The 61,646-nt window shown below is 43.9% G+C and overlaps 1 protein-coding gene and 1 pseudogene across 2 annotated transcripts; one reads left to right on the top strand and one right to left on the bottom strand.

Annotated features, from left to right (window-relative positions):
* Nucleotides 1-27,033: 27,033 nt before the first annotated feature.
* On the bottom strand, nucleotides 27,034-31,153 carry Ipo11-ps1 (importin 11, pseudogene 1; annotated as a pseudogene).
* Nucleotides 31,154-46,919: 15,766 nt separating this feature from the next.
* On the top strand, nucleotides 46,920-54,195 carry Serpina3m (serpin family A member 3M). Of its 2 annotated transcripts, none has more exons than XM_006240466.5 (5): nucleotides 46,920-47,009; nucleotides 48,908-49,554; nucleotides 51,312-51,585; nucleotides 52,516-52,666; nucleotides 53,668-54,191. In XM_006240466.5, the coding sequence occupies exons 2-5, from the start codon at nucleotides 48,918-48,920 to the stop codon at nucleotides 53,863-53,865; spliced, it is 1,260 nt and encodes a 419-aa protein (XP_006240528.1). In that variant the 5' UTR covers nucleotides 46,920-47,009; nucleotides 48,908-48,917; the 3' UTR covers nucleotides 53,866-54,191. The 2 variants fall into 2 exon arrangements, with proteins under 2 accessions (XP_006240528.1, NP_001257911.1); NM_001270982.1 differs by having other exon boundaries at nucleotides 46,925-47,009; nucleotides 48,901-49,554; nucleotides 53,668-54,195.
* The last annotated feature ends 7,451 nt before the right edge of the window (nucleotides 54,196-61,646 follow it).

Genomic DNA, 61,646 nt, shown 5'->3' with positions numbered 1-61,646 from the left:
TCAGCAAACATCAGGGAAGATCTGGAGAGAAGAGTAGATGGTTCAGCTCAGGGGCTGAGACAGTTTAGTGCCTACATAGAAGAGAAGAGGAAGCCAAGGTGAATTCATGTGGAGTGCTAGGTGTCCATGGAGAATCCTGTGAGCTTGGAAACACAGCAGAGGCCTGCAGGCAGAGGGAAAACTATCCATCCAAGTTGAGACACACCTGAGCCTCAAAGCTCCTGAAAATACACAGTGACGGGTGGACCTGTGGTCAGCAGAGAACCACAAACACAGGATGTCTTCCTAGTGTGCACTGAGACACCACACATATGACCTTAGGGTTAGAGAAGAAGGGAGGCATCTGTTGAAAGCACCCATGTGTGCCCACAATGGCAATGTGTCTAACTGTCAACCAAGACCATGAGCTGGACACCACGCTCACCCCATCAGTATTGATATGATTGAGCTGTATCCTCCATTCTCTCTGACATCATCCCAGCTTTCTAAGGAGCCTAGTGTTTAATGATGCTTCCGAGATGTTTCTGGAACTTGTGTCCAAAGTCTTACTTCACTGATTATAGGAGCCTAGGAACTAGGTATTACAGTTTATTTCTCCTCGTACCCTGAGGACTAGGCTTCTCAACTTCCTAACAATCAAATATTCTATGTGAATAACCCTCTAAAGGGAGAGACCGAGTGTGCATTAGGGGTGGCAGACAGTGGAGGGGAAGATAAGTCCATAAAACTGCAGTTCCCTAATCTCCACACTTGAGCAGTTCATGAATGGTTTAGGGGTTTCAACATGCTGAACATCCATTTTGAACAAAGTTAACAAGAGGAAATAGCTCTGAAATGGGGTGATATGAGGTTCTCAAAAATATTAGTGTCTAGTCCTTCCTTGCTTGCTTCTATCAGAGGGCTCAACAGGTATAATCATAGTCTGACAACTGATCATCTTGTGATGTTGAGCAAACTATATGAAAGAGGTGCTTTCACGTGCCCACTCACACATCAATAGTCAGAGAGTATCTACCATGGAGCACAATGGGAGCCATAGGAATAGTAAAGATGGTGATAATAAGAGTCACTGAGCTCCTGGCTTCTTTTTCACCCCCATCCTTACACATCCTCTTCAGCTACATCAGAAAAGTCATTAAACACACAAGCTGATGCAAAGCATCATCTTTCCAGATCATGTGTGGTTGGCCCAGCCTGGGAGGGCTAGTTGTCCAAGGTCTTCCTGTACAGAAGTAGAAATGTGAAATGGCGCAACATCTTTGGAGAGGTTGATGCAGCAATCACACTGTAGGCAGGTACTCAGAGGAACAGGATGCAAGGACATGCAGGCACTGCAACCAGCATCCATCTTGCTTTCTCATAGTTGCAAAGATCTGTGACTCAAGTGTCCACCAACAGAGGAATGGATGAGCAGAGCTTGCTCATACCGCACACTATTACTGCATTAGACAAATGAAAGATGTACCATTTCCTGTTGCCATAGCATTCCTTCCCAGTGAGCACTGAATTATCACACGCAGGACTAAGGGATTGAGAGAAAAAGGGACCCACGTATTAACTGCACCCAAGGGGCTGGAGAGATTGCTCAGCAGTTAAGAGCACTGACTGCTCTTCCAGAGGACCTGAGTTCAATTCCCAGCAACCGCACGGTGACTCACAACCGTCAATAATGGTATCTGATGCCCTCTTCTGGTGTGTTTGAAGAGAGTGACAGTGTATTCACATATATTAAATAAATAAATAAATAAATAAATAAATCTTTAAAAAAAACTGCACCCAAGTGACGTCACAATGATAGCGTGCCTAACTTAGTCAAGACCCTGAGCTGCACTCTTTGAGTATTGACCTGATTCAGCAGTATCCCTCCATCTACCATGACTTCTAACCAGCTCTTTAAGGAGCATGTTGTTGAATAAATCTCATCCTTTCCATTCTGGGGGTCTGAAACTTGTAGCCAAAATAAATTCCTTCTAATGAGGGAGTCTTGAACCTAGAAATCAGGGTTTACATCTCCTCATTCCTTGAGGGATGATAGTGTGCATGCCTCTTGGCAACCAAATATTGTCTTGGTAAAGAAGCCTCTAAGTGGAGCGACCCAGTGTGCAATAGAGGTAACAGACTGTGGAGGGGAAAGATAGGTGCCTTCAAACACTGCTGTTCTGTGAGGTTCAATGCCTGGGAACTGCCTGTATCGCTCAGTGTTTCTCCATGCTGAGCATCCATTTCTTAAAATTTAACAAGGGGAAGCAGCTGAGGGGTGGTGTCTCAAGCTCACCATTTTCCTTACTGTCCTTGCTTCTGCCACGGACACACCGGGTCTAATGAAACTCTGACGTATAGCTGCCTTGAGGTCTTCACCCAACTACCTGACAGAGGCCACATTGAGGGGGTTGCAGGTCTACACAGCAATGATCAGAGAATACCTGTCATGCAGCACTATAGTATAGGGAGCAATAGTGCTGAGAATACTGATAATAACCATCAACATCCTGACTACCATTTACTCCCCCACGATACCCCAATGCCTGCAGCTACGTTATAGGAAATGATTCCAAATGCAGGCATATAACAAGAACTTGTTCCTCTAGGTGATGTGTGGTTGGAGGACTAGAATTCAAAGACTTCCTGGACAGCAGAAGAAATAGAGAATGGCACAGCATCTTTGGAAATGTTGATGTGGCAATCGCACTGTAGGCAGGTACTCAGAGGAACAGGAAGCAAGAATATGGCAGGCACTGCAGCCAGCATCGCCCATGCTTCTTCATAGTCAGCAAAGGGCTGTGACTCAAGTGTTCACCAACACCTGAGTGAACGAGAAGAGCTTGCTCAGGCATCAAACTATTCCTGCATTAGATAAACCAGAGAGGTGCCATTTCCTGCTGCCCTGTGTGTGAGCCTGATAACATGTTCATAGGGAAATAGCCACCCACAGTAGGGCCTATGAGATGTGACCCAAAGACATGTGATATCGAACAGGGGAATTTGTGAACATAACGGGTGTTTTAATGGTTGTGTTGAGGTTTGGGAAAGGGAGGGTGGGGTGACTCATCAATGGATATGCAATTTGTTGAGCAGTGACTAACAGTTTGATTCTAGACACTGGAAAACTGGCCCAGGGAGAAATGCCATGTGTGATTTGAAGGACGTTCTCTGAGCTTTAAGGCTGTGAGGAGGCAACAGAGGAAAGGCCCAGCTGCTCCATGTGCAGTTTGAGTATGTTGTTAGGACAGGGGAGATAATGCAACCTAATATGGGGACTGAATTACACCAGCGCCATGGGAGTAGGAAGCAGTGGTCCTCTCTCTAACACCTAGAGCTGCTGGGGAGGACTTGGCCTGCTGCAGTCCCTCCTTGCTCCTTCCCTGGCTTTGACCTTTCACAATGAGGAGAAATAGAAGTTGCTTTAGTATCATTTCAGCCACTTCTCCTTTTGGGCCAAGGAAGGAATATCTGAGAGTATTTTTAAGGTCAGTTTGGCAACCTAGTGAGCTGCTGTGTCAAAACAAAAAAGTAAGAAGGGAGCTGTGCATATGGATGCACACATTCACAAACACAGAGGCACATTAAACAGTTGCTCAAGGATGACTCAGTGATAGGGCATTTTCTGAGTATATATCTGTCTCTGAGTTAAAAAATATAGAGATATAATATATACATAAAATATACACATATATGTATATATGTGCGTATGGGTGTATGTATACATTAGAAATACTTGTATGACTCTATGTATATGAGTTAGTATGTATATATATATGAACATATATATGATACACACACAAACACACACACACACACACACGCACACACATATGATATGTTGAAATGGACAAATATTCTAATGGGTGCAATAATATTCAGGTTCTTATACTCTTGCACAGTTTTGATTTGAACAAGGGACACTCGGCCTTGAACTTGAGCAATTTGAGTTGCTACAAGCAGAACATAAAAGAAGAAATATATATAGGCCTACCATAGCAAACCCACATGTTTCCCAGAGAAATAACTGAAGCTGCTGGGACTCAGGTCAACTGCCTAGGGCTGCTGGCAGGAGGAGCAGGAAGAACTGGACACCTGATTCACAGACTCCTCTCTGCCCTTAGTCATCCAGGTCACTTTCACTCCTTCCCTGATCCCCTGGACAGCTGAGGAAGGAGCAGGGATGCAGTTGCTAAGGTTCATCCTCTTCCTTAAAGTGCAGACTGAGTGTTCAGCATCTGAGTACCAGGTCCTGCCAACTGTCATCCTCCATCATTAGACTGATATGCACCCTGCCATCACAGTGTTAAAAGCACCCGAGCCCACAGGGATGGGCAGGCAGGACATGTTTAAGAGCTGTGAACTCTCTAGGGACAAGGCTTGTCAGTCCCAGGAATGAACAGCATTTGTCCACAATGTGCTGGGCAGAAAGGGAAACCAGAAGAGGTTGGCTTCCTGCGTTTTCTAGTGACTCAGGATGTGTGTGTGTGTGTGTGTGTGTGTGTGTGTGTGTGTGTGTGACTAAATGTGACCTTCATGTCATTCTGCACCAGAGAGGAGTCAAAAGGAGAAACTGAGGCTCAAGAGTTTGTTGTGATGCTCACCCTGAACGCTAACCCTGTTCCAAAAGTACCCTCATACATCCGCCTGAGACAGTCCGGGAGGAGTTCATAGTGTGGCCCAGATCTTAAGGTTAATGTAAATGATGGGACAAGCATTTTCAATGCAGTCACTTTTTGTGACAGGGCTCAAGGAGTCACTCAAGACTCGAGGAATTAGGGTTAAAAGAAGGATTTAAAGATATTTTTGGACTTTGTGGGAGATATATGCCTGCAGTTTCCCCAGGAAGGAACAATTGATCAGAAAAGGTGTCTCAGAGTTGGAGATTGTTTTAAAGACTATTATGAGGTTCTCAGTCCTAAGAAAATTTCAGTCACTGCCTTCAATTATTGGTCTCTTATTAATGACATCCTTAGAACACCCCCTGAGTGGCCGGACCTTCAGCACTTGGTCACGGAGGGAGAGCGTTCACTGAGAGAAAGTTCGTTGAGGGAGCTTGCCTCCCTCCCCTCACCTGCTGACCCTATCTTGGGAGAGGAATCGGTCTCTGGCATTAAGTCACCTTCCCTGTAGGTCATTGTTAACATGGAGAGTGCCTTTGATCCTATCCCCACTAGACCTATCTCCACTGAAAAGACTATACCCAATGCTCCACCCAATACATCAGAATACCAACCCAATAGGCGCCTTTTTCCTTCCCTTCAGAATTTAGGCAATGGTGATGATTTTTCCTCCTGAGGAGGAGGCAAAATTAGAGGAGGGAGCTGCCCCTTTTGACTCAAAAGCTGCCATTATCGCACTAGCCACAGCCAGAGCTGGTACCACTTTCTGTCATTTTTCCCCCTCTGCCTTATGGCACTCTAGATGCAGTCTTTGATTCACCCCTGTCTCAGATGCTTGTCACCAGCTGACCAAAGACATAGCATCACTGAGACACATGATCGAGACTAGAAAAGAACAGGTCCAATTACTTACCTTCAAGATTTAGAGACAGAGCTGACACCCTCACATCATCCCTGGCTTAAAGACACAGGCCATGGTAGAAATCAAGACAAGAAGCATAAAGTTTTAGCCTTTCATCTCTATCTACAGAGCAGGGCTAAAGTCCCTAGAGACCCCTCTACCCCAGGTACCCTAGAGGAGGAAGAAGATTTGATTGTGCACGGTGATTCTGAGGAAGAAGCAGAGTTTCACCCCAACTCACAGGAACCAGGAGATAACTCTGGCCCCACAGCAGCTAGCTCTGTGTCCCACATGGCTTATGATGCACCAAAATCTCTGCTAGCCCCTAGATTTCAAAATACTAGAAAAATTCAAAACAGTGGTATCAAATTATGGCCCTGTAGCCCCCCTCACATTGGCACTCTTAGAATCCTCTACTGGGGGAATGGCTCAGGCCAAAAGAGTTTTCAAAACTCACCCAAGCCACGTTCTCAGGAGGAGACTTTGTGCTTTGGAAATCAGAAATGGCTGAAGCCGCAAAAGAAATTGAAACGAAAAATCATGCACCTCCCGATACCAGGTCATGGACAGTATAAAGGATCTTTTGAGAACCACCCTTTAATACTCTAGAGGCTCAGATGCTGTTTTCTCCTGGTCTTTTGGCTCAAGTCCATCAGTACCAGCCTGGAAAAGACTGCCTCCTAAGTCTGACTTCTCTTCCGCACTCACTAAGGTACTCCAGGGAGCTGGCGAACTATACAATTCTTTTGTCAGTCATTTGTCCGAGACAGCAGAGTGTTTATTTGGTGTCCAAGAGCCTGAAAATCCCTTTACTAAACAGCTAGCATTTGAAAATGTCAATCCCAGTTGCCAGGATATTCTCAAACACCACGGGTCAAAGCCTCTGGCAGAGTACGTGCGCCTCTGCACAGGGCGGGAACAAGCCCCGTGATTGGTTTAGCTATGGGAGCTGCTCTTCAAAGCACGAGTTTAAATAATTCTCAAAAGAACTGCTTTAACTTCAAACAAGTTGGTCATTTCATGTGAGAATGCCCCCACCCTTGCCAAAATAAAAGACTTCCAATTGAGGGAGTGAGGACTGCTCCCCCGATACGGGTTCCACTTTAGATGGTTGCCAGAAAGACACACAAAGACTATTTACCCACCTATGTCCAGAATGGAGCTGCCATCTCCTCCTAAGACTCATCTCTTTTCTCTTCCAGATGCTGCCCCAGAAAAAGATCCTTCTCATCTTGCTGCTCACGAAGGTGACCTCCATCCCTCATCACTCCAAGCCCAAGTACTCTAATAATAGACCTATGCCTTGGAACTACACCTGGATAGTTATTACAGAAAGGCAGGATGTGACTTGGTCAATGTCACAGACCTCTGCTGCTATCTGGTGGCCTACTTCACTCCACCCATACCTCTGTAAACTAGCCCTTGGGGCCTTGATCATAGGCTTAAGTTTCAAGTTGCCCCAGAGGATAATATGCCCCACACTCAGAGCGATCAAGCCCACAATTTGTTCATTTCAGTCCACAGGTCTGCCCAGCTCGGCTGCAATAATGTAATTTAGATGCACCTTGCTCTAGGCCACTGACTTTTATGTATGCCCTGGATATCACAGAGGTCGCACTTTCCACAATAAATGTGGTGGTGAGTCAGATTACTACCGTACTTCTTGGGGTTGCGAAACCACGGGAACAACTTATTGGGAACCATCTTCTTCTTGGAATTACATCACAGTGTCTAGAAATTTCTCTCCCCCATCTAACTATATCAACCACACCCCCCTGTGTAGGGGCAGTGAGCCTTCAACCTTGGGCTGGTGTCTTCCCCTTGATATTAAACTCACAGACCATGCAAAGGGCAAAGCCTAGACACACAGCTTCTCATGGGGTCTCTGCCTATATCATTCTGGAACAGACACAGGTTTCACTTTTACCATAAAACTTCTCAAGGAACCCGTTCATGCTTCCAAGCCAATACCAATTGGACCTAATTCCATTTGAGCACCCCCCACTCCAACCTCCTTCAAAACTGCAGTCCCTTACCCCTGCTAACCATGTTCCCATACTGTCAGTTTCTTCTCCCCAGAACCTCATCTTTACCCTAATAAATTAAACCTTTCTTACGCTTAATGCTACCTCCCCAGACCTTGTGGACAATTGCTGGCTATGTTATCACTCTCAGCCACCCTTCTACGAGGGAATTGCTACTCCTGGCACATTTTTTCCCACCAATGACTCTAGACATTGCCACTGGCAACCTGGAGAATGGAATGGTTTGTCCCTCTCCCAGGTCTCTGGATTGGGCTTTTGTGTCCCCCTTATATCTTCCCCCTCACAATTCACCCACCTTTGTAATCTCACCCTTCCCCTGATAAAAATAGCCAATACCTGCCGCCCCCTAATGATGCCTGGTGGGTTTGCCTCGATGGCCTTACTCCCTGCCTTTCAAATGAGGCTTTTCCTCCAAAAATTCTGACTTTTGCATTTTTGTACAATTAGTCCCTCGACTAATCTACTACCATTCAGAGGAAATTTTTCATCTCTGGGATCAGTCTTCTGACCTACCCCTGACTTTGGTCTGTCAATGATGAGAATCCATTTCTGCCATTGCTGAATCAGTGCTCCTCTGTCTTGGTGCCATGGGAGCAGGGGCAGATACCTCTTCACTACTTCTCTCTAAATCCAGGCACCAAGAACCCAGTGCTACCATCGATGCTGATATCCAAAGACTCCAGCAAGGGCTTGGAAGGCTTTCAACTTCCTCTCTTCCCTCGCAGAAGTGGTCCTTCAGAATCACAGAGGACTTGATCTGCTCTTTTTACAACAAGGAGGACTCTATGCAGCACTCAAAGAAGAGTGCTGCTTCTATGTAGACAAGACATGCATGGTGAAAGAGTATATGAAAAAGGTTAGAGAAGGCTTAGAAAAGAGAAAGAAAGAGAGAGAAAGATGAGAGTTGGCATCAGAATTGGTTTTCAACCTCTCCATGGCTTACCACTTTATTACCCTCCATTTTAGGACCACTAGTAGGACTGTTTTTGCTTATCTCTTTTGGCCATTGGGCCCTTAAAAGACTTACCGTCTTCATGATGTGACAAATAATGATTTAACAGTTAAACCCATACAGATTCATTATCATAGATTGACCATGGAGGATTAGGAAACACAGGATGAAAGCACTAACCCACCTTGGGCACTCACCCATCCCATCTCCACTCAACCTAAGAAAGGGCATTTTCACCCCAGGACCAAATAAGGAGAGGCTTCTCAGGCCCTCCACCTTCTTGTTGGCAGAGCCCCTTCTACCTTTGCTAAGGGATGTGAGACGAGACACTATAAGGAGATGCTTTTGTCATAAGTACAAAGCTCCTGAGCCCCCTGAGGGACAAGCCTGACTGCATGGATGACTAATGGAGATCATCTATGTTTTCTCTTCTGATGCCGTTTGTGAGACCCCTAATTAGTATTTTGCTTTTGGTTACATTGGGAACCATGATTTTCAACAAGCTCATGGCTTTTATTAAACAACTCAAGACCATTCAGGCTAGGCCTATGCAGGTCCATTGACGTCACCTTGAGATAAATGATCTCAGTGGGTTCTTTGCTACCAACCACATCCCCTGTGAGTTCAACTGGGCAGTCAATGATGGGTAAGAGAGCAACGTTCTCTGACCAATTGAGGCCTAAGACAGGAGGGCATCCATAAACTGCTGCCTTATCCAATGACGGGCCTAGAGAAATAAGAATGTCTTGCTCCAACCTAAGACAGACACAGTTCCTGAGGGGCTCTCTCATAGCTTGAAGTCCTGCCCAGGGTCACCTGGCCTGCCTAAGTTTTTCCTTGCCTAAGCTAGGTGTTTTCTGCTTCATGGGCCCTTGTATCTAGGCAACATACGTGGGGGTTAACACCAGCCAAGAATACTGGAGGTCAGGACTCTATCCCCACCCTAGCAAAGAGTTTTTACCACCACGGTCCTTCTAAGAAAAACGGGAGATGTTGGGAGCAGCCTCAAGACAGTGGAAGTAGCCTTCATGTTAAAAGCAATTGTATTCTAGTCTTATGTTAGATCAAAGCAACCATACCTAAGCCTGCACCTGAAGCTCTGCTTGAACTCAATAGACAGAATAAATCAGATTGTCAGGTTGCTTAGCACTGGTAGTCAGGTCACTTGGCACTGGTCGTCAGGTCACTAAGCAACCCACCCTACTGTTCCCCCTGCTGGCCAATTTACCCAGACAATATCCTGGTCATCGAGGCAGGCCCATTTTTTTGTGGTTACCTAACCCCTCCCCACATCTTGCTTATACCAGTATATCTTCTGCATGAGAAAAATTAAAAATTGTCAGCTTGATCAGACATCTTGACTTGCTGTCCGTACTTTGTGTCTCTTGTCCCCTATTCTCTCCTAGGTGGACTCCAGGATCCTGATAGACTGCCCTGTGGGACAGGGCAGGGTCCCCATTGGAGGAGTTAGAGAAAGGATTAAAGGAGTTGAAGGGGCTTGCAACCCCGTAAGAACAACAATACCAACCAATCAGAGCTCCCAGGAACTAAACCATGACTCAAAGAGTACACATGGACAGATCCATGGCTCCAGCTGCATATAGCAGTGGATGGCCTTGTTGGGCATCAATGGGAGGAAAAACCCTTGATCCTGCCAAACCTGGTACCCCCAGTGTAGGAGAATGTCAGGGAGGAGAGGCAGGAAGGGGGCATGGTTGGGTAGGGGGAAGACCCTTATAGAGGAAGGGGAGGGGGATGTAAAGGGGGCTTATGGATTGGAAACTGGGAAAGGGAATAACACTTGAAATGTAAATTAAAAATCCAATAAAAATTGTCAGGAAAAGTAGCAACATAACAAATGCAAATAAAGTTTAAATTTTACGAGTGTCACTGATTCATTTTAATATGCCAAACTTTGTGCTGAGATTTGTGGTATGGATGTTAAAACTTGCTATTATTTCCCCTTACAGCCACCATCTAAAACCAGTACAACATGAATTATAGTTGTGGGAATTTTTGCTTTTCAAACATGTGTATATTGACTCTTCTCTCAGTGGAAAGATTCTCTTATTCATCTAGCCCATTATACCTGCAAGCTGGTCAAGGTAGAGCTCCTATTTATGACTTGATTACTACTTGGTAAATTCATAAATTAATACAATTAAAATATACCCTAGTTGTGTGACAATCATTATTATATTTCTCTGAATGAATCTCTAACCCTGATACCATATATTTCACCCTTTTAATGCCAGGTTTTGACCATGTGATTTGTGTATACAAAAGTATCTTTACAGCCAGAAAAAAAATAGTGTGGGCTATTTGGTTTTAATTTGCCTTATGAGAAACCTTCCTTTTGGGAAATCTACAGTACAATGTGGTCACTACATTGATTTTTTTTAGTCTACCCTTCCCAAACATAGCTGACTGAACTTATTTCTCAGTTCAACACTTTCTCGCTACAATATTTGTTTTTATCTTTTCATTTTCAGTCGATTTTGTTCAATATTTTCTAGAAACCATTATCACTTGTCATAATCTTTATTGTAATCTAAAAGTTTGTCTGTTCCCTGCTGCTCTTGATTGACTTATAAACCAAACAGATATATAAACTAATAGAATTCTAACTAAAATAAGCAATCTCATAGAGCATATGAAGCTCAAGAATAAGGAAGACCAAAGTCTTCAGTCCTTCTTAGAAGGGGGAACAAATACTAATAGGAGGTAGAAAGTGGAAGGGACTTGGGAGGAGGGGAGGAAGGGGAGGGCAAAAAGATGGCAGGATCAAGAGTGGAAGGAGGTGGGGATGATATACAGTAGGTCAGGAATTCTAACAGCTGTGTGCAATGAGGGATGGGGACCTGGTGGTAGCCATCAGAAAGTCCCAGATGCAAGGAAAACAAGAGGCTCCCAGGACCCAAAGGGAATAACTTTAGCTGAAATACCCAACAAAGGGGAGGGAGAACCTGTAGAGACCATATCCAGAGGTTAGGAAAGGAACCTGGTTAGGGTATGGGGCCACCCACATATCTCTAAATTTCTAACCAAGAATTGTTCCTGTCTAAAGGAAACACAGGGACAAAGTTTGTAGCAGGGACTGAAGGAAAAGCCACCCAGAGACTGCTTCACCTGGGGATCCATCCCATATACAGACACCAAACCCAGACACTATTGCCTATGAAAAGAAGTGCTTGCTGACAGGAGCCTGATAGAGCTGTCTCCTGAGAGCCTGTGTCAGGCTTTGCCTGACTAATACAGATGTGGATGCTGACAGCCAACCATCAGACTGAGCACAGGCACCCCAATGGAGGAGTTAGGGAAGGGAATGAAGGAGCTGAAGGGGTTTGCAACCCCATAGGAAGAACAATACCAGACAACCACAACCAGATCCCCCCTGAGTTCCCAGGGACTAAACCACCAACCAAAGAGTACACATGGGGGAGGAAACCTTGGCTCTATCTGCATATGTAGTAGAGGATGGCCTGATCTGGAATCACTGGGAAGAGAGGCCCTGGCATTCCCCTACACTGGGGCTCAATGCTCAATGCCCCAGGGTAGGGGAATGCCAGGGTCATGATGTGGAAGTGGGTGGGTTGGGAAGCACCCTCAGAGAAGCAGAGGGAGGGGGAATGAGATAGGGGTTTCTAGAGGGGAAACCAGGAAAGGGAATAACATTTGAAATGTAAATAAATAAAATATCCAATTAAAAATAAGCAATCCACTTGGTAGAAATGAAACATACATTTCAAATATCAGATGACTATGCATATGTTTTTCAAATATTGAAGAGATCAGAGAGGTCTGTCTCCTTAATGACTGTTGAGGGTCATATGGTAAGAGTTCCTTGAGAAGAGATGCTTGGCAATAGACTGATGCTGTACATTTTGTAGAGTATAATATTTCGTCTTCTGAGAGCCATGAATGACAAGCTCCATTTTCAAAAGGCCAAATGTTAATAATATTTAAGGACTTGTAGGTAAAAGCTATTAGGATAGCCTGTGCTCCTGCTGTTTGGGGACCCATATAAAGGCCAAGCTCAGGACTTTCATGGAAGAATAGGAGGAAGGATTGTGGGCCCTGAAAGGGATAGGAACTCCACATGAAGACCAACAGAGTCAACTAACCTGGACCCTTGGAGCTCTCAGAGTTGCAACCACCATCCAAACACATGGCATTCAGCTATGTATTAATCCAAAACATTTTCCACAGAAAACAGGCCAATCTGTTTGTGTAGGAGAAGACCTGACTCAGTGACTGAGTTTCTTGCTAAGAGAGAATGTAGCCATACTTTCTGGCCATGAATTTACCATGGATTTGTAGTCCTTGACCCCCAGGCATCTCCTGTCTGATGTGAGCATGGCAGTGATTCTACCTCTCCCAGAGAACTCTGTAACAGTCCTGTCCCCTCCTGGCTCCTACATCAGCACCTGGACTAGGCAAGGTCTCAGAACTTCCTCTCTGTGGAGGGTCAGAAGGAACAGGCTCTACTCACTTTCCAGGACCATAGCCCATGGCGCCTGCAACTTCCATAGCCATGGAGACATAGATAAGCAAGGAGAGATTTATACACTGCAGAAATGTCTCAGATTCAAACCTGGTGACATAAGAACAATTTCTCACTGCCCCCATCCCAAGATTCCAAGTCATAGCCAGGAATATACAGTCCTGGGAAGGCTCCTTCCTCTGTCTAGAGAACAAAGGTGTCATGGACCTTACCTGCAGAGCCAAAACCAGCTGCCAGTAGCTGTTAGGTGAGTCCCGAGTATGCGTTTGTTACCTTCCTGGCGTGTTTTTTACTCCTGTACACTGATGCCCATTTTTATCTAGAGAATTATCCTTCCTCTCAGGAAATGCTAGGCCAGACATGCTGTGCTCTGTGCTTAGACTGGGAATGGGTAGACAGGATGATTTGTAGTGACAAGGACTTACAGTCTCTATCTTGCAGAACCATCTCCTGTTGGGGAAACCCCTGACAATATTCTTAGCAATAGGCCTACTGGATGTGCACATTGTAGCTTCTGTTTTGGTAATATTTCAAAAGTCAGTTTGGAATAGGTAAGTAGTCAAGGCAAAAAGATAGTGTATCTGCTGTGATCCACTTGTCACCAGGAGGAGCTGCAGCTGACCTTTGTTCTAGACTTCCCAAGTCACTTCAAAGGGAATACACACCTAAATCTTTGCTTCCTAGTTTCTTTATGAAAACTCATAGATTAATAATCACATATTGAAGGAACTGAGGTAGCAAAAGTCCATTTTGTTCTTAAGACTCCATTCTAAGTTAACTTGTCCTTAGAGAGGCATGGCCCCCTCCCTTGAGGTCTGAGAAAAATCACAAAATGTCCCTGGCAGTTGCAGAATAGACACAGAAGCTGCAGCTAGCTGATAACAACAGAGTGGGCTAAGAAAACCTAAGTCTTTCCCAGGTCAAGGTGCTCCTTTCTGATCTATACTCCCTCTTTGTGGTTAAAACGGGTATTGTAAATAATTAGCTTAAAGAACAACATTCTCTTACCTTCTCATACCAAGGCTTAGAAACCCCCACTTGCAATTCTTTTCCTTTATAAATCCCCTTCATCTATACCTGGGGGTTCACTCTCCTTCCTGTTCCATTAGGAAGGTTGGTGGCCCAACTCCAGTTTGAATAAAGACCCGGATGTGTTTACACCAAAATTGTGGTTCCTGGTGAACTCTTTGGGGTTTGTACAATCTGAGCACAACAATATCTCAATGTCGACAGGTCTTTGTCTCCATCTATATTACCATCCTTTCTGCCAAGAATGGGCACATTCTAAGTAGAAATTTGCTTTCCTCAGACTTCTGAAAGGAAGCTGCCTGTGTCTGGCAGTGGAGGAAATCGGAAAGGAGTCTGTGTCTGCAGAGACTGACTGACTGCCAAGAATTTCAGTTTAGGAGGCAGATTGGTATGTACCAATGCAGGCCCATACAGACAGAGCCTCATTACCTTATCTTGTGCTAAGTTCCGCCTCTATGGAACACCCATGTATTGCCTGCCTGTGTGTCAGAACTGACGCCTGTGACAATAGAGTCTATTAACTTAGCAGGCAATTAGCTGCAACCCAAGAGCTAAGCAGGGCAGCAGATGACATCTTGAGTCTAGAGAGAAGCTTACCCCGTGTTGATGAGGCTGCCTCTCAGGTGTCTACCCATGCCTTTTCAACTTGTCAAGAGGTGTAACTTTCTTTCTTTTGTAAAGCTGTGCTGTGTTTGTGAAACTGCTTCCATGCTGGAACATGGAATTTGGGTATTGGACATCTGTATTCTCTGACTTTTGTCACAGAAAATGGTTCCTGAATGAAGGATCTTATTTCCTTTAGGATGAGAGCAGTGGATATTGTGTCAACAGTGGGGCGAGAGACTCTCATCAGGCAAGTATTATGTGCAAAGCCACTGTCACTAAAATGAAAGTGCTGATCCTAACAAGAAAGATTTGGGCTGGATAAACAAAGTCTAATGGTGGGTCTCTGCATATCTGAAGAGAACATCATGTCTAGAACATGTCCTGTTTTCCAGGAGGTACCCTAATATTCTCACAAAATCTGGATACTTAAGGCAGAGGCACCTAGTTTTCTGTCAATGCCTGATTCAGTTCAATGCACTCTACCATGAGGTCATATGAAATATTTTTCTCCTCTGACATTTTGCTTCTTCTCTTGCCCACTTGCATGCAAACACACACACACACACACACACACACACACGGGGGGGGGTGAGGGAGATGTGTGAGTATGGGAGAGAGAGGGAGATGGAGAGGGGGAGGGAGGGGGAGGGAGGAGAGACAGAGAGCCTTAGTGATTTGATTCCCCAATAAAATTTTTCTTTTTAATCCATGAAGTTGCCCAGTTTGATGACATCACTGATTCCTGGCTTGCATTTGTTTCTGACCCAGGAGAGAACACTGGGCGTCTTCCACAGGGTCCCATCCACTGAAGTACCATGTGCTGGTTAGATTTATGTCAATACAGCAGAAACTATAATCAAGTTGAGAGGAAGGAATCTTAACTGAAAAATGTCTTCATAAGATCTGGTTGTAGGCAAGACTGTAGGCCATTTTCCTGATTACATTAATGAGCCAAGCACAGTCCATTTTGGGTAGTACCATTCTCGGGCTGGTGGCCCTGGGGCTTTATAAGTAAGCAGGCTGAGCAAGCCATGTGAAGCAAGGCAGTAAGCAGCACCTCCCATGGTTTCAGTATCAGCTCCTGCCTCCAGGTTTCTGTCCTTCTTCAGTTCCTGACCTGACTCCATTCCATGGTGAACATTGTGTAAGCCACGGAAACCTCTTCTTTTTCAATTTGCTTACTGGACATAGTGTTTCAGGACAGCAATAGAAACCATAACTGAGGAATCCCCCTACTCTGTCCCCTCATCTCTCCAACCCTACTTGTTTAAGTGACATTTTGTAGCTGCCTCATCTGTGTATGTCTCCCTCGTTGGATCATTAGAGCCTGTTCTCTTTCTCTATCTTTCTGGAATGTTGGATTCTATTGAACAAAAGTCCAGTGGTCCCTCAGGCAGCTCCCTGTTGCACTCCTATGTGCCCCATGCTGAGTAAAGGGATGCTGTCTCCTGTGACGCTGAGCCTCTTGCTGACAAGTCTTTCTCTTTGGAACACCCTCAGACTGAGACTCTGTCCCCACAGCACTCAGAGCTTCTTCCCTCCCTGTCTCTCAGTTCCTAGACTCATGGATTCCTTTCCACAGTGGCATTCCTTTAGACACCTTCTCATGTCTCTCCACCCTCCTCTTTCCTCCGAGGTTCTCTGCTGCCACCTTTTCAAGTTTGCCTTTCTTCTGTTTGCTCTGTCTCTGTGACTTGCTCAATCCTGGACTCTTCCCATCCCACACTGGATGCTTTCACTCCACTTGCTTGTCTCCTTAGGGCTTTTTCCCACCTCAGAACTAGAACTCCCATTAACACTCACCACCTTTGTGACTGCAATATGCCTCAGCCCCTATAAAAGTTTAACATTCTCAACAGACAGGAAATGTCATATTTGGTTATCAGGTTCTCATTGACCTGGACGCATTCTATCAAGGTGCCAACACATGGTCTGAGAGCCCACGTTCAGGCATTCTTTGGCCTCTAGTTTGTCCCTACCCACTGTGCTGCATGACATATTTACCAGGTTTACCTGGCAGAAATCTAAGATCCTTCCAAAGCCATTCAACTTGTAGTTTTTGGCTCCCCCTTCTTTTAGGCATGATCTCAGATAACATTCCCCTCCATGGTCACTAACAAAGTCTTTAATCTTCCTTGTGAATCATCAGAAGCAAAGTCCACATTGGAGCATGGGGTCTGTTTTATTAAAGCATGAATTTGTCTTTGGCTCCACTCACCCAGCCTTTAGACTCCTTTGGAAAGTTCCATCACATTCCTCTACTCTCAGTGAGACATGTCCTGGCCCTGTCATGTGCAGGAGAAATCCTACATTCTGCATTGCATGATGTGCTTCTTGTCAACCTTCTGGAAACATCTGTCCCCTCCTCCCCTTTGCTCTAATTTACCAAGTGTATCCTGCCTCAGGACCTTGGCTCTTGCTCTCAGCTCAGGAGAGCCCAGGTACTGTGTTCCTTTTCACAACTCAGTTTCTCATCCCCTTGAATTCTGGCTCATGAGGAGCTGCCTCACTTCTGCTCTTGCTGTCTCCATGGTTGTATTTCCTACATGCTCCTGAAATGCTGTGTTGATCAAGTTTTCCCAGGGAGAAGGTAATTTACAGGAAGTTACACTCCTGCCTCATGCTCTGCTTATGTTCCATAGTTTGCATCGAGTGGTTGCAGATATCCCAGCTGGTTCATGTACCCAACTTTGAGGATCTCATCCTAAGGATCCATGGCCCTGCCTCAGTTCACAAGCACTTCCCTGACTCATCACCATTTTCCACTATCATAAACTATTTCCCCTGCTATAGTGTTTCCTCTGTTTTGGTTTACATATTGCCAGAACGTGTTGTCATGTCCACATATTCCATGATGCCATTCTTTTTTTTTAATTAACTTGAGTAGTTCTTATTTACATTTTGAATGTTATTCCCTTTCCCGGTTTCCGGGCCAACATCCCCCTAACCCCTCCCCCTCTTCTTCTTTATGGGTGTTCCCCTCCCCATCCTCCCCCCATTACCGCCCTGTCCCAACAATCACGTTCACTGGAGGTTCAGTCTTAGCAGGACCAAGGGCTTCCCCTTCCACTGGTGCTCTTACTAGGCTATTCATTGCTACCTATGAGGTCAGAGTCCAGGGTCAGTCCATGTATAGTCTTTAGGTAGTGGCTTAGTCCTTGGAAGCTCTGGTTGGTTGGCATTGTTGTTCATATGGGGTCTCGAGCCCCTTCAAGCTCTTCCAGTCCTTTCTCTGATTCCTTCAATGGGGGTCCTGTTCTCAGTTCAGTTTGCTGCTGGCATTCGCCTCTGTATTTGCTGTATTCTGGCTGTGTCTCTCAGGAGAGATCTACATCCGGCTCCTGTCGGCCTGCACTTCTTTGCTTCATCCATCTTGTCTAATTGGGTGGCTGTATATGTATGGGCCACCATGATGCCATTCTTGCATGTGACTTTTGACAGTCTGGAACTTTCTGGACTTCAGTTCATATCTGTGTAGGAAGTGCCAAGAGAAGCTCAGCCCTCTCAGAAGCTAAGCTTGCTGGGAGGCCTCCTGTTACCAGGGTGTCCTCCATCAAAAGGACCAGTCTGTTCCCATCTGCACATGACCATCTACCTCAGTGAATGTCCTGGTCTGTTGACAAGACTGAGGCTTCATTCTCACTATATTAACATTCATGAGCTCCTCATACACCATTCTGAATTCATTCACACATTTATACACTCATTCATTTATTGCTGCCCAGCATCCAATTCTGACCTATATGCAGAGGACAGGTGATGGGCCACAGCACATGGCCTTGATTGAGTCTTGGGTCTAGGAGGTGGAGGCAGACACATGGAGATTGTGGTGCTGTGGTACCTGCTCTGTAGCCAGGGTGATGACAGAACATCTGAAGTTGAGATTCCTATCCAATCCTTTTTCTTTTATTTCACCATGACTTCTTGGTAGTTGTTCATTGTGGATAATGCTTTCTCCAAGGGGCACAAATTTCTGAACTTCTGCTGAACCTGTACTGTGTGGCCAGGAATACTGAAAAGCTGCTCAGTTCCCCCACTGAACCCCTCCTTAAAGGGATCACCAGCAGGCAGGGGAGGAGCCATGTTAGCCTGCACCCTCCTGGCAGCATCTTGGAAGACAGTTGCTCTACATCTGTTCTAGCATTGTAGGTGTTGCAGAGCTGATGAACACTATGAACTCCTCCCGGACTGTCTCAGGCGGGTGTACCGTGGCATCCTAACGATCTGAAGACACTCTCTGATGCTTCTGAGATAAGCCAACAGGCCTGTCTTCTACTGGTGAGCAGTGTTCTCTCCTCTGTGACCCCCAGGGTGTCCCTGTTCCGGCACCAGTTGCCCTGTCCTGCAGGGCAGTCAACCAGGGTCTGGGCTTCACCTAGGAGAGAATGGGGGACAAGAGACACAAAGAACGAACAGCAAGTCAAGAGGACTGATAAAGCTGACAATTTTTAATTTTTCTCATGCAGAAGATATACTGGTATAAGCAAGATGTGGGTAGGGGTTAGGTAACCACAAAAGAATGGACCTGGCTCAATGACCAGGATATTGTCTGAGTAAATTGGCCAACGGGGAGAACAGTAGGGTGGGTTGCTAAGCAACCTGACAACCTGATTTATTCTATCTATTCAGTTCAAGCAGAACTGCAGGTGCAGGCTTAGGTATGGTTGCTTTGATCCAACATAAAGCTATTACTTTTGATCTAACATAAGGCTAGAATACAATTGCCTTTTAACATGAAGTCTGCTCCCACCATCTTGAGGTTGCTCCCAATAGGACCCCATTCTCAGTTCAATGGTTTGCTGCTAGGATTTGCCTCTGTGTATGTCACACTCTGGCTGAGCCTCTCAGGAGACAGCTATATCAGGCTCCTGTCAGCAAGCACTTCTTGGCATCAGCAATATTGCCTAGGTTTGGTGGCTGTATATATATGGGCTGGATCACCAGGTGGGACAGACTCTGAATGGCCATTCCTTAAGTCTCTGCCCCAAACTTTGTCTCCATATCTCTTCCTATGAATATTTTTGTTCCCCAAGAAGGACTAAAGCATTCACACTTTGGTCACCCTTCTTTTTGAGCTTCATGTGGTCTGTTGATTGTATCTTCAGTATTTCAAGCTTTTGGGCTAATGTACATGTATCAGTGAGTGCATACAATGTGTGTTCTTTATTATTAGGTTACCTCACTCAGGATGATATTTTCTAGTTCCATCTATTTGCCTAAGAATTTCATGAAGTCATTATTTTTGATAGCTGAGTAGTACTCCATTGTGAAGATGTACCACATTTTTATCTATTTCTCTGTTGAATGACATCTTGATTCTTTCCAGCTTCTGGCTATAATAAGTTAGATTGCTATTAACATAGTGAAGCATGTGTCCTTGTTATATGTTGCAGCATCTTTTGGGTATATGCCCAGGAGTGGTATAGCTGGGTCCTAAGGTATTACTATGTCCAATTTTCTGAGGAACTGCCAGACTGATTTCCACAGTGGTTATACTAGCTTGTGCATTTTATGAACCATAAAAACACAGAACTTTCCCCATAAAATTTCATATACATAAAATATAGGCAAAGCAAAAATCTCCAGAACTTCCACAATGTAATTTGAATACACAGACATCAATCTAAAATTTATGAGTAATAATTTTCATTTTATTTATGGGTAATTGAAACTTCAAGTGTCCATGAGCCATTATTTTGCTTTGAATGTACTGGATCAATGTATCATAAATAAATAAAAGGAACATTAAAAATAAAAAAAAACCAACCAGACAAAAAGACAAAAGAAAACAAAAACATGGCCAAATGCTTACCCAAAGAAATGGTTGCCTCAGTCTGACAGAGGGTGAAAGTGGCTGAAGTTCATGTCTCCTCTGCAGGTATGTCTGTGTCATGAGGACATGAGGCAAAGTGCCAACACCTCCCTCCCCTCTTCCCCATTCTCCTACACTCTTCCAGTCTCCTCTCCCCTTGATCTTCCCATTGGTTCTCTCATCCTATCCACTCCTCCCCGTCCTATTGCCCTAGCCCCTCTTCCTTGCAGTGACTCAGTTCTCCTCCTCCCATAACCCATCTGTTCCCTCTTTTCACTATCCTTCCTGCCTTTTCATTCCTCTCTCATCTACTTTCCCATCTGAACTCCTGTACAGTGTGGACAAAGGCTAAACCTGGGTGGCCATGTTTACACAATCATAGGATTCAAATATGGCTCACACTACTGAGGAGTATGGATGAGTTAACCCTCGGGACATTCTCCATATCCACTCCCATAGCTGTGATAAGCCAGACACTTTTGCCAATTATGTCACTGGGCCATACAACAGGCTGCCCAGAGAGATCTAGATATTTGCTTGCCACCATACAACCACCCTGACAGGCAAATTCAAATCTGATACAGGAATCTGTCTTAGTTGAGGTTTCTATTCCTGAAACAAACATTATGACCAAGAAGCAAGTTGGGGAGAAAAGCATTTATTCAGCTTACACTTCCACATTGCTGTTCATCACCAAAGGAAGTCAGGACAGAAACTCACACAGAGTAGGAACTGGGAGGCAGGAGCTGATGTAGAGGCCACAGAGTGGTGCTGATTTCTGGCTTGCATCCCCTGGCTTGCTCAGCTTGCTTTCTTAGAGAACCCAGGACTACCAGATCAGGGATGTCACCACCCACAATGGGCCCTCCAACATTTTATCACTAATTGAGAAAATGCCTTACAGTTGGATCTCATGGATGTATTTCCTCAAGCGAAGCTTCTTTCTCTATGATTGCTTTAGCTTGTGTCAAGTTGACACACAAAACCAGTAAGTACTGTATCATAGAGTCAAACAATTTTTTTCTACCAGCCCAGAGGCCTTCCAAGCCTGAGGACATGTGGTAACCTGGCAGGGTTTAAAGGGCCTCTCCCTACTGGTCCTTCTAATAGCTATTCTTGGGGGTGACAGGCCTTTAGCATAGAGTCAGATGTCTCCAATGCTTCCTCTCAATTAATCGTCCCACTCTGAGAAACATGAACTAGATTCAGTCCAGTGCTGTGAGATTTCTTAGACATATTTTCTGGAATGAGGGGCAAATAATAGGCTTCCAATTCATCCAAGGTTCCTTCTCTGACTCTGAACTACAGGTTGGTGATAGGGGAGGGTACAAGTGCAAAGGAAGAGAGATCCCTGCCTTCTGATAGGGTTGTATGCCAATACAGAACAGAGATGAAATTACACAGGGCTTTTGCCCATCTCCATGTTTTTTGCCTCCTAACTCTGTGAGGCTGGAATGACCCTTCACCTTTCTCGATGCTTGTTTTCTTAAACGGAAAGATTCCCTTTTGCAATAGCACTTCCTCTATGTAGGGTGCTCATGATGTAGTAAAGTCATCTGAGTCTCCAAAGCACCTCCTGTGGACAGTCACAGAGGCAGGAAGGGCAACAGATCAGGATACAAGCAGACCACTCGGGAGAAGTAGGAGATGGTCAGAGCATGAGCTGGCCCTCCCTGACACAAAGAATGTTTTTCTTTCATCCTGAAGAATAGAGAAGATGGCCTTCATTGCAGCTCTGGGCTTTTGATGGTGGGGATCTGCCCTGCTGTCCTCTGTTACTCAGGTGACACACTTAGAAGGCAAACTGAAGTCCAGAAAGATGGAGACACTTGAAAACAATTGGAGAGTCTAACAATGGCCTCCATCAACATGGCCTTTGCATTCAGCCTCTACAAGGAGCTCGCTCTGAAGAACTCACATAAAGATATTGTCTTCTCCCCACTTAGCATCATAATTGCCTTGACCTCCCAGTCTCTGGTAGCAAAAGACAACACCCTGGAAGAGATTCTAGAAGATCTCAAGTTAAATCTCACAGTGACCCCTGAGGCAGATATCCACCAGGGCTTTGCATACCTCCTACACTTCCTCAGCCATCCAGAGGATCAGGTTCAGATCAGCATAGGCAATGCCCTGTTTGTTGAAAAGCACTATTCGGTAACGAATTGCCGTATTATTTCTGGGGGAGAATATTTCTCATGCTCTTAGCTTTACTGAGGTGCCTCTCACAACATCACCTAAAATATTTCTTGTAGAATAATTGTTTTTAGAGACAAATCTTCCTTGGCTAAGTTTCTCTCAGTGTCAGGGATTGATATAGGAAGCTGTGTGTAGTTTCAAAAAAGAACTAGGAGTGTTGCCTTTATAAGGTTGGGTTGCATTACATACTATCATAATAGATAGCTTCCTCATTTTTGAAATTTCTCTTTTCACATTATATAGTTTTTATATTACTTGTCAGGAGTCACTTTGTAATGTTCAACTGTATATATTTTTCTCAAGAGTGCTATTTAGGAAAAGAAATCTATCCAAGAAAGTTTTCTTGTTTTGAATGTATTCCACACTGTCTAACAACCTCATCCCTAATGATGCAGTAATCTAGCCCATTGGACATAGAGATGATGTAAAGAGTTACTTACTCATGCAAAATTATCTACACAAATAAATGGTGAAATTGTTTTACTGTTCTGACAGAACTTGACCCAAAGGGTTTCTTAAAACTCAGTTATATCCACGCTGGAGGATTTAATCTTTGAGATGCCATGTTCTCTTGTATCCATTACTGCTAATGAGTCCTGGACAGTATTTGTATCTTAGGGGAGACTGAGGAATGATATGAAGAATGACCTTAGGTATACGGTGAATTAGTAAAATGCTGTAGAATTCTGCCCCATGTAAAGGAAACCTTATCACTGACTTCGATGAAAGGCATGATCTGAGGCTTTTCTATTGCTAATGAATACTTTAGCCCCTAGGCAGACAGACATTGTCCTTAAAACAAACCATTTCTGTTGTCGTTTATTTTTTTTCAGTGTAATTGTCCAAAAGGATTTTGGACACTTTGCTTAGGTCATTTTGTAGTTTAAATTTACTCTCATTGTAGCATAAAATATTTGCTTGGACAAGTTAATTTCCATGAATTTCACCAAGTTTATACAAATATGGCCCCTTTATTTTTCTATGAAAGTATTCAAGAAGCATAACATTAATGAAGCCCTATGTAATCTATCTCGGGGAAGTCTTTCCTGTTTGTTTATAATGAATCTATTTCTTTTTTCTTTTTTTCTTTTTTATTTTTTATCTTTATTAACTTCAGTATTTCTTATTTACATTTCAATTGTCATTCCCTTTCCCAGTTTCCGGGCCAGCAAAGTTTTTTTAATTAGACAAAAAGGGTAAAATGTGGGATGATGTCATTATGCAGGTGAGGCAGGTACAAGATAGAATAAGGCCTGTTACTGGACAAGAAGGAAGGATGGGTGGGAGGAAAGTTTGAGGGAAGAGGAGGAGATGGGAAGGGGAGGAGGAAGCCATGGAAAGAACATGGAGGCTGATATTGAGATTCCACTCTGTACCTTTACAGATTGTTATGAATGTTCTTAAGGGATGGATGTGTACAGGGCTTTGTATGTTTAGGTGGGCAATTATAGCTTATCATTTGGATCAGAGGTTATTGTGTTGTGTGTTCTTTCTTGTGGTGAATTAAGTTTAAGAGAGTGTGTGGCAGCTGGGACACTAAGTCACCACAGAATTGAGATGTCTATTTCTGGCATGGTGGCAGCCTGACTTGGGAACTAGATGGGTAAAGAGATTGTTGCCAGGCTCAGAGAGAGGTCTTTGGCAGTGTGATATGGGATAGAGCAGATCAGGTGAGACACTTTGCTGACTGAGATTAAGATGTCTACCAGATATCTTGGGGCACTGTGGTGCCAGACCTAGTGGGGTGTAAAAGAAAGCAGTTTAATATAATTTTACAACAACAGGTTCTCTGAGCTTTAAGGATGTGAGGTGCTGGGCAGCAGAGGGAAGGCCCTGCTGCATGGGAAACTTTTGTGAAGTATGGAGTGGTGGGGTAGTGTAGATGCCAGGCTACACCAGAGTCCGTGAGAGTGGGGAGCAGAACTCCTGTGTGTCACTTTCAGTGTCTCCTCACTGCTGAGGAGAACTTGGCCAGCTTCAATCCCTCCTTGCCAGTTCCCTAAATTTGCCCTTTCACTGTGAAGAGAAATTGAAGTATGTTTAGTTGTCATGTCATCCACTCCGTCTTTTGGGCCAAGGAGGGAATATCTGAGAGTGAGTTTAACGTCAGTAGGGCAATCTAGTGAGGTTCTGTGTCAAAACAAAAATTAAGAAGATGGCTATGCACATGGAAGCTCCCATACACATTCACAAACACAAAGAAAATCAACAATCACCTGCTCAAGGATGACTCAGGGGTAGGGTGAGTTCTTACTATGTGTCAGGCTCTGAGTTCAAGTTCCAGTGCACTCCCTCCCAAAAACAACCAATCTTAAGAGGATTGTGGACATAATTAGTCACTATATCTCAAAGGTCTGGGTCAAAAGCCTGTGTCGTCGCATGTCAAGATCCTGTGTCTTCCAACTTCAAGATCTGGTTCACAAGTGTGTCCTCCATTTCTAGATAGTAGTTCATTCCAAATGTAGTCAAGTTGACAACCAAGAGTAGTACCACAGTATATGTGCATATTTATATACAATATATAACTATATAAACCTATATATAGCTAGGTGTATAGTATATAGAAACAAATACATATATACACATGTATATACGTATATACATGCATATTACACACACATATACATAATGCACATTCACACACACACACACATACATAGATATTACTGATGGTTTCCTTGCTGTGAAGAGACACAATCACCAGGGAAAGTTTTATAAATTAAAGGGTCTAGCTTACAAGTTCAGAGGTTCAGTCCATTACCATTATGATGGGAAGCATAGCAGCATGTAGGCAGAAAGAGCCCTGGAGGCGCTGAGACCTCTATATGTCGATAGGAAGACAGACGGGGGAGGCTATCTGTACTGAACCAATATTGAGCATAAGAGGAGACCTCAAAACCGAGCTCACAGTGACACATACCCTTCAAATTACACATATGTTGTTTTTATTTTTAACATGTGATACATAATACACATATCATAGGCAAATATACATGATATGATGAATTTGCTGAGGTGTTCTTTTAGTTTTGCACAATTTTTATTTGCACAAGGGGCATTTGGCCTTAATCTTGAGCAATTAGAGGTGCGGCAAGCAGAAGGTAAAGGAAGAAATGAATAGAGGACCCTCAGAGCAAACTCGCATGTTTACCAGAGAAATGATTGAGGCTGCTGGGACTCAGGTAGACTGCGTAGGGTTGCTGGCAGGAGGAGTAGGATGAGCAGGACACCTGACATGGAGACTCCTCTCTGTTTTCAGTCAGCCTGGTCACTTTTACTCCATCCCTGGCCCCAAGCCAGCTGAGGAAGGACCAGGGATGCAGTTGCTAAGGTTTATCGCCTTCCTCAAAGTACATCCTCACTTTTCTGCATCTGAGTATCAAGCCCTACTGAGTGGTCATTTTCAATCATTAGGTCGATATAAAACCCACCATTGGTGTAATGCCCATCAGGCCAAGCTACATCCTCCCCCTAGCGGCTCCAACTGTCCAGCCACAGCTCTGATTGCCTCAACAAGGCCCTCTGAACAAGGGATATCCAAGTTAGATCTCATCCCATCCCACTCCTGCCTCCCAAGTACCCCAGAGCTTTTCCAGCTTCCCTGAATGTGCACTGCACCCTGAATACCATTGCCTAGTCCAAGGCTGCTCACCTGAGCCCTGCTGCATCAGAAACATCCATGTAAGGCCCACCTTCATGGACATCTGCTATACAAGGAACACACAGAGACGATGAGAAGGCCAGCTTAAGATCATAATCAACAAGAACAAGGACAATATGGCATTTCCAGAGAACAGCTACCCTACTACAGCAGGAACGGGATATCTTAACACAACCAAAGCCGTAGAAAATGAACGTACATCCAAACTTATAAAGATGGCAGAGGTCTTTAAAGAGGAAATGAATCGATCCCTTAAAATATAGAAAAGTGCAATTAAACAGATGAAGGAAATGAATAAAACTGTGCAAGACCTGAAAATAGAAATAGAAACAATAAAGAAAAACAATGCTGAGGGAATCCTGGCAATGGAAAACCTAGGGAAGAGAACAGGAACAACGGATGCAAGCAATGGAATACAGGCAATGGAAGAGAGAATGTCCGGTATAGAAGATACAATAAAAGAAAGTGATACATCACTCAAAGAAAATCTTAAATCTAAATAATTCCTTACGCAAGACATCCAGGAAATCCAGGAGTCTTTGGAAAGATATAACCTAGGACACTAGGAATAGGAAAGGTAGAGGTCTAGGTCCAAAGCCTACACCAGGCATAGTCTCAACCTCTGATGCTGTCACTGTATCTCTTTGTGTCTGTCTGTCTGTCTGTCTGTCTGTCTGTCTATCTATCATCTATCTAACTGTCTGTCTGTCTATCTATCTATCTGTCTTTTTTTTGAGGTATCTTTGGAAAATTTAATTGGACCATATTTTCTTTCTTTGCTGAAAACATCATATATCCGTAGACATTATGGGTTCCATAGCTTACAGAGGGGTAGTGGTTTTCCCACAGTTATACACTGTACCCAAATTTCTATAGAAAGATAAGACATTTCCAATCTTGCTTTTGAGTATTTCCTAAGAGATGCTCTAAAGGTTCCTCACAATGGCGAGTAATGCAAAGTAAGGCGTCAGTTCTCCCCCTCGCATGCTTAGTGCAATGGAGGAATAGGAAGGAAGACTAGTTATGTCAGTGCTAGTACCCTGGGGGTTGCTGTTGGGTCCTCTGAGGTGCACCCATGGCACTGAAGTGCTGACGCACCCCTGCACTGAGATGGGTAAATACTGGGCAGCTTGTCACAGCCAAGCATGACTGTCACAGCGGAGGGGACTTGGGGTTATCTGGTTCTTCCTGGTGCTCCCAGGGCTACTGGCCTTCACATGTAGCAAAGAAGCCAGGGCTAGAGCCTCACCAGTGGTCTCCCACTTGGCACTACAGTACTGCGGGTTCACTTCCATGTGCCTTGCAATGTATGCACTCAAAGTAAAGTTAAAAGTGCCTTTACCAATTCCTATGTCAGACTACTAGAATGAAAATAAAAGCATTTGATTTGATGAAAACAGCTCCCTGGTGAGATACCCAGGTAGTGGGCAGCTGTCATGATGTTTGCCTATGCACAAATTTAATTCTATCATTTACACAGCATTCTCATTTCTCAAACTTGTTTCATTAGCTTAAAAAAATTAGGATAAGGCAAGTAATTCGGGTTGCTGAAAACATCTGGAACATCAACCTTCATCTTCTCGAGTGTTAAGAGCCCATGATTAAAATGTAATCAACGAGGTTCTTAACAAGGGGCAATGCAGCTACTCTCGATAAATGCACCTCTAGTAAACACAGGGCCCCTCATAAATATAAAATTAAATTCTTTTGAGGAATAGTTTTCTGACTTTAATATTTGGGATTTATACTTATTCTTTATATTTTATAGTAAAAATGTATGGTCTTGGTTTCTTTATATTCATACACAAATGACCTCCTCAGCAGGCTCACATCCGGATGGCAGGTTGGGGTATTCGGCCTCTCTCAGAGGCCACTTAGCACGCACTCTTAGAATCCCTGCAAAAAGTCATGCAGCTGGGTGACAATCTCTGTGTCCACTGTCTCCATGAGGGACTGGAAGCCTTGCTCCCCCAGGATCTCCTGCTATGCTTTGAGCTTCTCATAGATGAACTGCTGCAGAGACACTGTGTGCACAGGGTCCTTCAGGGCCAGCATCTTTTTCCTCTTGTCTTGTTCTGTGGGTGGTTCTTCGTCTTCTGTTACCTTTGGTTCCTCATGATGAGGCATCAGCATACAATCTTTGTAAGTTCTTGTTTCAGGGTCTTCTGTCATGACATCATGAAGGGCCTCCACTGAGATATTTATAATTCCACAAAATTTATCTTGGATAACACTATTGTCAGAAGGCAGAAGAGAAAGTAAAGCCAAAGCTGAAAGTTTCTTTCTCTCGGGCTGTGTGATGTTGTCCATTCGATCAACCCACATTTCAATCACGTTTCCTAAAAGCTGGTCCATCTCCTGATTAAACTCATGTCCCATCTCATTGAGAAGTGAAGAAAAGAAACTGGCATTCTGTAGTAAGACTCGACCCATAACAGCAAGATAGATGGACATCACTACTGGATACCTCTCGCCTTCAATAACAACTCTGAAAACATAGGGTAGAATTTGTTGAAACATCTGTGGGCCTAATACTGGATTCACTTTAAGAGTATTTTCCACAACCTTGAGCACTTGAACTTGACCTTCTGTAGTAATCTCTGGTAGCAACTCATAAAAGGACTGGCACAAACCTGCTGCATATGTCTGTAAAAATTCCGTTGATGATAAAAAGATATAGCCATTGATGATCTTAAAGCAGGTTCTGAGATTCTCTGAGCTTAATTCAAGAAGAGGTGACATGTTCTGAAATATACGAAGCAGTTCTGGTGTGACACATGGGCTGTTCTCCAATGTCACTAACCATAATTCCAGACCATCTTCCAGAAGGTAGACATGTGGAGGCCGGGAAACATTGGTACTCAGCTGGATAACTGGGAGCAGGAAAGGATACAAGTTCTTGCTGTCTGCTCCTAGTCCCTGAACAAGATGGATATGTGTTGTCAGAATAGCGCATCGTAACATGTTGTGTTCTTCACTCTGCTTCCAGAGAAGAGGGAAATACTGCACCAAACACCCTACATACGGCCGTATCTGTACATTGACTCTTTCAATCACACAGGAAAGGACGTGCAAAACATGCATCTTTGTATCGCATTCTGTAACTTGCTGCAGCAACTGAAAAAGCAGTGCGAACATGGTTTCCAGATACGGTAAAAGTTGATCTGTCCTAAATTCAAAATCATCAACAGTTAACTTCAGAGTTGTTGCTGTTTCAATTCGGACCACTAAATCCTGATCTTGAAGCAAGTTACAGATTGCTTCATACAGCCTGGGTCTCAAGTCAGACTTGAATTTCACAGAAATCCACTGACCAATGAGCCCAATCACCCTGCGTCGTAATGGCTTATACCTATTATGAGAAACTTGTAATTCTGGAAGAAGTTGGGTTTTAAACCACTGATCAAAGTCAACACTGTCAGACAGCTCAAAAGCAGCTAATCCCACAGCATTATACACAGCATCTTTGATTAACAGTGCATTCATATCTTCTACATTGGTTGGACCTTGAAGAGTTTGCATCATTTCTATAAGTACAGGACTAAGAGTTTGATTATATTCGTGGAATATATCTATAAATAATACTTCGGTGCAAGGCCTCAAACTGTATTTCCAAGAGTCTCCTCCCGTTTCTTCCACTGTAAAGCCTTCTGGATCTTCCTCCCACATAGTCAGTTCTTCTTCAGTTAATAAAAAACAATGAGAGACTAATCGCCGACATATCTCTGTCAATGTGGGATATGTGAAGAACGCCATCTTAATCTTATGGGCTTCAAGTGTTTCAGGGCTGCTATCTTCGAAATTTTTGGATGGCTTATAAGCATAATTTTTGACAATCATTTTAATAAGATTCACGCACTGGACAATGAGGCCGCTCAAATGTAACGCCTTCACCGACTTCAGTAAAAACATAGCTTACAGAGAATTCCAGTGACCTCTGAATCAGAGGAGTAAATGAAATGGGGTGCTGATCCAAGAAGTCCAAGAGCACTTTAGTGAAAAGGATGATGGTCTTCTCCAGTCTGTCTCGACACACATTGTCTGTACCTATACTCGTGCTGCACTCCAGAAACTGTTTTAGACGTTCAAATATTCCATGTAAAAAACCCATCACCTCCATATTCTTATGAGGTTCCACAAATCCATTCAGAGTTAACTTCCGCAGCACTTTTAGCGACAGTAGTGTTCGCTCTAGTGAACTCAGAACTGCAGCCTCATTGCCAGAAGAAACCTGCTGTAGGAATGTGTCCGTATGATGGTTCCACAGAGAACAGGCAAAATTATACATTCCAGAAGCTAAATCATAAAATAGCTTTCTGTCAGCAGCCAGGCGTTTGGACGCCAGTGTCTTGGTAACATGGTAGAAGGTGAGCTCTGTGCTGTCGAAGATCATCTTGGACTTTAACAGACTCTACCAGAGTGGGGATGAGCTCGGGCCACTGCCTAGGGCAGTCTAACCAAGCAACTTTCGCAATCAGCACTGCAATCTGGGTTGCAATCTGGTTTATTGGTTCATTAAAGTTGGTGATGAGCCCTGCTCCCAATGTTGACTTTTCTTCTTCTGAGAGAGCATGAGGTGCTACACGTCTCCAGTAACGATCAATCCCATGTTTAAAATAGAATACAGCAAGCCACCTTACATTTATATCAAGGGTGTGATTCGTAAAAATATTCAGCAACACTGAGTAGAAACCTGGCTGTGTCTCCCACCGTTTCAACCGCTCCTCGGCTGGCTTTAAGACAGCAGTATCCTGACTGGTGGCCTGTGTTAAGACCTGAAGAACTACAGAGCTGGCACTATTGAGATCCATGGAAGCCGCGTGCTGCCGTCCGGAACCACCCGGCCCACCCTATTCCACTTGTTCACACGAAGCGGCGTTGGTTGCTTCCGCGCCCCCACACTCCTAATCCATACAATGACGCCTACTGATGCCGAAAACGGCTTCTAGGAACAAGCCATCTTCCATGTCACCACTCCAAACGACGAGGGCGCACTAAAATTTCTATCTATCTGTCTATCATCTATTTATCCATCTGTCTGTCTATCTATCTATCATCTATCCATCCATCCATCCATCCATCCATCCATCCATCCATCCATCCATCCATCCATCTCCTTTCAAATCAGGCTGAGGCACCAAAGTTGCCTGCCACAATGATCTTTGGCATGGTGCTAATAGGCAAAGCCTCTGGAATTTCAAGCAAGCCCTCGATTAAATGCTGTCTTTCATAAGACTTGCCTTGGTCATAGTGTCTTTTCATAGCATCAGAACAGTGGCTAAGAAAAAAAAACTTTGACAATTTGCACAAAAACAAGGGATTTGTTGTTGCTGATAAGTTGATCCCAGATTCTTTGGAAAAATTGACAAAGGAAAGTAATAAGCTACATGATAATATTAACCAACACAAAGCACCTCAGGATAAGGTGAGGGATAACAATTCACTTGATAATAAAGTCAGCTGGCTTCAGATGTGAACCAATAGTCTATGGTTCTCTAAATGTATGTTAGGAGAGAATCTTCTCTCAAGTGGCCACAGAGCTCACATTGCAGAAAATCAAACTGAGGTTCTTTTTTTTATTATTATTATTAACTTGAGTATTTCTTATATACATTTCGAGTGTTATTCCCTTTCCTGGTTTCCGGGCAAACATCCCCATCCCCCCTCCCCTTCCTTATGGGTGTTCCCCTCCCAACCCTCCCCCCATTGCCGCCCTCCCCCCATAGTCTAGTTCACTGGGGGTTCAGTCTTAGCAGGACCCAGGGCTTCCCCTTCCACTGGTGCTCTTACTAGGATATTCATTGCTACATATGGGGTCAGAGTCCAGGGTCAGTCCATGTATAGTCTTTAGGTAGTGGCTTAGTCCCTGGAAGCTCTGGTTGCTTGGCATTGTTGTACATATGGGGTCGCGAGCCCCTTCAAGCTCTTCCAGTTCTTTCTCTGATTCCTTCAACGGGGGACCTATTCTCAGTTCAGTGGTTTGCTGCTGGCATTCGCCTCTGTATTTGCTGTATTCTGGCTGTGTCTCTCAGGAGCAATCTACATCCGGCTCCTGTCAGTCTGCACTTCTTTGCTTCATCCATCTTGTCTAATTGGGTGGCTGTATATGTATGGGCCACATGTGGGGAAGGCTCTGAATGGGTGTTCCTTCAGTCTCTGTTTTAATCTTTGCCTCTCCCTTCCCTGCCAAGGGTATTCTTTTTCCTCATTTAAAGAAGGAGTGAAGCATTTACATTTTGATCATCCGTCTTGAGTTTCGTTTGTTCTAGGGATCTAGGGTAATTTAAGCATTTGGGCTAATAGCCAATTATCAATGAGTGCATACCATGTATGTCTTTCTGTGATTGGGTTAGCTCACTCAGGATGATATTTTCCAGTTCCAACCATTTGCCTACGAATTTCATAAACTCGTTGTTTTTGATAGCTGAATAATATTCCATTGTGCAGATGTACCACATTTTCTGTATCCATTCCTCTGTTGAAGGGCATCTGGGTTCTTTCCAGTTTCTGGCTATTATAAATAAGGCTGCGATGAACATAGTGGAGCACGTGTCTCTTTTATATGTTGAGGCATCTTTTGGGTATATGCCCAAGAGTTCCTCAGGCAGTTCAATGTCCAATTTTCTGAGGAACCTCCAGACTGATTTCCAGAATGGTTTTACCAGTCTGCAATCCCACCAACAATGGAGGAGTGTTCCTCTTTCTCCACATCCTCGCCAGCATCTGCTGTCACCTGAGTTTTTGATCTTAGCCATTCTCACTGGTGTGAGGTGAAATCTCAGGGTTGTTTTGATTTGCATTTCCCTTATGACTAAAGATGTTGAACATTTCTTTAGGTGTTTCTCAGCCATTCGGCATTCCTCAGCTGTGAATTCTTTGTTTAGCTCTGAACCCCATTTTTAATAGGGTTATTTGTTTCCCTGCGGTCTAACTTCTTGAGTTCTTTGTATATTTTGGATATAAGGCCTCTATCTGTTGTAGGATTGGTAAAGATCGTTTCCCAATCTGTTGGTTGCCGTTTTGTCCTAACCACAGTGTCCTTTGCCTTACAGAAGCTTTGCAGTTTTATGAGATCCCATTTGTCGATTCTTGATCTCAGAGCGTAAGCCATTGGTGTTTTGTTCAGGAAATTTTTTCCAGTGCCCATGTGTTCCAGATGCTTCCCTAGTTTTTCTTCTATTAGTTTGAGTGTGTCTGGTTTCATGTGGAGGTCCTTGATCCACTTGGACTTAAGCTTTGTACAGGGTGATAAGCATGGATCGATCTGCATTCTTCTACATGCTGACCTCCAGTTGAACCAGCACCATTTGCTGAAAATGCTATCTTTTTTCCATTGGATGGTTTTGGCTCCTTTGTCAAAAATCAAGTGACCATAGGTGTGTGAGTTCATTTCTGGGTCTTCAATTCTATTCCATTGGTCTATTTGTCTGTCTCTGTACCAATACCATGCAGTTTTTATCACTATTGCTCTGTAATACTGCTTGAGTTCAGGGATAGTGATTCCCCCTGAAGTCCTTTTATTGTTGAGGATAGCTTTAGCTATCCTGGGTTTTTTGTTATTCCAGATGAATTTGCAAATTGTTCTGTCTAACTCTTTGAAGAATTGGATTGGTATTTTGATGGGGATTGCATTGAATCTGTAGATTGCTTTTGGTAAAATGGCCATTTTTACTATATTAATCCTGCCAATCCATGAGCATGGGAGATCTTTCCATCTTCTGAGGTCTTCTTCAATTTCTTTCCTCAGTGTCTTGAAGTTCTTATTGTACAGATCTTTTACTTGCTTGGTTAAAGTCACACCGAGGTACTTTATATTATTTGGGTCTATTATGAAGGGTGTCGTTTCCCTAATTTCTTTCTCGGCTTGTTTCTCTTTTGTATAGAGGAAGGCAACTGATTTATTTGAGTTAATTTTATACCCAGCCACTTTGCTGAAGTTGTTTATCAGCTTTAGTAGTTCTCTGGTGGAACTTTTGGGATCACTTAAATATACTATCATATCATCTGCAAATAGTGATCTTTTGACCTCTTCTTTTCCGATCTGTATCCCCTTGATCTCCTTTTGTTGTCTGATTGCTCTGGCTAGAACTTCAAGAACTATATTGAATAAGTAGGGAGAGAGTGGGCAGCCTTGTCTAGTCCCTGATTTTAGTGGGATTGCTTCAAGTTTCTCTCCATTTAGTTTAATGTTAGCAACTGGTTTGCTGTATATGGCTTTTACTATGTTTAGGTATGGGCCTTGAATTCCTATTCTTTCCAGGACTTTTATCATGAAGGGGTGTTGAATTTTGTCAAATGCTTTCTCAGCATCTAATGAAATGATCATGTGGTTCTGTTCTTTCAGTTTGTTTATATAATGGATCACGTTGATGGTTTTCCGTATATTAAACCATCCCTGCATGCCTGGGATGAAGCCTACTTGATCATGGTGGATGATTGTTTTGATGTGCTCTTGAATTCGGTTTGCCAGAATTTTATTGAGTATTTTTGCGTCGATATTCATAAGGGAAATTGGTCTGAAGTTCTCTTTCTTTGTTGTGTCTTTGTGTGGTTTAGGTATAAGAGTAATTGTGGCTTCGTAGAAGGTATTCGGTAGTGATCCATCTGTTTCAATTTTGTGGATTAGTTTGGATAATATTGGTATGAGGTCTTCTATGAAGGTTTGATAGAATTCTGCACTAAACCCGTCTGGACCTGGGCTCTTTTTGGTTGGGAAACCTTTAATGACTGCTTCTATTTCCTTAGGAGTTATGGGGTTGTTTAACTGGTTTATCTGTTCCTGATTTAACTTCGATACCTGGTATCTGTCTAGGAAATTGTCCATTTCCTGAAGATTTTCAAGTTTTGTTGAATATAGGTTTTTATAGTAAGATCTGATGATTTTTTGAATTTCCTCTGAATCTGTAGTTATGTCTCCCTTTTCATTTCTGATTTTGTTAATTTGGACGCACTCTCTGTGTCCTCTTGTTAGTCTGGCTAAGGGTTTATCTATCTTGTTGATTTTCTCAAAGAACCAACTTTTGGTTCTGTTGATTCTTTCTATGGTCCTTTTTGTTTCTACTTGGTTGATTTCAGCTCTGAGTTTGATTATTTCCTGTCTTCTACTCCTCCCGGGTGTATTTGCTTCTTTTTGTTCTAGAGCTTTTAGGTGTGCTGTCAAGCTGCTGACATATGCTCTTTCCTGTTTCTTTCTGCAGGCACTCAGCACTATGAGTTTTCCTCTTAGCACAGCTTTCATTGTGTCCCATAAGTTTGGGTATGTTGTACCTTCATTTTCATTAAATTTTAAAAAGTTTTTAATTTCTTTCTTTATTTCTTCCTTGACCAGGTTATCATTGAGTAGAGCATTGTTCAATTTCCACATATATGTGGGTGTTCTTCCCTTATTGTTATTGAAGACCAGCTTTAGCCCGTGGTGGTCCGATAGCACGCATGGGATTATTTCTATCTTTCTGTACCTGTTGAGGCCCGTTTTTTTGACCAATTATATGGTCAATTTTGGAGAAAGTACCATGAGGAGCTGAGAAGAAGGTATATCCTTTTGCTTTAGGATAGAATGTTCTATAAATATCCGTTAAGTCCATTTGGCTCATGACTTCTCTTAGTCTGTCGACATCACTGTTTAATTTCTGTTTCCATGATCTGTCCATTGATGAGAGTGGGGTGTTGAAATCTCCCACTATTATTGTGTAAGGTGCAATGTGTGTTTTGAGCTTTAGTAAGCTTTCTTTTACGTATCTAGGTGCCCTTGTATTTGGGGCATAGATATTTAGGATTGAGAGTTCATCTTGGTGGATTTTTCCTTTGATGAATATGAAGTGTCCTTCCTTATCTTTTTTGATGACTTTCAGTTGAAAATTGATTTTATTTGATATTAGAATGGCTACTCCAGCTTGCTTCTTCTGACCATTTGCTTGGAAAGTTGTTTTCCAGCCTTTCACTCTGAGGTAGTGTCTGTCTTTGTCTCTGAGGTGTGTTTCCTGTAGGCAGAAGAATGCAGGGTCCTCGTTGCATATCCAGTTTCTTAATCTATTTCTTTTTATTGGGGAGTTGAGGCCATTGATGTTGAGAGATATTAAGGAATAGTGATTATTGTTTCCCGTTATATTCATATTTGGATGTGAGGTTATGTTTGTGTGCTTTTCTTCTCTTTGTTTTGTTGCCAAGACGATTAGTTTCTTGCTTCTTCTAGGGTATAGCTTGCCTCCTTATCTTGGGCTTTACCATTTATTATCCTTTGTAGTGTGGGATTTGTAGAAAGATATTGTTCTGCTGCAAGAAAGCTGCCTGGTGAGCTCGGGACACACGAAGGCAGAATTCCTCTAGGACCGGGCACGTCCTGTGTTTACCGGAAGTCCCACACCCGCGGATCCCGGCCCGCAGCAGCTCTCTGCTCCCAGACCCCCTGAGAGAAAGACCCAACCGCCTGGTCAGGTGGGCACTCCTGAGGCTGCAGAGCGGAAGAGACCACCAACACTGCCCACCCCTGCCCACATCCCTGGCCCAAGAGGAATCTGTGTAAGGCCTCTGGACTCGCGTGGGGGAGGGCCCAGGAGCGGCAGGACCCCTGCCTGAGACACCACCGGAACCTGAAGGAAACAGACCTGATAAACAGTTCTCTGCACCCAAATCCCATGGGAGTGAGAGCTAAACCTTCAGAGAGGCAGACAAGCCTGGGAAACCAGAAGAGACTGCTCTCTGCACACACATCTCAGACGCCAGAGGAAAACGCCAAAGGCCATCTGGAACCCTGGTGCACTGAAGCTCCCGGAAGAGGCGGCGCATATCTTCCTGGTTGCTGCCGCTGCAGAGAGCCTGTGGGTAGCACACCACGAGCGAACTTGAGCCTCGGGACCACAGGTAAGACCAACTTTTCTGCTGCAAGAAAGCTGCCTGGTGAACTCAAGACACAGGCCCACAGGAACAGCTGAAGACCTGTAGAGAGGAAAAACTACACGCCCGAAAGCAGAACACTCTGTCCCCATAACTGACTGAAAGAGAGGAAAACAGGTCTACAGCACTCCTGACACACAGGCTTATAGGACAGTCTAGCCACTGTCAGAAATAGCAGAACAAAGTAACACTAGAGATAATCTGATGGCGAGAGGCAAGCGCAGGAACCCAAGCAACAGGAACCAAGACTACATGGCATCATCGGAGCCCAGTTCTCCCACCAAAACAAACATGGAATATCCAAACACACCAGAAAAGCAAGATCTAGTTTCAAAATCATATTTGATCATGATGCTGGAGGACTTCAAGAAAGACATGAAGAACTCCCTTAGGGAAACACAGGAAAACATTAATAAATAAGTAGAAGCCTACAGAGAGGAATCGCAAAAATCCCTGAAAGAATCGCAAAAATCCCTGAAAGAATTCCAGGAAAACACAATCAAACAGTTGAAGGAATTAAAAATGGAAATAGAAGCAATCAAGAAAGAACACATGGAAACAACCCTGGATATAGAAAACCAAAAGAAGAGACAAGGAGCTGTAGAAACAAGCTTCACCAACAGAATACAAGAGATGAAAGAGAGAATCTCAGGAGCAGAAGATTCCATAGAAATCATTTACTCAACTGTCAAAGATAATGTAAAGCAGAAAAAGCTACTGGTCCAAAACATACAGGAAATCCAGGACTCAATGAGAAGATCAAACCTAAGGATAATAGGTATAGAAGAGAGTGAAGACTCCCAGCTCAAAGGACCAGTAAATATCTTCAACAAAATCATAGAAGAAAACTTCCCTAACCTAAAAAAAGAGATACCCATAGACATACAAGAAGCCTACAGAACTCCAAATAGATTGGACCAGAAAAGAAACACCTCCCGTCACATAATTGTCAAAACACCAAACGCACAAAATAAAGAAAGAATATTAAAAGCAGTAAGGGAAAAAGGTCAAGTAACATATAAAGGCAAACCTATCAGAGTCACACCAGACTTCTCACCAGAAACTATGAAGGCCAGAAGATCCTGGACTGATGTCATACAGACCCTAAGAGAACACAAATGCCAGCCCAGTTTACTGTATCCTGCAAAACTCTCAATTAACATAGATGGAGAAACCAAGATATTCCATGACAAAACCAAACTGAGGTTCTTTTTTTTTTAAATTTAGAGAATACTTTATTAGTTTTTGTAATCAAACCCATGTAGATAAGACCTTACATATTTAATACAGTGTGTTACCCCTGTACAAATGGAAAAAACTTAAGTTCAACATTTCTAGACCAATATGGCTGTTAATTTCTGTACAGTGCCAACTCAACACAGTAAACGGGGATACTTTTTTCCAAAGTTGACAGCACAGCTAATGTTTCAAAAAATTCTAATTATATATCTGTATATATATATTTATATTTATATAAAAAGACCAATAATAGCAGTGTGTTATGCATCAACAGCAGCAACAGCTTTTCCAGGTTCTGCAGTCATCTGAAAAAACTGTAGAGACATCCAGCACACTCCACTAAAAAAAAAAAAAAGTAAAAAAACAAAACCCAAGAAAACAGCACAGTTCTGTTACTCTTGTGGTACCTGGCACCATTTTTTTTTTAATTAGCTTCTCAATTATCATCTGGAAAGAAAACATTCTGAGCAACATCATTAAAAACAGCTCTGATAAAGCACGGTCACTACTACGCATCATAAAGCAGGTACAAGCTATTTTACATCCACAGAGGTATGATACAGTACTGTCCTACATCTATAATACTAGAGGATACAATTTAAAAGGCATTATTTGAGACTTGATTCTACTTTTCCAGCAGAGGGCCCAAAGGATGGTGTGACACAGCTTTGTAAAGAAACATACTCTAGACAGGATTTCCTTTCACTAGTGGCACAGTTCTAAGGATTCATTCTCTCCATGAATGTCAGCTAAAACCGTTATTAAAAAAATGAAATATCCCTAGAACAAAACCGTATAACCACCGGATTCACATGAAGATGACCTAGTGGAGACAAGCTGGACCTCACCTTACCAACAAGCTATCAAATCTGTTATGTTTAAACAGTGAGACCTCCAAGGAAGGAGATGCCAAGTAGTGCTTCAAAGCTTTGGACCACAATCAAACACAGCATCCTTTTCAACAGAAGCAGAAGCTCATCTGAATATGCTCAAGGATGCTGACATCAACATTTAATCATCTCCTCACTCATCCAGGAAGAAGGGGAGATCAGTTACTACTGTACTTTATTGTGTTCAACCAAATCACCATGTTACAAAAATAGCAAGCTGCCATAATAAAAAATAAGGCTCCTCTATCCAGCACCAGATAGCATCATTTTACTTTCAAGCCTAGAAATTGCACACTTGTATATAAACCAACCGAAGATGAGGATTGAGAGTTCATCTTGGTGGATTTTTCCTTTGATGAATATGAAGTGTCCTTCCTTATCTTTTTTGATGACTTTTAATTGAAAATTGATTTTATTTGATATTAGAATGGCTACTCCAGCTTGCTTCTTCTGACCATTTGCTTGGAAAGTTGTTTTCCAGCCTTTCACTCTGAGGTAGTGTCTGTCTTTATCTCTGAGGTGTGTTTCCTGTAGGCAGCAGAATGCAGGGTCCTCATTGCGTATCCAGTTTGTTAATCTATGTGTTTTTATTGGGGAGTTGAGGCCATTGATGATGAGATATTAAGGAATAGTGATTATTGCTTCCTGTTATATTCATATTTGGATGTGAGGTTATGTTTGTGTGCTTTTCTTCTCTTTGTTTTGTTGCCAAGATGATTAGTTTCTTGCTTCTTCTAGGGTATAGCTTGCCTCCTTATGTTGGGCTTTACCCTTTATTATCCTTTGTAGTGCTGGATTTGTAGAAAGATATTGTGTAAATTTGGTTTTGTCATGGAATATCTTGGTTTCTCCATCTATGTTAATTGAGAGTTTTGCAGGATACAGTAACCTGGGCTGGCATTTGTGTTCTCTTAGGGTCTGTATGACATCTGTCCAGGATCTTCTGGCCTTCATAGTTTCTGGCAAAAAGTCTGGTGTGATTCTGATAGGTCTGCCTTTATATGTTACTTGACCTTTTTCCCTTACTGCTTTTAATATTCTTTCTTTATTTTGTGCGTTTGGTGTTTTGACAATTATGTGACGGAGGTGTTTCTTTTCTGGTCCCATCTATTTGGAGTTCTGTAGGCTTCTTGTATGCCTATGGGTATCTCTTTTTTTTAGGTTAGGGAAGTTTTCTTCTATGATTTTGTTGAAGATATTTACTGGTCCTTTGAGCTGGGAGTCTTCACTCTCTTCTATACCTATTATCCTTAGGTTTGATCTTCTCATTGAGTCCTGGATTTCCTGTATGTTTTGGACCAGTAGCTTTTTCTGCTTTACATTATCTTTGACAGTTGAGTCAATGATTTCTATGGAATCTTCTGCTCCCGAGATTCTCTCTTCCATCTCTTGTATTCTGTTGGTGAAGCTTGTATCTACAGCTCCTTGTCTTTTCTTTTGATTTTCTATGTCCAGGGTCATTTCCATGTGTTCTTTCTTGATTGCTTCTATTTCCATTTTTAATTCCTTCAACTGTTTGATTGTGTTTTCCTGGAATTCTTTCAGGGATTTTTGCAATTCCTCTCTGTAGGCTTCTACTTGTTCTCTAAGGGAGTTCTTTATGTCTTTCTTGAAGTCCTCCAGCATCATGATCAAATATGATTTTGAAACTAGATCTTGCTTTTCTGGTGTGTTTGGATATTCCGTGTTTGCTTTGGTGGGAGAATTGGGCTCCAATGATGCCATGTAGTCTTGGTTTCTGTTGCTTGGGTTCCTGTGCTTGCCTCTCGCATCAGATTATCTCTAGTGTTACTTTGTTCTGCTATTTCTGACCGTGGCTAGACTGTCCTATAAGCCTGTGTGTCAGGAGTGCTGTAGACCTGTTTTCCTGTTTTCTTTCAGCCAGTTATGGGGACAGAGTGTTCTGCTTTCGGGCGTGTAGTTTTTCCTCTCTACAGGTCTTCAGCTGTTCCTGTGGGCCTGTGTCTTGAGTTCACCAGGCAGGTTTCTTGCAGGGGAAAAGTTGGTCCTACCTGTGGTTCCAAGGCTCAAGTTTGCTCGTGGGGTACTGCCTAAGTCCTCTCCTCGGCGGCAGCAACCGGGAAGATCTGCGCCGCTCTTTCCAGGAGCCTCCGTGCACCAGGGTTCCAGATGACGTTTGGTGTTTTCCTCTGGCATCTGGATGTGCACAGAGTGCAGTCTCTTCTGGTTTCCCAGGCGTGTCTGCCTCTCTGAAGTTTCAGCTCTCCCTCCCACGGGATTTGGGTGCAGAGAACTGTTTATCCGGTCTGTTTCCTTCAGGTTCTGGCGGTGTCTCAGGCGCAGGGGTCCTGCCGCTCCTGGGCCCTCCCCTACGGGAACCCAGAGGCCTTATACAGTTGCCTCTTGGGCCAGGGATGTGGGCAGGGGTGGGCAGTGTTGGTGGTCTCCTCCGCTCTGCAGCCTCAGGAGTGCCCACCTGATCAGGCGGTGAGGTCTCTCTCCCATGGGGTTTGGGAGCAGAGACCAAACTGAGGTTCTTAATATAAGGTTGGCTAAACAACAATGAAAATTCAAGTCCCAGACTCAAAGGGAATCAACAGTTAATGTAAGGTCATCAATTGGTAAAGAATGGGATCCTGTGATATAGGATGGAGATTCCAGAGGATCCTATTGAAACTAAGAACTTTGAACTCTAAGATTCTCAAAACTCTAACTCATCTAAGTTAATCTCTCCATGACCACCTAAAAATATTGCCTTTTACACTTTTGACTGAGGAAATTATTCCTTCTCTGTGAAATACCAGAGGTGATTTTCCTTTCACGGCTAACTTTTAATCAGAAAAAAAGTATCCTCGCCTGGCATATTTCAGTTTAAAAAAAAATTAGCCACAATCAGAGTGATAAAATTGAGAACTAGGTTTAGTATATTTATAGGTTCTTTCAAATGGTATATTTGATGCATTAGGTCTTGGCTTTCATTTTGGCTGATGATGCTGTCTGTATGTGGAATTTCATGGCCTGGGTGGTTCTTCCATGATGGTGCAAGTTGTGCTAAGATCTGGGGCTTTTTAAGTAGTTGTGTCCAAGTAAAGAATACTAGTACAGAGCTCAATGAGTTTGCTAGTTGTCTTAGTTAAGGTTTCCATTATTGTGATGAAACACTATGACCAAAAAGTGAGTTGGAGAGGAAGGAGATTATTTATCGTACATTTCTATATTACTGTTCATTACAGAAGGAAGTCAGGACAGGACTCAATCAGGACAGGAACCTGGAGGCAAGAGTTGATGCAGAAGCTATAGAGGGGTGCTGCTTCCTTCCTTTCTCCATACGTCCTGCTCAGCCTGATTTCTTATAGATTGTAGAACCACTGTACCCTCCACCATCAATCAGCAATTAAGAAAATTCTCGACATGCTTGCCTACAGCCAGATCTTATCAAAACATTTTCTTAATTGAGGTTCTCTCTTTCTGATGAATCTATCTTGTGTCAAGTTAACAAAATATAGCCAAGGTATCAATTCAGAGAAGCAGAAGGCTGGGAAATGTGTGTAGGAACATATTTTAAGAGTGTGAGTAATGATGGAAGGATCATAAAACAGGATAAGGTTGAGGTTATTGATATGGGCTCAGTTACTGGACATTCTCTTTTATTTTAGAAACTCATATATTTTCTACACGCGTGTCATTCAAAAATATGGCTCACTGAAGCATTTGTCTAAAGAACCACTACTGAAAGAAGTTTGGAGAAGCCTGGTAATCCACGGCTTAGTGTTGATGAAGGGCTCTTAAGACTGAAGAAATTGCAATGCTAGAGTGGACATGCTGTGTAAAACCCAATCCTTCACAGTGGGAATGTTCAGAAGAGATGTTCTTCATTAATTTCGTAATACAGGAAATGGTGAGAGGAACACCACCACATTTGAAGGACTTGGTTTTCACCATTCCCTGTGACAGATCTGGGGTTTGGAGACACTGCTGCTCAGTTGGATGAATTCAGTGCAATGAGTTTTATTGGACCCTGATGTAGCAGGAGCCAAGGGGATGAACTGAATCAGCAAAGGCAAGATGATCGTGATTTTCAAAATGGGCAGCCAAGACAAAGTAATGTCCTATGATCTAAGCATAATGGGCAGAACAGGCATAATAATTTTTATGATGGCATGACTCATACCTATCATTGTTATTGCCTAATTATTCTTGCTGTTTCTAACCATGCAATATATAAAAAAACATTTGTGTTGGATCTGTGTAAATAGAAAAATTCTCATACACTTGAAAGCCTCCATTGAATAGTGACAAAATTGAGTCTAGGACTGTGAACCATTTTCCAGAGTTGAGCCAGTTAGCAGGTGGAGATCTAGAGCCCTGACTGAAAGGACAACCAGGTTCTCTTGAGGAAGGACTTTGATAAAACATCTTAGAGTTTTAGCGTTCACTTTTCCCAGGTCGTCACAAAAGGGACCTTCAGATTTTTAAAAGGGCAAATGCACACTTGGGACAAGAGACAATTACTTTCCTGGGTTCTAAATTGACAGTCATTCCAAAAGAACCCAAGAAACACTGTGGTCCTTCAGAAAAAGCAGTGACTTAGTAAGGTCAGATGATTAGTGGAATTTTGACTAAAACCCAAATCACCAAATTTTCCTGGTCCCAGAACATAGTTGGAATGAAGATATTTTGAAACTGTCAGAATTCTCACAATGAACCCCTGACCTGTGGAGTGGGGGCTACAAAGGTTAGAAAGGCTAAGTAAAAGCTTTTACATTTGCCTGTCAGGGAATATAGTGAATCAAGTTGAGTGTCTCAGGGTTAGTGTTAGTTGTCCTATTTGGGCTCTAGCACATTCCTTACTGGAATGGTTACACTGCCCATCTACCAAGTGATGTATAGAGGTGCTGACTTTCTATAGGGCTGGGGCAGGAGAAGGCTCTTCAACAGTTTCAGGACCGAGGGAAGGCTGTTCCCAAATGGATTCAGGTTAAGGGTATTTTGAGTGCTTGTGAGAAAACTCCAAGAAAACAAGACAAGTGTTTGTCAAAGAACACAGAATTGTTCTTGGATTATGCTTGAATGCCCTGCCCAGATAGAATTGACAGGAAGGAGTTTCCTTCTGACTAGTCATTACAGCCAACTATTGTCCTTGGTTTATATGCCTCCATGGAAAACCATGGGTTTTCTTGTTTGTTTGTTTTTTGTTTTGTTTTGTTTTGTTTTAAACCACTTATGGCTTGTCCTCATGGTTGAACACTTACTGAGGTGACTGTGTGTAACCATCGAGTATAAACTGACTAATAGTCTTAAGAAAGTAAGCAATTGCATGAGACTTTATTCTTCATTTTTAGGCTCCCTTCTCCCAGGTTGCAGCACCAACTAGAGCAGTGACAGGATCCTTAACTACCATATGATCTGAGATGCCCATCATGATCTAATTGTTGTTTGACCAACCAAGATTTCTACTCCATTGACAGTGCTGTCTGCGCCAACCATACACCTAGAGCTCCATGACATGTACTCTATGATCCGTCAACTGAGGCAGAGTATATCAAGGCCTGTTTTACTGATGTTTCTGCAAGTTATGTAAGCAGCAACCAGCCATTGACAGGTGGAGCATGGCAACTCTTTTAGGGAAAACCCCAAAGACAGCAGCACAGGGGCATCTTCTTGTTTGGTAGAACCTCAGGCAGTACTCGTGGTTATGCATTTTGCTTTGAAAGATACGTGGTCAGATGTGCAATTCTTCACTGATTCATGGATATTGCCAATAGGTTATCAACGACTTTGCCAAGAGCATGTTTAGAAATCTAATGAGAAAGAAATCTGGTGAATAAGTATGAGGGGAGAGCTCTCCAGATGGGAGAATGATGTGAAGATACTTGTGTGCCACGTACGTGCTCATCCAATGTGTCTTCAGCTGAGAAAGAGTTCAATAACCAAGTAGATAGAATGGACCATTCTGGTGACATTCAGCCTCTCTTCCCAGCCATCTCTATCATGGCCAATAGGTCAATGAACAAGGTGGTTATGGTGACAATGATCAAGGTTACCTAGGGGCTTGATAACATGGACTGCTATTCAGGAAGTCTGACCAAGACACTTGGGCGAGCATCCCACAAGCATCGTGTCTAGCTGTATGGTCATGGGGAAATAAATAAGCTTCCCTGTGTTTCAGTTTCCTCTTCCATTAAATGGATTGATAACAGCATATAGGACAGAGGACCATCACTGGAATCAAAGAGTATGAGTGACAATCTCTTTGTTCCTGTTGTCACTAGAGGGAACCCCTGCCAACAGGAGCTAAGGGAACACTGCCTGGGCATTTTATGTTCAGGTGTATGTTTATTCATCCTTTGGTCCTACCTCTTCATTTTGATTGGCGGTAGTCATTGTTTTGTGTGAGGTTGTTCAGCTAGGAACTTAGAGAGAGGATATCACTCTGCCCTGAGTAGGAATGGTAGGGAGAGTGGAGCTGCTCTGACCCATGGGGTCCATGCATCTGCAGGAGTTTGGGCTCCAACAATGTTACATGTGAGTAGGGTCAGCAATCCAGCAAAAGACACTGGGTGACAGAGCCCATGGCCTGGAAGAGGGAAAGAATGAGGCAGGACCTGGTCACCAGGAAGTCATAAACATTGGAAATAGAGTCAGTACAGCATAGTTGCTGCAGATCCTGAACTTTGAAACTGTGATTCAAATCAAATTTGCTTTGCTCTGTGGGTTATCCCAGATCATCAGACAATTCCACTGATCAACACGTCTGTCTTCTTGCCAATGCCATGGAGTTTTATCACAATTGATCTGTCCTCTAAATTGAAATCAGGGATGGTAGTAACTCCAGAAGTTATTTTATTGTACAAGATCTTTATAGCTATACTAGGTGTTTGGTTTTTTTCCACATGAAGTGGAGAACTGCTTTTCAAGGCCTGTAAAGAGTTGTGTTGGAATTTTAAAGAGATGGCTTTGAATCTGTAGATAGCCTTTGGTAAAATGGCCATTTTTACTAGGTTAATCCTACCAATCCATGAGCATAGGAGATCTTACCATATTCTGATATATACCTCAATTTCTTTCTTCAAAGACTTGAAGTTCTTGTCCTGCATGATATTTCCTGGCTTGGTTGGAGTTAAATAAAGATATTTTATTGTATGTGTTTCTATTGTGAAGAATGTTGTTTCTGTAATTTCTTCTTAGCCTGTTTAATATTTCTATAAAGGAGTGCTACTGGTTTGTTTGTTTGTTTGTTGTTTGTTTAGTTAGTTAGTTCTTATCTTTCCTCTTTGGAATGACATAGACAATCAAGAACAAATGTCAGTTGCAGCCCTCCCTGGAGACAGTTAGGGCATAGGTCCTGTACTTTTCTTTTGCTTCTGACTTCTTCCCCTTTCCACACTGACTTTGAACTACTTAAAAAATGTAAGATGTGACTAGGAGATCCAGTGGGCTTGTGGAGAACAAAAGTGGTAATTTTCACATCAGGATATAGTTCTGATAGAAGCTATGAATCCATGTTACCAGAAATCATCCCGTCTGCCCATTGGTAATCTGAACACAGAGCACAGGTTGTCCATGCCAGCATTTCCTAAGAGGAGGGAGGAGCCCTTGGTGTGGATAAATAGGCATCACTGTGCGCTGGGTATAACAACACACCAGGCAAGGGAAAACCTTGAACATCAGGAGTCGGCAATCATAGAGGCTGGCAGCTGGCTGGTGTCAGCTCTTCAGGTAATGCCCAGGATTACTGCCTAGAGGAACAGAAGGAACATTCCCAGGCCTGTGTGGTACTGGCTATGGCCTGCAACCTATGTTTATGGGGATGGGGAAAGGGCTTTGGTTGAGATACTGGGTTAGAATCAAGGAACATTTCTGGGGTTCATGAAATCTTCTCTCTGTTTCTCTGGGCTATGGAAGATGCAGATGTTGTGGTCTATGCTTATGAAGAGTAAACGGACCCTGCTCCTCTGACTCCAAAGGGAGTTTTGAGAGCTTGTTGGCTTGCCTGCTGCTGCCATTGCTAGGGTGACACAGGACTGTTGCAGAGTCACTCTAGGGGAGGTGGCAGCTTTGCCATGATCACATAATAGAGGAGATGCCTGGGGGATTAGGACCCCACTTCCTGCCTAGATCCCAGATGCCATAGCAAGGACAGGGTCTTCACACTCAACTAGGAAAGCAAAGAAGAGTCAGTCACTGAACCAAGTCTCCTGTTGTACAAACCCAGTAGCCTCTTATCTCTGTAAATAATTTTGGCACGACATATTGTTTAATGTTTTTCCAAAGAAATGGTTGCATCAGTCTGAAAATAAAGCACAGAGTAAGTGGGGCCAAGGTCCCTGGCTCATCCTCAGGCATGTCACAGCAATGGGGACAAGTGGATTAGTGCCAACACATCCTCCTTTGCTCCCTCTTCCTTTTACTCCCTCCTATTTTATTTCTCTCTCCCTCCTCCTATTCCACTGCCCCTTCCTTCAACTTTCTCTCCCTCTCCCTCCTCCTATCTCCCTGACCTTCCTTTTCCCATTTCTCTCCTTTTCTACAAAGTTCTTTTCTCCCCTCTCTCCCTTCTCTTATCTCTGTTCTGCCCTCCCTCCTCTCTCCTTCTCCTTCTCTCCCCTCCCCAATATCCTCTTCCCTTTCTCCTCTCTCCATGGCTGCCTCTTTCTCTCATTTATTTACCATCCGCCATCGCCTTTGCACACCTGAACACATGATCAGAGGTTAAAGGTAGATATTCAGGATTACCATAATTGCAAGCTATCAACTGAAGTACATTATAATATCAGTGACCCCCTGCTCTGGGTGTATAAAGAGGACATGGATCCCTAGACATTCCATACAGCCACTCCCAATGCCTACAATAAGCTAGCCACTTACCACTAATGTAACCTGGACCCCTCACCAAGCTGTACAGAGAGCTGTACACACCCATTTACTAACTACCACATAGCTGTCCTGACAGCCAACATGAAATCTGGTTCAGGTGTGGGAGAGTCTGATACCACTGCTGCTTCTTCCCACCAGCAGGCCTTCTAAATCTGAGGTACAAAGCACCATGTGGTTCTCTTGCAGGGTGGAGAGAGCCTTTCCCTTTGTGTCCTTCCATTTACAGGTCCTCAAGGGTCCAGGATTTCCACACTACACCAAATATCTCTCCAGCTTCCTCTTAACTAACCCTTACCTAACCCTAACTTCAAGCATAAAATGAACTTAAGATTTCCCAGATTTTTCATTGAAGGGCTAAGAAAGGACCTGTGATAAAAAATGCTCTGAGGTTCCTGAGTTCTGTCGAAGGAGGTGGCTCAAGTGCAAAGTGCAGACAGGGGTCATGCCCATCCCCTGCTCCTATTCTGGCTTGTTCTGTCACCATAACCTGTAACTTCAAATCTCTGAATCTTGGTTCTCCGCTATGAAAATTGGCTACAGCATAGCACACCCTTTGTGGTAGTAGGGAGCACATGATGTGGTAATGCCATCTGAGTCTCCAGACCATTTCATGTGGGCAGTCACAGAGGCAGGAAGGGCAGCAGAGCAGGGCACAATACCCACTAGGTGGGAGGACTAGAAGATGATCAGAGCACTAGCTGGTCCTCCCAGGCTCAACGAAGTTTTTTTTAAGCCTTCAGGACAGAGAAGATGGCCTTCATTGCAGCTTTGGGGCTCCTGATGGCTGGGATCTGCCCTGCTGTCCTTGGCTTCCCAGATGGCACACTGGGAAATGACACTCTACTCCATAAAGATCAAGACAAGGGGACACAACTGGACAGTCTCACATTGGAGTCCATCAACACTGACTTTGCCTTCAGCCTTTACAAGATGCTGGCTTTGAAGAATCCAGATAAAAATGTTGTCTTCTCCCCACTTAGCATCTCAGCTGCCTTGGCCATTGTGTCCCTGGGAGCAAAGGGCAACACCCTGGAAGAGATTCTAGAAGTTCTCAGGTTCAATCTCACAGAGAGCTATGAGACAGACATCCACCAGGGCTTTGGGCACCTCCTCCAGAGGCTCAGTCAGCCAGGGGACCAGGTAAAGATCATCACAGGCAATGCTCTGTTTATTGATAAGAACCTTCAGGTCCTGGCAGAGTTCCAGGAGAAGACAAGGGCTCTGTACCAGGTTGAGGCCTTCACAGCTGACTTCCAGCAGCCTCGTGTGACCGAAAAGCTCATCAATGACTATGTGAGAAATCAGACCCAGGGGAAGATCCAGGAACTGGTCTCAGGCCTGAAAGAGAGGACATCCATGGTGCTGGTGAACTACCTCCTCTTTAGAGGTAAGAGTGGTCACTGCCTGGGGAGTAGAGGGAGAGGATCCTGATTTTGTGCCTGTGCTATACGATGATCTCTGGAAAGGAGGTGCTCAAAGCCTTGGAGATATGGGTGCCTAACTTCTTGTTACTCACAAGTCTCCTCTTCTGAGGTGTTTCTGGACAATGGTTGTGTTTCCTGGTACATGCTCAAGAGAAGTTGTGAGCTTTCAGTCTACAAGGGATGGCTACTCAATATGACTTAAACTTACATACAAGCAGAATGTCATACCTCATATGTCCAGTCAGAAGTCATGGCTACTCCCTGCAGAGGCAGATTCCCTCAGGATTCCCACTGCAGGCATTTCTAGTATGTTCCAATAGTAGATGTCCATAACTGCTAGGGAGTCTCTGACTCTAGGAGGGTCCAGATGGTCCTGGGACTAATTGATCATAAGGAGCCTAGAAACAGAAATTAGAACATGGAAGGTAGCATATCCCTCAATTAATGAAGAACCCCATGGGCAGTTACTGTGCCGTACTTCTCCCCTGAGCCTTTTCTATAATGAACTTGTCATGGGCATGGAGAAGCAGGAACTGGGTAAAAGCCACTAGAGATGTAGTGGTGTGGGCCAGGCAGTGTTCTGTGCTTAGTGTCAGATTGCTTTGTGTAATTTTGCTTTTGTAAAATAAATACCCACTTCGCATGAAAAGTCAGGATTCCCAAGACACATTCCTGAGCCAAAGAGTCTGATGAGATTTGGGTGCAAGATAGATAGAAAATCCCACACCAACAACATCCTGCTTAATACAGACCAGGGAGCAAGGTGACCACCCTGAAATTTGTGCCTGACAGAAGTCATAATGTGACCAGATCTGGGGTGAATAGATTAAAGTTAGTCCAGGTTAGAGTAGTGTGGTCTGGGGCTATAGATAGAAAATCAAGATGACAGTGGAGAGAAATATAGGATAGGAGGACAGGAGGACAGAAGACATAAGATAAGAGAATAGAGAACAGGAGGACAAGATGTCTATAAATTTCCTGTGGAAGGGGATGGTGGAAGCATAGTGACAGCCTGAAGGGTTAGATTAGAGGACATGTCTCTCTCAACTCTCCCCAGGACACTGGCTCAAATGCTGCTAAGTGTGAGTTGGGATGTATGTTTAGACTGTGAGAAGCCAAGACCAAGAAATTTTTCCACTATCAAGTTCTACAATGCACACTGGGAGAGGGGGTATAAACTAGACATTTGGATAACCCTGAGCTGGTAATTGGGACTTGTGGAGACTGCCATAGCCAATGTGTGAGATGAGGACTTCTTACCAATGTTTTTGCCACAATCTATCGGATTATGAACTGCTCACAATATAGGAGAACACAGTCTCTGCTCTTCTCCTTCCCCTAAAACTTATCCTATAAGTCATTGTCTTCTAGAAGGACTACAGACTCACAACTCTCCTCAGGCTCCAGGCTCCAGGCTCACCACCTTCACTGTCTCTCTCTTGCACACTCCACCACACATCCCTGACTGTGTCAGGAGTCCAGGTAGCCGGGGTGAGGTTTTGAGGTTCCCCTGTCCAAACTATGCTTGGAGACAATGCTCATAGTGAGCAGCTTGATCAACTACCAAGTTTTATCCAATTCTGCACATGTCACACTAAGGGATAGTCTGAGTGACTGAAGATGGGTGAATGGTAGTCTCAGCTCAAAAGCTGAGGATAGATGGAGAGGAGGTGGAGTGTTTGTCCTGTGGATATAACATGATCATTTGCCTCATTTTTAGGCAAATGGAAGGTGCCCTTTGACCCTGATTACACATTTGAGTCTGAGTTCTACGTGGATGAGAAGAGGTCTGTGAAGGTGTCCATGATGAAAATTGAGGAACTGACTACACCTTACTTCCGGGATGAGGAGCTGTCCTGCTCTGTGCTGGAACTGAAGTACACAGGAAATTCCAGTGCCCTGTTCATCCTCCCTGATAAGGGCAGGATGCAGCAAGTGGAAGCCAGCTTGCAACCAGAGACCCTGAAGAAGTGGAAGGACTCTCTGAGGCCCAGGTGCATGTCCTCAAGACCCAAAACTGGCCTGGATCCCTGTCCTGCTGTTGCCTGATGGCCAGTGACCCTGTGCCTCATTGTCACAGTAGTGTCCTATGTAAGAGTAGAGAGTCCCCAGGGGACAGATGGACTTGGGTTTCATTTCCCTCTGCTGACTATGTGTTCCAGGTAATGAGTTGCTGTCAATTTTGTTGTTCACAAGATGATATCAGCTAGAACAGGGAACTGAGGTTTCCTCCCTCTAGCAGACTCTAAGTCACAGGGAGTCTAGAATGAGGTGGAAGGCAGGGGGGGATTGTGGTTCACAGGAGATGAGTTCAGAGAATGAGTTCCGCCCTGTGGAGACATTTTATCCTCTCAGTATGCATCGTTCACTATACACAGACTAAGATTTGAAGACCTACTATGTGCCATCTTTTATAGACTCTGAAAATATATCAGAGACTGAAACACAAATGTACCCTTAGGCCTCCTCTTGTAACTGAGGAAGAAAGAATATCGAAATGAAAATTAAGTTAATCATTGTTTACTAGGTTAAAATGTGAGAAAATATGAAGTTAAGAAGGGGTATATCCAAGGATAAGGAATGCAGGAGTCTGATGCAATGTCCACTTTTAAATAGAAGGGCTGTAGAAGATGTTTTAGGGTTGTTGCACCAGGGGAGGATTCCATTTGTAGATCCAGAAGGAAATCATTCCCAGTAAAGGAACATCTAGGATCAAGTCAGGTTACCTGTCTACTAGTCACACTCTCAGTCACTGATGAATAATTAATGCATCAGGAAGAGCAAAGTCCTGTGGACTAGGCATGGGTGGAAAGTGGACTTCACTCCAGGGACAGGGCTGTCTGTGGAGAGAAGCCCCAGGGACAAGGGGTACTGATGGGGACATTGAATACAGGGACTCTTACATTGTTATTTTTTATTCTCAGGAAGATAGATGAGCTCTACCTGCCCAGGTTATCCATTTCCACTGACTATAGCCTGGAGGAGGTCCTTCCAGAGCTGGGCATTAGGGATGTCTTCTCCCAGCAAGCTGATCTGAGTAGGATCACAGGGGCCAAGGACCTGAGTGTCTCTCAGGTAAGACAAGAAACACACAATGCTTTGCCTTGGGGACTAAATGTGGATGGTGAAGGTCATACGAGCATGTGGGGGTGGTACATGTGTGAGGACACCTGTGTTTTTGAGGTTCCTTAACAAATGTCCATCCATTACTCCCTGTACCTAAGCTCATCTAGGAGACCATTGAGGAAAGAGACTATAGTTTCTTTATAGAACTATGGATACCAACCTGTGCTGCACTGCAGGGCTGCACACAATACACTGCAGGATCACCCAGAATACACTGCAGAACCACCCACAATACACTGCAAGGTTACCCACAATACACTGCAGAACCACCCACAATACATTGCAGGACCACCCACAATGCACTACAAACCAAATCACTACAAGCTTCTGCTCCTTTAATGCAGTGCTGAGACAGTACTCCTTGACCAGCACACAGAATATTAACAGTAAAAGTAATAACCAGAATCTATGGTAGTTCTGATGAAAACCCCAAGAATAGGAGAGGAGATGCCTTAGACTCTCATACTACATCCTTAGCTTCACACCCTGTTCGTGCCCAAGTTCTGTCCAGTGCCCACCCAGACCCCTGGGCTCAGATATGTTCCAGCAAGACATGGCAGTTTGGGAATGTGCAGTCTTGCCCTCTGCATTAATTGTGTATGTCCCAAGGAGGCTGAAATGGGAGGAATGCTGAATCCTGCACTGGCTGCCAACACCCTGGCTGTTCCCTCTGAAGATGTTGGGAAGCTGCCTGTGAGGAAACTCCTGCCGCTGCCTACTGCCATCCTTCAGTTTGTAGTGGGTTTGAGGGCAGCACAGTTTCAGACACTGAGCAGTCCAGGGCACGTCTCGTCTCATACTCTGAACAAAGATTTGAGAAATCCATGGTTAGAACTCACACAAGGAACAAAGAAACTCACCAGCAGAAGAGACCAACACTCACTGTTTGTTCCAGACCCCTCTCCTGCCCTCTCTGGTGTCCATTGAGTGGTGTGTTTATCTCCCCACAGGTGGTCCACAAGGTTGTGCTGGATGTGAATGAGACAGGCACAGAAGCAGCTGCTGCCACAGGAGCCAATTTGGTCCCACGTAGTGGAAGGCCACCTATGATTGTGTGGTTCAACAGGCCATTCCTGATAGCTGTCTCTCACACACATGGTCAGACTATCCTCTTTATGGCCAAAGTCATTAACCCCGTGGGAGCCTAAAGCTCCCCAATATCTAATAGTTCTACCCAGGTCCATGAGACCGAGCCTGCATGTGGATCTCTGTGTATAACCCAACCTTCAAACTCTGATTGGCTGTTGCAAAGTTGGCTTAGACAGTGACATCGACTATCTCTGTGGCTCCCAGACATTCAGGAGCGTTTGGACTGTAATGTCAGGTTCTCAGGCCCCTTGGGAGCATCTGCACATGTTTCTGAACCTGGAATCTGTCTTTTTTCTTCTTCCCTTGTGACTCCTCTTTCTGTGTTCATACCCCAAACCTAGCCACTGTCAAGTACACCCAGTCCCAATAAAGGCTTTGAGCACATCTGCTTTCAGTCTCCACAGTCTTGATGGAAACAGACTGGCCTCTGAGCCAACCCATGAGAATCAGGCCCAGGACTGAGAGGGGAAACTGCTGCACTGAATGCCATTCTAGCATCTGAGAACCTGGTGCCATGCTCTTAGGTTATGCTTTCCCCTCTACAGGCAATGCCACTCAGTGCCCCTTGCAGGGTCCCCTGACCCTGACCACATCTGGCATAGGATTGGAGCCCTAACTCCTGCAGATGCATGGGGCCTATGGGTCAGACCAGCTCCTCTCCCCCTAGCACTCCTCCTACTCAGGGCAGAGTGATAGCCTCTGTAAGTTCACAGCTGACCAACCTCAGACAATAGATGAACACCACCAACCAAAATGAAGAGGTAAGACTGAAGGGTCAATAAGCATACACCTGCACAGAAAGTGCCCAGGCAGTGTTTGCTTAGCTCCTGTTGGAAGGAGTTGGCTCTAGTAACAACAGGGACAAAGAGATTGTCAGCCATACTCTGTGACTCCTGTGATGGCCCTCTGACCTACATGCTATTAATAGGCCCTTTATGAATGAGGAAACTGAGGCCCAGAACAGCATAGTCATCTCCTTGTGACCACATTATGGGTGTTGTGTCACTCTTCCAAATTTTGTGATGCCAGAGGAACAGTCTCACCCAAGTTGTGGCTGTGTTCATGAGGCTTCACTGTGGCAGGTAGGTGGATGAGGAAACAGGGCTCTGATACTTACCAGAGATCAACCAAATAGTCAGTGGATCATGTGACATCTCTGCTGAGGTGGATGTGAGGGACATAAGAAGGTGCTCAGATAACCACAGAGAATATTTTTGGGCAGGGCAAAACATAATGAAGCCATTTCTGAAAGGAAGTGGTTCTGGGACAACAGAGTAGAGTGATGGTAGAGCAGGAGAGCTAGGAGTGACAGCAGAGTGGCCAAGAGCCTGGCTCCTTGAGGATTCTGAAATAATTTGGAGCCACTGGGAGTATTGCAAGGGTTAGACAGTGTTTCTCACTTGGCAAAAGTACTCTATGAGGTTACAATGCAGAGAACTGAGTTGTGAGAGGTGAGGAGTAGCATCGAGGACAGTCTAGTGGAACATCAGAACACAGCTGGAGTAGAGAGTGAATGATTCAGCTCAGGTGGTAAGCTGGTTTGCTCTCTTCATGGAGGAGGAGAGGAGGCCAAGGTGCATTTGGGTTGAGGTACCTGCTCTCCATGGAGAATCCTCTGGGCTTGGAAACACAACCACTGGTCTACATGGTCAGGGACAACTATACAGTCAAGATTTGCTTGAGTCTTAAGGCTCCTGAGAACACCCATTGAGCAGTGACCATGAGGTCATCAGAGAATTGAAGCCTGGTGGGCCACATTCAGGACTCTAGTCCCCAGTTAATTCTCAGGTACCCTTTTCTGATGGCCATGAGATGAGAGAAGAGGACTCATCAATTGAAACAATCAAATGTCCCAGCAGACTTCCCAAAGTGTCTGTTAGGCATCATCCTGAAACTGGGACACCACATGCACTCCATGAGTGCTGACTAGCCCCAGCTTTATCCCTCCATCCATCCTGGATCCAACTCAGGTGTCTGAAGAGCCTGATGCTGGATGCATCTCCTTATGCTGGTGTGATCGTTCTGGAACTTGTGGCCAAATCTGTGTCCATCTCTTCTGAAGTCTGGGACCTAAATATCAGGGATTACTTCTCCTCATTCCCTGAGTACTGAGGGTTTCTGCTCTCTTGTCCTTCAACTATTTCCTTGGTGATGAACCCTCTTCAGGGAGAGCCCCAGTGTGAACTCTCATTATTTGTTTTACAACCTCTTGGAATGTGCTCTGGTAGGAGAAAATCTGGTTACCATCTAAAAGCAGTTAACTGGTGACACATGGGAGACTGACAGGGGTCTCATTGCAGCTTTGACTCTCAGAAAAGGACCTAGTAGCAGTTCCACCATAAAAGAACTCAATAATCACTGATATGATTTTAGGAATTCTTACAGGATCATCATTAAGAAGTCATCTATTTGTCTATGTAGCATCACTACAGGGCAGTACATCTGCTCAAAAGGGGTGAGCTAATACTTAGTGATTGTTATATATGTTTAATAATAACAGGAAAAGCATATTAATAACAGGAATCTTTCCTAAATGAATTCTCTTAGACTTTTGTACAAGAGCAATTCTGTCACAGTAATCTGAAGCAGACCATCTCAAGAAGATCACCTGATAGTTATTTGGTTGTCCTATTATGGCTCCTGACAGATGTCCAGGATGGGTTATGAACCCAACTTTGAGGATCTCATCCTGATGATTCATGCCCCTGCCTCAAATCACAGGCATTTCCCTGACCTATGTCCATCTCCCACTATAATAAATTAATTCCCCTCTAGTAGTGGTATCTCCATGTTGGAGTTACTTATGGCCAGACCTTGTCATGCCAACACATCTCCTGATGTCACAGTTCCATGTGACCTTTGGCAGTCTGGAACTTTCTGACTCTAATTCATATCTGTGTAGGAAGAGACCAGAGAAGTTCATCTGGAAGCTGAACTTGCCAGGAAACCTCTTGTCATCAGAGCCTCCTCTATGAATTGGACCTGTCTGTTTTTTTCTGTGCATGGCCATCTGCCTTACTGCATGTCCTGTCTTGCTGATAAGACTGAGACTTCATTCTCACTATATTAACATTCATATGCTCCTGGACGCCTCTTTTATTAATATAGTATTAAATACACTCATTCATTGCTGCTCTGCATCGGGATCTCATATGTGTGCAGGGGATAGGATAGGCCACGTGTTATAGCTGCTGGCTATGGGTCTCAGGCCTGGGAGGTGTGAACAGAAGGACGGAATTGACGGTGTGGTAGCTTCTGTGTAGCCAGGCTGATGACTGACCATCTCACGTCTAGTGTTCTGCCAAGCACTTATGTTCTCCTACTTTCATGTGTCTTGTTGGGAAGGACTCTGGTTGTAGACACTGCATTCTCCAATGTTCCCAAATTTTAGAACCTTTCAGCCAAACCTGCCTTCTGGAGTAATGTCCAGCGAAAAGCTGCTCAGTTCCCCACTGAGCCCCTCCTTAAATGGATGGTCAGCTGTCATGGAAGGTGGCAAGGTAGCCTGCAACTTCCTGGCAGCATTTTTCCTAGCGGTTGTCATACATCACTTTCTTTTATGTATATAAACATTTTTATTTGCTTTACTGTCACTTGCCTAAAACCATACAGCTACTCATCCACAATTTTTTCTTATTTCAAGTTACTAAAAAAATAACTAGTTTTCTCAAATGTAAGATGGTTTATAACACTAAATCATTGTTAACACAAAATGGATAAATGTGATAATGATGATCTGACACATTGAATTGATGGGCTGTGATTGTCCTTTCCTAGTTATAATTACCCACAGCAGGCATCCACATTGTCTCCTCTACACTGAATTCTATGCTTCTATGCTTATAAATGTGTTTATAAGATTGAAATATAAAATTAAATAAAATTTACATATACATCAGATTTAAATATACGTATAAAGACTTTAATTGTACAGATTATCCATGTCGTGAAAATGAAGTATTTGTCCTATTGCGTGCTTCATGCTATTGTATCATACAATTCAGATGCATTAAAGATCCTTAGTCATACTTCCAGAGGTTCTGCCAAACTTCTCTTGGTTGTAACATAGTATTTAATTTGTCTTGGGTTTTTTTTTCTTGTATGACCTGTTGGTGATGATACTGAGAATGCACCCATTCTAACTTTTATTTTACCCCATTTGAAAAGAAGTCCTCTTATACCTCAAAGCAGCCACCAGAGTATATACTCATTGGACCATTACATTCTGTAATGTGGTCCTCACTGAGCTAATGAAGAAGCACAGTGGAGACAGCTGCTTGTTGGCTTGTCACTGAATTCTCTCATGTGTAACACAGGTCCAGCAAATATCAAATCGGAATGATTTAAGCCCCTGGATAAATACATTGACTGAAAATTTTCACTGTGGTATGTTCAGGTTTTGTCTAGAGCAAACATTCTCCCGTATTCTGGATAGAAAGATGTTGGCCCCTTTCCATGAGAGAGCTGTGGAGAAGGGCTGGAAGCCTCATTTTCTGCAGATCTGGAAAAGGCAGAATGGCAGGGCAGTCACTGCTGAAGAGCCTAGATATAGGAGCACTGTAGAGAGTTATTTCAGGATGATGGCTGTAACCACTGGAAACATTTGCTGATGCTCTCAGAACCCATAACAGGTGATTCCTGGGGGATGTATCAGCAGCCATGTAGTACAGCCAACAATGATCTCATCTGCTTGCCAACAGCTGCTACAAGAAAAGTGACTTCTCTTCCTAATGTTACGGTGTCTCATTGCCACAATCTATCTTTTTTTAAAAAGCATCTTAAAAGAGAGTTACATTACTTTCTAGTATTGGAGGTGGCAAAGGGCTGAGCAGCATTTTGTAAGGGAAAGGCAAATGCCTGCGTCCTGAAAGAAGAGGGCAGAGGCGTGGAGGGTAGAGAGCTCCAGCAGGCTACCCTGAGGAGGATCCTTTCTGCTGAGATGTGTAGAAGAAGGAAAGATGGAGGACCTTCCAAGGATGTGGGCAAATGCTGGAGATCACTGGGAAGGGTGAAGGGTGAACCTGCATCACTGCTCCCTCCTCCACTACCTATGGTGAACAGCTGGGGAGCATGAGTAGTTTTGGTACATGGTATGTTTTTGAGGAGAGGGAGGGAAGGAGGCGCTTTACCCTTCACCTCTCTCTCTCTCTCTCTCTCTCTCTCTCTCTCTCTCTCTCTCTCTCTCCCTCCCTCCCTCCCTCCCTCTCTCTCTCTCCCTCTCCCTCTCCCTCTCCCTATCTCTCTCTCTCCTTCCCTCCCTCCTTCCCTCCCTCCCTCTCTCCGAGTTAGCACCCGTGCATGTGTCTGATAGACTGTTTCATGATGATCTGGTCCCTTGTTCAATTGAAGTGAATATTTTAAATAAACTTTGCAAGGTTCTGAAAAGACTCAGCAGGTAAGCATGGCTATACACACAGGTTTGTTTGCAGAAGAATGATGGCAGGCTGGACTTCTACGAGTGCAGAGGTTGAGCAGAACCCACACCTGACTCAGAGTCAAGAGCACAAAGATGCTGAGGATGGCAGCCCTGCCCTGCCCCTTCCTATGACAGCTGGGGAACCTGGGTACTTTTGGAACAGGGTGAGTGGTCAGGGTGAGGCAGATTAATACACTCTTCATTCTTCTGCTCCAGGGTGCCATGAAGATTGCATCTAGGGACACACACATCCTGAGCGACAACTGACACCCTCTTCTTGTTTCCCTCTGTGCAGTGCATGCTGTGGATGCCTGCTGCTCATTCCTGGGTCAGAGCCGCCTGAGTAACTGCTCTTTGCTTCACAGAGCTCTGTGAATGTTAAAAGCATGTTCTAATGGCTCATCCACACCAGGTCTGGTGTTTTTAACACTGTGATGGGGGATACTTATCAACCTAGTGATTGAAAAGTACCAGTGAGTAGGACTTGGCACTCAGATACAGAAAAGTGAGTATGTACTTTGATGAAGAGGAAAAACCTCAGCGCCAGCAGCCCTGGTCCTTCCTGGGCTGGCATCTAGTCAGAGATATAGTAAATATGTGTGTTGAATACTCGCAGAGAGAAGTCTGTGAGCCAGGCTTCCTTTACCAGCCTTCTTGCTGTCATTTTATGTGCATCATGCCATGCAATGTACACAGACGTATATCAATTCATATGCACTTATCACATCATATGACAGCACCTCATTAGGTTGTCCTGGCTGAGCTTAAACTCACTCTCAGATATTTCTTCCTTGGCCCCAGATAGAATGTTTCAAAAGATACTAAAACTTCCATTTCACCTTACTATGAAAGGGCAAAACCAGGTAACTGGCAAGGAGGGACTACATATGGCCAAGTCCTCAGCAGGCCTGGGAGTGACAGACAGGAGCTCTGCTCCCCACTCCCACAGATTCTGGGTGGAGCCTGGTATCCCTGACTCCATACTTCAGGAAAGTTCCCACTGAAGTTGTGCTTTTCCTCTGCTACTCGGCCCCTCACATCCTTAAAGCTTCCTCAGGTCTCACACATCATTCCTGCCTGGGCCTTGGGTAGTCAACTTACCTAGCCACCTACAACATGATTTTCCAATGCCTTACTTCAGACTGCTTTAGTCACCTTTGAACAGTTTCCATACTCACTGATGAGTCACCCCACCCTCCCCTCCCAATAACTCCCCACAAACATGAGAACACTCTGTATATACATGAATTCCCATGTTGGATATCACATGTCTATGGGTCACATCTTACAGGCCCTACTGTGTGTGGTTCTTTCCCTGTGAGCATGTTGGCAGGCTCACACACAGGGCGGCAGGAAATGGCATCACTCTCATTTGTCTAATGCAGTAATAGTGTGTGACCTGAGCAAGCTCTGCTCACCCATTCATGTGTTGGTGGACACTTGTGTCACAAGCCCTTTGCTGAGAAGAAGCATGGTGGATGCTGGCTGTAGTGCCTGCCATGTTCTTGCTTCCTGTTCCTCTGAGTACCTGCCTACACTGCGATTGCTGCATCAACCTTGCCAAAAGTGCTGCATCATTCTCCATTTCTACTGCCGTACCAGAAAGGCTGAGCTAATCACAAATCATCTAGAAAGACAATGCTCCGCATTGGCTTGATTTTTAATTAGTTTCTGATGTGACTAAAGAGACCATGGAAAAATGAGGGTGGAAAAAAGCCAGAAGCTCAATGGTTCCTATTATTACTGTCATTACTATTCCTTTTTTTCCTTTCAATTTTTTATTGGATATTTTTATTTACATATCAAATGTTAGACCCTTTCCCCACATATCCAATCTCCCCTCCCCCTTCTTCTATGAGGGTGTTCCCTCACCCAACCATGCCCCCTTCCTGCCTCTCCTCCATGACATTCCCTTACACTGGGGGGGTGCTGCTTTGTCTGGACCAAGGGCTTCTCCTACAATTGATGCCCAACAAGGCCATCCTCTGCTACATATGCAGCTAGAGTGATGGGTCTGTCCATGTGTACTCTTTGGGTGGTGGTTTAGTCCCTGGGAGCTCTACTTGGTTGGTATTGTTGTTCTTATGGGGTTGCAAATCCCTTCAGGTCCTTCAATTCTTTCTCTAACTCCTCCAATGGGGACCCTGTTCTCAGTTCAATGGTTGGCTGCAAGACTCTGCCTCTGTATTTGACATGCTCTGGCAGAGCCTCTCAGGAGACAGCTATATCAGGCTCCTGTCAGTATGCACTTCTTGGCATCAGCAATATTGTCTGAATTTTGTGACTGTATGTGTATGGGGTGGGTCCCCAGGTGGGGCAGTCTCTGGATGGCCTTTCCTTCAGTCTCTGTTCCAAACTATGTCTCCATATTTCCTCCTATGAATATTTTTGTTCCCCCTTCTAAGAAGGAGTGAAGCATCCACA

Source organism: Rattus norvegicus, chromosome 6, assembly GCF_036323735.1.
Source record: "Rattus norvegicus strain BN/NHsdMcwi chromosome 6, GRCr8, whole genome shotgun sequence".
In the NCBI taxonomy this organism is placed as follows: domain Eukaryota; kingdom Metazoa; phylum Chordata; class Mammalia; order Rodentia; family Muridae; genus Rattus; species Rattus norvegicus.
Note: the sequence above shows the minus strand (reverse complement) of the source record. Positions and strands in the feature narration are given on the sequence as shown.

Bases quoted from the DNA above. Each gene is read 5' to 3' on its own strand.
- Serpina3m (NM_001270982.1), top strand. From the start codon at position 48,918: ATGGCCTTCATTGCAGCTTTGGGGCTCCTGATGGCTGGGATCTGCCCT. The intron at 51,586-52,515 runs GTGCATGTCCTC...TTTTATTCTCAG, and splicing joins AAGGACTCTCTGAGGCCCAG to GAAGATAGATGAGCTCTACC. The intron at 52,667-53,667 runs GTAAGACAAGAA...ATCTCCCCACAG, and splicing joins AGGACCTGAGTGTCTCTCAG to GTGGTCCACAAGGTTGTGCT.